Below are 55617 nucleotides of genomic sequence, written 5' to 3' on the forward strand. Positions count from 1 at the left end.
ACACACACACACACACACACACACACACACACACACACACACACACACACACACACACACACACACACACACACACACACACACACACACACACACACACACACACACACACACACACACACACATACACACACACACAGGGAGTCTGTAAGCATGCAGATGAGAGGTAGAGCGGAGCACAGCTCCTTCATGGTGCGCCCTCAATGAGCAACTTATAAAGAGGACGGTGCTTTGCTCAAGGACACCTCGGCAGGGCTCAGGAGAAGAACTGGCGCTTCTCCACTGCCACACTCTGAAATTTTTTGCCCGACATGGATCTTGAGTTGGCTACCCTCCAGTCCCCAGCCCAAGACTTAGTGGACTGAGCTACTGTCATCCCAAGAATGATGGCAGTAATCCATGGAAACCTTGAGAGAATGGGATACTGAACAAACTAAAAACTATGCTGTTGTCTTGTTTGTGCAAAATACTTTATTTCAGGGCACTGGCCACTGACAACAACAACAAAAACAACAACAATTTACTCTATTTGGGCTCCTCTGACCACCACCTACTTCCAGTACAGAGAAAATTACTGCAGACATAAATATGGCATGGGCTCACCTGTATCTCTATTTAGTAGCCAACTTGTATATGGAAGAGGTGGAAAGTATGCACTGTACTCTTTTACAGGTACAGTCTCCAGGCTGTAGCTGAGTTAGGGTTAGTTGGATGACACCTGGGTTGAAATCAGGTGAAGCCCTTTAAAGAACACATCAACACAGTAGATCGCAACGTCAAGTTCAACCGTGGAGATGTTAAGGACAATGTCCTGCTCTTCTTAGACTGTGAAGTACACCTTGAAATAGATGGGAATCTCAACATCGAGGTATACAAATTCCCAAAACCCACTGCAGCACATGTTAGGGGTCACCAGAACCCTGAACCACCAAACCTAATACATTCCCATCAGAAGGGAAGGAAAGTTCAAATAACAAAAACACACCAGGAATGTTCTTAAGACATATGGCTATCTGAACAGGGAATTTGCCGAGACCACCAAATCCAACAACAAAAACCACAATAAAACAGGAGAGAGAGGACAAATAGAAATCCATCATCATCTCTTTCATTGCTGGTGCTCCAGAAAAATTCAAGAGAACTTTTAGCAAAGACAAGATACCTAGACATTTCAAAACTGGAAACAATAAAACAAGACAAAATACCACACCACAAACAAAGTAATGTAGTGTCTTTTGTCCGGTGCAGTGATGAATGCAGTGACCTGTGCATTGGGGAGACCAAACAACTGCTCCACAACCTCAACAGAGGAGAGTCAACTCCTCAGGACAAGACTCAGCAGTTAACCTGCACCTGAAAGACACAGGTTCCTGCTTTGAGGACAATAGTGTCTAGGTTTTAGCCAAAGAACACCGATGGTCTGAGAGGACTTTAAGAAGTTTTGTGAAATGTGAGAAGCCATCTCTGATCAGAGGAGAAATAAAACACCATCTATCAGTCATTTATAATGCAGTACTGACCTCCATTCCCAGATACCACAACAACCATTCACACCTGGGTGCAGCTCACCATAAGAGGATGGATGGGACAATAACCCCTTTATGAATAGTATAATAGAATGAATAGTTACATGACTTATTGACTTGGTGGTTTCTGGCCCTTGTTTATTTTCTGCTACAACAGGAGTTTAAGTATCTGGACTCTACAAGACAGTTAGAATTGAAGAAGCCTCTCAGATGAGAGGTGAAATGTCTTCAAGATAAGATAAGATAGTAGTCCCACAGTGGGGAAATTTGTGTGATTGCTGCAGCAGGGTGGGGTGGGGGGTTCATACATACGTAACACCGTAGAAAATTCATATTAACATACGTATCATATAATATACGTGTTAACATATGATGTACATATTAACAATTTAAAATTTACAATACACAATCACTAACTCACATTGCAAACAACAAACTACAGACTACAAACTAAAAACTACACTGGTCACCCAGATTGTGTGTGTGATTGCCTGTTTGTGGCCGGCTGTGAGGAGTGCTGATTGTACAGTCACACGACTGTGGGAAGGAAAGACCTGTGATAGCATTCCTTCTTGCTTTTTGGGTGAAGAAACCTATCGCTGAAGGAGCTCTCCAGTGATCTTAGTGTGCCCTGCAGGGGGTGGAAGCTGGTCTTCATCGTCGATGAAAGCTTGGATGTCACCCTCCTCTCTCCCACCACCTCCACTGAGCCTAGGCGGCATCCTATGACAGAGCCCGCCTTCCTAATCAGCCGGTCCAGTCTTCTCCTGTTGGCCACAGTTATGCTGCTGCCCCAGCAGACCACCCGAGGCCACCACAGTATCATAGAAGGTCTGCAGGAGTGGACCCTGCACTCAAAAAGGCAGCCACCTGAGCAGATAGAGTTTGCTCTGACCTTTTTGTAAAGAGCGTTTGGTAGTCCAGAGTTGGTAGTCCAGTCCACTTTATTGTTGAGGTGAACACACAGGTACTTATAAGACGACATCTTAATGTCCATTCCCTGGATGTTCAGCGGCATCACTGGGCACTGGTCACTGAGTGCTCACCTGCGGAAATCCACCACCAGTTCCTTGGTTTTCCCCACATTGTTCGCTATGGTGATGGACCGGCTGACAGTTGAGGTTAGGCAGAAATCTCCATGGACTATGATGTCTGCAGATGACATTGTGATCTGTAGTGAGAGCAGGGAACAGGTGGAGGAGAAGCTAGAGAGGTGGAGGTTTGTCCTGGAAAGGAGAGGAATACAGGTTAGCTGCAGTAAGACAGAGTACATGTGTGTGAATGAGAGGGACCCAAGTGGAAGAGTGAGGTTACAGGGAGAAGAGATCAAGACGGTGGATGATTTTAAATACTTTCAGCTAAAATGAAAGGAAAGGTGTACGAAACTGTGGGAAGACCAGTGATGTTGTTTGGTCTAGAGACAGTGTCACTGAGGAAAAGACAGGAGACAGAGCTGGAGGTAGCAGAGATGAAGATTCTGAGGTTCTCTCTGGGAGTGACCAGGAAGGATAGGATCAGGAATGAGTACATCAGAGGGACAGCACATGTTAGAGGTTTTGAAGATAAAGTCAGAGAGGCCAGACTGAGATGGTTTGGACATGTCCAGAGGAGAGATAGTGAATATATTGGTAGAAGGATGCTGAGTTTTGAACTGCCAGGCAGGAGGCATGGAGGAATACCAAAGAGGAGGTTTATGGATGTAGTGAAAGAGGACATGAAGGTAGTTGGTGTGAGAGAAGAGGATGCAAAAAACCATCACCTCCTCATCACCTCTGTTTCCTGCACCAACATGTCCATTGAAGTCTGCACCAATGACTACTCCCTCACTTCTAGGTATGCTCTGCATCACTTCATCAAAGTCCAGGCAGAATTTCTCCTTCTCCTCCAGCTCACATCCTACCTGTGGAGCCTACCCACTAACAACATTGAACATCACACCTTCAATTTCTAGCTTCAGGCTCATCACTCTATCTGACACTCTTTTTACCAAAGAGTGTCAATAATTCAGTTCTGGTGAGTTTCTATGTAGGAATTACTGTATATAGAGGTATGTATTCACATTACTGCCCTCAGTACTGTATTACTGCAGTACTGGAAAAAAAACGTGCTTGACATTTTACCTCGCCTCCTATTCATGGTGACGTAAGACTCTTTCTCCTCTGTGATTGGCTGTCCAAGAGGATGGGCCTCTTCACGGCTCGTCGTGAACGTTGCGTCAGCTCTGTTATATGAAGAGTAACCCGGCGCTCATCTGGAGCCAGCTATTTCACTAAAGCCAACAACGTCCTGAGCGACCATACAGCCTGGAAAACTTAGAGATGATGATGTGGCTGAACCTCTAAAATATAAGGGCGAAAAGCAGAATAATCTCCTCGGTATCCAACTGAAGCCTGCAAGAGAAACCTCCAAGAGAGATAAAGCCGTCATCTTTCACTCTGACGCCTTAACACGCGTTGACAAAAGAAGAACCGAATATTCCCTTCACGGCGCAGTCATGGACTCGGGAAAGGTAAATATATTGTTGATCTACTTCTATAAGAAGGAACTACTCCTTTAAATCCCATCGAAACGGATGGGTGGCTTTTTTTTTCTCGGTGCTGTCACCGACATCTGAGTTCGGTGAGTTCACGGTCTGTCCGCCTGGAGGGTGGCGTTACGGGGCTGACGCAGCTCCGAGCGGCGTGGGCTCGGAGTCGCCATGTGTGCGGATGAAGCCCTTCTTTATTTATCAGTAATTTCAGTTGTCGAAACAGTGCCTGCTTAAACATGAAGTCATTTTAATATCTAATTAAAAACGTGTGGTTTATAACCAGACATTTCAACTCATGTATTTTAATCTTGCTCCCTATTTGCCTTGAAGGAAGTGGGGCTAAAATCTCCATGTGTCCATGAATTATTTATTTTTAGGCTGTTTTTAAAGGAGGATTTTCCATTTGAAAACTGATGTATTTTAGAAATGTGTTGTGATGCCAAATTAGGGCTATTATTTTAATTAAAATACGAAACACTAAAAGTACAAATCTGTTTTGATCATCGTTAAACTACTGACTTTCTTTCTAGATTTCTTTCTAGATTGATTCATTTGGTATATGAATGTAAATACAGTACTCTTAAAAGAAAAAAAAGCCAGTCCTGGACACGTGTTTTATCACAATTTAAAGGCCAATAGCAAATAATAACAATTTAAAAACTCTCAAGCATGTCAAATGTTTGACATGCTTGACCGTATTTTGCCCACAAGATGATTATTGTGTTTAAAAACCTTATCCATAAAATAAGAACCTGTCAATTATGCAATGCTGTGATCTGTAATTTCATTGTAATTAGTTAATATCATGTACAAGAAAAGGGAATGTGATGTTAAATTGCAACTTCATTTAGTCATAATTCTGTGATACATATGACATCAAATAAGTAATAAAATGCTTTTTGTTAAATTCGGGTTAACTTCCTACTGATTCCAATGGCATACCAAGGAGACTTGTGGGAATATTTTTAATCTCTCTATATTACTCGCTTCAGTATCTTTTTGTTTTTGTATTTTGGGCATTCTTGATATTACGAAGCACTGACTTCATTTAAATGGCTGTGATTGTTTCTGACCAAAGCATCAGGTTCAGGCCATGTCCACGGTGCTGGCTCTTTTCGAAAAAGCAACTTTTTTCACATAGAAAAAAATTCCTGTTCACACGACAGCGTTTTTGAAAAAATCTCCGTCCACACGTAACTGCATAAGTGCGTTGATCAACACGTTTATAAGCAGAACAACTCCGTAATAACCCCGAAAACGACAGGAGAGAGGACCGGAAAGTGTGGAAATTCCCGTCGTTCCTCCTGGAGGACGACCTCCATCACAGAGTTCACCCACCAGCAGACAGCGCGTCCTGGTCTGACCCAGAACTGGCGTCAGCGTCTTTGGCAAGGAACGTGAATGAATGAATGAATGAATAAATAAATATATAAACTTTATGACTCATAAAGAAAGAAACAGACAAACAAATATCCAGCTGTCAAGCATGTTTATCGATGCATCTTCGACGTGGAGCTGTTATACGTCAGAAAATAGCCGGTTTTCAACTGCGTCCATTCTGTCTTTATATGTATGTAGAGACGGCTCACACACACTGACGTTACAGCGGTTTTCGTCGCAGGGAGACGTCCCACGGATAGAAAAAGTTTTGGTAACACATCCGGCATTTTCATCCCGAATATCTGTGTTGTCGTGTGAATGGAAGGCGTAACCACAACAACAAAAAAATTTGTTTTCCAAAAGATCTGGCTACGTGTGGACGGGTCTGAGTTATATAAGTAAGAGTAAATGTCACATAACGCTGTCGCCTTGCACCTTGTGGCCACACTTTCCTACCACATAACACAAAATAAGCCTCTCTTTCTTATTTTCTCCTGGATGAAAGGCATTTTAAATCTATTTGAGTAGTGCATAACTGTCCAGTCTGACATGGTGGTCACAAAATGTTGGTTTATCGCTCCCCAAAGTGTTTCACCCTGTACAGTGTGCTATTGAGGACCTTTGGCTTATTGATTGGTTGTGGACGTGCTGGGAATAATGCATTCCCTTGCCATTTTCCACATCAGCACAGCAGATTTCTAGAAGAAGTGAGAGGCAACCCAGGGAATATGTAGCTGAAGGCCACGGGATGTTAAAGCTTTGACCCTTACTTTCCCAGGCTATTTCCATCTCCGTTTTGTGATTTGCTGTTTCTATCAGTGTTGCTGTTCTTGTCTTTTAAATGACTGATTTTACATTAGGCTAATGAACATCTTGTGATCAGGATTTCCTTACCTACTTAGTTTTATGACAAATTATCAGATAGGTCAAGTTTGTGCAAGCTACATACAGAGAGGGACCATAATACACAGGAACCTGTAAAAAATGTTAAATCTTTACTGATTTATAGTGAACACAAGATTTGAAGAAGCGTCAATGTGCAGACTTTGTTTTAAAACTCTTCTAGGCTACATTTGACTCAGCTAGATAATGCTTGGTTCATGGTCATGGACAGGACTAGATGTCATTGATGGAGAAAAAAAATGGACGAATGAGCTTCAATTCCTGACAATACTGGGAAGCTTTGTTTCCTCTGTTCTGTTTTCTTCAAAAATGAATAAAAATGATAATTGGGGTCAAGCATACAGTTGACCTGCTCTGCTTTGATTGAAACAGCCCTGAAACTTTTGTTGCTGACACACTTGACAGCACAGGTATTTTGATTGGGAGACCAGTGCCAACAACTGGCCTCACATTGTACTGACTTTATTCTTCTTCTTCCACTCCCCTTCAGTCACCTGCCAAATTCTGTCTTACTTAAGACAGTCCAATAGATTTACTTTCATCCGCATGACTAGCTCTCTTCGGTTTGTCCAAAAGTGTAATTGTCAGCCATACTGCAATGAGTCTTAATGTGATTTTCCTGGAAAAGTGGGGATTTAAACTAGGATTTTAATTGAGATGATGAAATGAGCAAGAGCACATTTTAATTCCGTATCTTGAATGAGAAAGTAGATGGCAGTGTGCACATACTGATTCCTACATCTTGTTACAGGGAGGTGAGGGGTGAATGAAAAGACTTACGTCCTATATTTCGTGAGCTATGATAATAGTTCCGGTGCCTCATTATACATCAGTGTTTGTTTATAGAGTTTATTATTTAGGGTGCTTAGATGCACCATTTGTGGGAGTTACCTACACCTTCTTGATCTGTCTTTTATGTTTGAAATATTCACAATTTAACTACGTATGTTTACTCCTAAATGTAACTACACATCTATGTCGGAATTTTTCTGTGTTACTGCCTGTTGTACTGGCTGTTTATCGTGGGTAAGACAGGACTGAAATTTCATCTGTGCTGTATGTCAAGCATATATAGTACACTTGACAGTAAAGCTGACCTTGACTTTGTCTTTGACTTTGATGGACAAACATTGAGCCTTTAGTTCAAACTGGGCTAAAATGTCTGCTTCTCCCCCATCTCCTGAACCTGTACCTGTAGTGAAGATGCTAATAGCTCCTCCACTGCTACAGGCGGGGAAACTAGTCCTCCTCTGAGCACTGATAAAAGACAGATATAGGCAGGTTTTGTTCAAAAGAAGTAGACATATACAGTACAGTACAGTCGAGTACCGCAAACATCTGGGAGCTCTCAAACCACAATGAAATTAATGGTAAAAGCTACACCAGATGGCCTTAATGATGGAGAGAACTAATGTACATTTTCCACTCTATATGACAAATGTACATCGACACAGAATGATATTTCAGAATCCTACTGTGTATGTCGACTCCTTCATTATGAAAGTTGTCGCCCACCCTAAACCTTGTACACCCCAGCTGACTCGTCCACCCTTCCCCCAAACGGTTAGCCTAAAAAACAAACCAAAGCAGATGAAACAAAACCTGTGTGAAGTGATATTATTCTGAAGTTAGTTATAACTACACTGTAAAAAAATGATCCTTTTATATAATCGTTCTATTGTTTGTATGAGCAACACCCACATTCCCTGATGCTAAGTCTAAAACTAAATATGGTCTTATTTGATCTTAACTAAGGAATCTCACCAACCCGCACACTAGTAGTGACAACAGGCTATTAATGTTTTCACTAATAATATGGGTGTGCACAGAGATAAATATACACCTTTTAAAGTGATGACCTTTCTCAGGACACTGGTTTGACAGGTAAAACATACAACTCAGTCTTTCTCCATGTTCTACGCTTGTTGAGTGAGGGTTAATAATAACTAGAAGAACCAGGAAACACAAGCTTTTTCTTTGTACACATTCAAGTATGCTTGATTTTTAAAGAAATCTATAGACAGATAAGCATATTTATTTTGCACGAAGCACCTGTGTTAAATATTTAATTAAAAAATCGGTATAGTTTTATTTGCTTTGTAGTTAAATGGGAATTGCAGATCACGCCCATCATCTCTCCCTCTCTGTTGTTTCTAAATACTTTTAAGGCCCTTCCCTTGAGCTGCTCCTTTGGTATATATTAGTTACTGTAAAGATTACAGAAACACAATGTTTCTTCGATTTGGAGTGATTATTCTATCGTTCCAACTTAATTCTGAATGTTCTATTTCTTCCATGTAATTTGTCCTTACTCATGCATAGCAGAACTCCATTTCTATGTTGACTTTCTGTTCATTCATACCCGAACACTTTTGGGACCTTCCATTTAATAAATGCACACGTAAAAGCAAGTATTTTTGGAAGTACAGCTGTTTTTCTTTTTTTAATCACATAACAGTATATTCTGTAAAGTCATTCTATCTATTATTCAATCTGATCCTTACTTTACTGTCTTCCCGTCTAACTGTGCTAATGGAGACCTTGTTTTTGTGGTCCTCCAAAAAACAATCAAACATAGTTGGAAAATCCCCCACAGTACATATAAGGGGATCAGGTTCAAGCTGAACAAAGCTGACTGTAGGTGAGGTGAGGACAAGGCTCATTTTGTATTTTCCACAGCTGTGTAAACTGACACGTCCAAGTGACGTAATGTGTGAACGTGATTGTTGTGGTGTAGGTCATTACCAAGGTGGCACGGTGGCGCAGTGGTTAAGACTGTTGCCTCACAACACGGCGGACCCGGTTTCGAGTCCCGCTCTGTGCGGAGTTCGCATGCTCTCCCTGTGTCTGCGTGGGTTCTCTCCGGGTTCTCCGGCTTCCTCCCACCTCCAAGGTGGATTGGCCGGTCCCAAATTGCCCGTAGGAGTGAGTGTGTGTGTGAGTGGTTGTATCTATGTCTTTGTGTGTGGCTCTGTGGTGCACTGGCGTCGTGCCCGGAGTGTCCCCCGCCTCACGCCCCATGCCACTGGGATAGGCTCCAGCTCCCCGTGACCCGCTGCGGTGGTAATATGAAAATGACTGACTGAAATGACAAGCTATTCCAGAATCAGTGGAAACTATCTCAGTCTAATTTTGATAACAAACTGTAGTGTTACAGTATAGTTTCCCAATATTGCTTAAAGTAAGTATCATAACTGTCATAAAAGCTGAAATGAGAGATGTGTTTCCAGAGATAAGATCATTTTATATTTGTTTTATGTTTTATAGTGACGCGATCCTCTTGCGCTTCCTGCTTCTTGTGTTTGTTTTAACTGAACTAGGTTATGGTTTGTGGACCATAAGATGGCGAATGATTTAAAATTTAAAATCTTTTGCCAAAACAGTCACCAGATATCAGGGTTAGAAATTCCAAACTAATACATACAATAAGTAATATATATGTGTGTCAAGGTGAAAGGCACTTTTGTTTTGCACTTCAAGCTTCCAAAGGGTAGAGAATCCCAAGTTACGCATAGTTAGAATTCATACAAACCAAAAATTGTCACTTTCCCTTTTACTCAGCTTATTCCAGGAACACAAGTTCCTTTAAATGACTGACATCCTCTGCAGTGTTGTTTTCCCTCCCATGTTCAGATTATGAAATATAATGATGCTAGTTATTTATTTCATTATTTAATGCATGCTAGACATCTGTCGGACTGTTAAACTTTATAGCATGATATCCTTGTCACGACAGTGTTAACCTGTATCCCGCTTTAGAACTTGTTACTGTTTTGTGGTTTGAGCCTTCGTGTTATATATGGATTCATGGATGTGGATAATTTTACTGATGTGATGTTTAATTAACTTTTAAATTGGAAAATAACATTTATTTTCTTCTCTTCTTGGTAGCAAGAGATGATTCAAGACTACTATATGTTGTGTGTTTCTTGGATCTCATAAATCAACTTTTTTGGCTTGTTTTCTCCATGAAGAGTAAGTAGTGGTTTATGTAGATTGTAGTTGTACATATTCTATTGGATAAAGGCACTCCTACATACTTCATTCAGTGTGTTTATGGCCTGTTTACATTATTGTTAAAAGGAGAAACATGCTAGGGCACAAGTTAGATAATGATAGATATATACTTTTATTGATGAAGAGGGAGTTTTGGGACGCAGTGTTTATTAATAGTAACATCGCTCTTCTCCATTACCTGTGTAATTGGATTTATTGGTGTATTGTCTGTTGGTCCTGCTGGCCGCTATCACAGTTAACCTAATAAGAGCAAAGAGTCTGCAGTGCCAAGCAACCAAAGGTTGTCAACAGTTCTAACTGTGTATAGCAGCAATGACTGGGCAGAAATGTTCTCTCAGCTTCCTTGCAGCTCTTCTCACTAACATGCAAAGTGAATGCATTTGCATTAATGTTTAATGGTTCAGACATGTAAATTAAGTGTTATCCTCATGAAATTTTTGGTAGTTATTTTTAAATTATTTTAGAAAGATTCTAAGAGTGATTTCCTCCTACTCTAATAAGATTTTAAGACTCTTTGTCAATTAGCTGGTTCTCAGAGTGAGTCCTGTCCATTGTAAATGGCCACGTTAGCAGTCAAGTGTAAGTAAACAAACTCAAAAACACTATATTTAAATATGTAAACTACCATTCAATTTTGCAGCTGAATGATGCACGTGTTCCTTGTGCAAAAAAGCTGAGGGTAAGACACAACTGTTTCAGTCGATGGCTTCAACACTGTGATCATAAGATATTTGTTTTGGGTGTGAATTCATTGTGTCATGGAAGGAAGTCATGCGTCACAACCTTGTTTCCCTTCTGTGGATGTACGGTACACTATCAAATTTACTTGGTTACTTTGAGAGAAGGAGGAAGAAGAGAAGCTATTGATTGTTTAAATGTAATCAATCATAGAACAATGCCAGGTAATGACGTAAAGCATTTAGTTTTCATTCAACATTTTACATCAAAGATGCATGGCAATGATATAAACTATATGTTCAACTAAACATCTTTGTTCTGTCCAAACTGATCTTGGGCCAGGCTCAGGGAGGTCCTCCTGTATGTAGGTGAAAGGCAAAGATGTCACAGTGAACCGCCCAATTTCACTCGAACACAGTCTTAACAGCCATTTGGAGCTGGATTCAAGCACGATTCATACACAGGACAAAATAGTTCCAACTTTTGCACTGAGGGGGAAAAGAATTGAATAGACTCCAATGACCACTGACTTTTCCAGAGGGAACAGAGATGGTTCCTGTATCCTAAAAACACCTAGTAGTTCTTGTTATTTTGAACCAGCAGGTCTGGTTGCAGAAAATAACTTGAGTTCTGGTTGATCTTGTTGGCTGCGGGACTCCTTTAAGAGCCCAACCCACCGTGCTGAAAAGCTCAAGTGTTTACATTTTGTGTCAGAAAAGCACTTGATGAACCTAACAAATAAGAGCCCTATTGGTTCACACATGTAGGAGGGGCTTTACTTGTTTTTCGTCATTCTGCAGTGGTGGCCTCCACGTGTACTGAAATTTGTTGTCCCTCCCCTCCGTTCTTATCCCTCTTCATCATGCAGGACACAAATTCTAGCCCTCACAAAAATAACTTTTTCTACCCACGTTTATTATGTTCCCAGATATATTGCTTTTAGAGCCTGCATTACATTGGTAATATTATAGATGTGCCTGAACAAGCTTTTCAAATATTTCTTCCGAAATGTGCTATATTTATCCTAGGTGCTGCAAAAAATGTTCCTTTAATGGTTATGTGGAAAAAGTTTCAGTTCAGCCTTGGTGATAAATGAGAGTTCTCTTTGTCATAATATGTACATTCCCACATTAAAATGTAAACTTTTTGCTGAGCTTTGTACTTGCTTTTCTCAGTATTAATAGCAAGTACCTTGAATTAAAAATGGAGAAATCCATTTTTAATTCCAGGTAATGGTGTTGCCTGTTGCTATATTGCTTGTCCATGAAAATAACTACCTGCAATATCAATTATTACCTATAATTGAATATTTCATCAATAACGATGGTTGCTCAACTATGAAAACCTATTTTGCGGTGTCATAAATTTGATAAAAATAAGGTCTTACTATATTTTTGTTAACATATACTATTTGCTTCCCGCTCACCATTTCCATTTTATATTTTTCACATTAAGCAGGCTGATAGTACCACAGTTCACATGCCTGACACTAAACATCAGAAACTCTTAAAAGCACCATAAAGCCAATCACCCAGATTCTTTGGGAATTGTTTAATGTAATATGAGTTTAGCTTTTGAATTACAATATGAGACTTTACAAAAGCCATATTTTTGCTCCACACAGCTAGTTCTGCTTTTTTTTACTTCACTCATGGGTTTCTGGTGGTCATTTTTTAATGGAAAATTATATTTACTCCAAATAGGATGATGCCTGAAACTGCCCTGGCATATTTTCAACAGGACACACAACATTTATTCTCATCTCATGTTAAAGACTAGATTGACTGCAACTCTTCAGTATTGTAGCTATAGTTATGGTCTGTTTGTCCAAGTCACAGGTCGCAGGTTGTGCCTATTCCAGCTGGCTATGAGTGAGAGTTAGATCGTGAAGGAGTCGACAGTGCATTGTAGGCAACGGTGCTACCCACTGCATCACTGTGCTGTCCCAATGTCAACTTTAAAAGTGATAATATGGTGGTCAGAGGTTGTTTCTGCTAACCCCAAGAGTCTTCAAAGACAATGATGAGTCTTTACTCAATAGTCAGTGTCGATAGAGTCACCTAATGTCTCAAATGATCAGATGAGGACTACAGACGTTCACAGTGTCAGTTAAGTAAAGTACTTGATCCATTATTATGTTTCATTCTGAATGCATTTATCTTTCGATGATAAAGATATTTTACCCTTTTGGCAGTGTGGTCCTGTCTTATCATAAGAAACCTATCCTCTTTCACAGTGGTAAAGGATACGGGTTTAACTATAAACATTATTCATCATGTGATGTCTGGCTGGTGATATAAAAAATGGAAATAACAAGCAGCTCCTATGCTGGTTGTCTTGCTCTAAATCTACTCACAAATGTGTGCAGCAACTTCAATCCTTGCTTGTTTGTTGGATACTTGCTTAGTAGAAGTTGAAGCAGATTTGAATGAGCAGTAAAAAGAGCCATTGTAGCTAGAGGCTGTTTTTGCCTGTCTGAGACAAGGAAATGGACCACATGCTCCCCTCTGGTTTATTAACTTTTTGGCATGAAAATTTGAAATATCTACAGGTACTTATCTCCTGGGCTCAGGCAACAAATGGACTCTGTGGTAACAAGGACAGAAGCACCGATATTGACATACAGACTTTTCTAACCTGGAGCTGTTCCAGGAGGGTGCTCTGTTTATGAAGAGCTTTAATGTACAGTACATGTCTGCATGTCTTTCCTTATTACCTAGAACTGGAGGCTCCAGGTTTCTTCTCAATACGTGTAGACTGTAGTTTTGTTTTGCAGAACATGACATGATATCAGGAACTTTCAATGTTCGGTCTTCTTGTTATGGTTAAGCAGTGAGATATATCCAATGCAAAGTCAGACACAGCAAGACAGCAAATTCTTTATTCCAGAAATCAGTAGTGCTGCAATTTCCAACTTTTTTTCCAACTTTTTTTTTTTTTTTAGCTTTTCCAGCTCCTGTAGAAGGAGTTGAAAACTTAACCCTGTTAACCACAAAATAATTGCCAGAAAAATCGAATTTTCCAAACTTCAGTGCTTATTGAACAAAAAAGAAGTTTAATATTTTCCTGAATTTAAATTTGTATATTTTTTGTTACATTCAGCATGTAATGTGTACTTGTATAAATCAGATTTGTCAGAACCTTGTGGTGCAGAGTTCTCAAAACCTTGTAAAGCCAAGTGTCACTTTGTGTCACTTTGTGAAATGTATAACTAGTCAAACTGGTCTTTGTTGTCTTGCAGCAACTAACATTCCCATTACTGATGAGTGTCGGAACAGCAGTGATTGGCTCGTTGCAGTTCGGCTACAACACTGGTGTCATCAATGCCCCTGAAACGGTAAGCAATATTTTTGCAAACATTTCAGTCAACAGTGTCTACATGAAATGCTTGTTTGAGCCCCAAAAGATGCAACATAACTGGAGTTGCAGTATGTGGGAGCTGTCATTCACACAGTAGGTCTTCATTGTCCCAATGCTATTTCTTAGCTCACTAGTTACACTAGAAAAAGTGTAATGTAAGGGGGTTGTCTGAAAGGGTAAGATATTAATAACTGCTTTGAAGCCTACCATGCTCAAGGCTGTCTGTAGGATTTGTTGTAATAGATTTTGTCCACTCACAAAGGATTTCAGCTGATAAGAAGAAGCTAGACAAGGAAATTAAATCAAAGGGGTTACATGAACTTTTCCTCATGACAATGTGAAATAATAAAACATTGTTTATGTGCTTCTGTGGAGTAAACCTGTGGTATGTTTCATCTGTAGATAAAGCCACTAAAGAAACTCATTTCCTTCTGAGGAAAGTTGGCTGGTATATAAGTAAAACTTCCATCTTCCCAGTTTTCCTTATCCAAAAACACCCTTTGGCTGTACAGCTGTATTTCCACAGACATCTGGTGTGCCACCAAACAGGCTGGAGTACAATTTGCTCTTTTCATTTACAGTGTTGTCTCTGTGACATCAGTCTGATTTATAACTAGACTTTTGAAACTGACAGGAAGTAGGTAGCGGGGAATTTTGATACGGTAGTTCAGTTAATATTTGAGTCATAAAGAGAAGATGTCTTGAGAAATATGTATGTATAAAACTTGTGGATTGTGATGAAACATAAAACTGAAAACCTTTGTGTTGTTTAGAAAATGTGGTGTAAACATGGCAAACTAGTGGATGAAGTAAGATTAATTGTTTGTTACATCAGATGATGTATGGTAATGAGTCTGTCAGAAAATTATTTGGTGATTAGACTCCACCGTGAGTTTGGTATCAAAGGACAGGCAGCAGCATTCAGAATATGGACCCCAGATGATGGGGGTGGTAGCGGATGAAATCATCTCTTTTCTCAAACAAAACTAATGAATAATGAAGCTGCTGAATCCATGAAGACAAAGTGGCAATGGGGAAGAACAGGTTGCTCAGAATAGCAAAATTAATGAACCTGAGAAACGGAGAGAGAGAGGAACGTGATTGACAAACAATGAAGGTTTGTCACTATATTGTTCCATAATGTGACATAGGTAGATAGCTATTTTCTACTGATCCAAGCTAAGCTCAGACAACAACAGTAGGATGTTAAGTATGCCTGAATTCTTTCAACGACAGTATCTAAAAAACAATGAATAGCCAGAGTTTAAAAGCGCGATCTATTAAAGCTTCATTTCATAGATTCTTTTTACAGGAAGCACCTATCTGTTATTAAGTATTAATGAATTGTTTATAGATTTTCTAGACTCATTAACTGGAACCAATTTTACCAGACTGCACAATACCTTACCAAACTGAGAGAAAAATGTGTTTCTGTTTTGTTTTTGAATGTATTCGTAAATATCCCCATTATGTTTATGTATCTATTTATGCTTTAATCAATAAAATGTCAAAAAACATTGTAGAAGCTCCATCACAGTTCTTGATCTACCTCAGTTTACTAGTTTACCTCATAAAATCGTTTGCTGTGTCGCTGCAGCTAATGAAAAAAAAATCCTTATCTAAATGTCATTTTAAAGTATAATCAAAACGGACTGACACTTCTTAATATTTTATCCACTGTTTTGTCTTAACCACAATGCAACTGTGCTTCTGCTAGCACGTGTCGTCTCAGAGGCCTTGTTAGCGACTGTTTTCAGGGCTGCAGGTCAAACAAGAGGTCTACACAGGGGCTTTGTCTGAGACTGCCCTCCTGACACTTAATCTTCTCCCAATATTCATCTTACTACAGATCTCGTGCACAAATTCACAAGTAACCACACGTCACATGTACGTGGTTCTGGAACAGGAATGCAGAAAATCAGTTACCTAACCTCTAATCGGTAATGTGTCAGTGACCTTGTAAGAGGATAGAGTTTTGCCAATACATATTTTCACCGTTTTTCCTCGTAGTTGCAGTGCAGCTACAGCAGTGTTGGTGAAGTAGGTCTAGCTGTTGTGTTGGAGTTTCACTGATTAGATATGCTCTTTCAAGGGCCTAGCTCCTGCTCCCGTCCGCCTCCTGTTGCATGTCTGCCTGCTCCACAATCCAAATAATATCCTTATTTGGAAATGTAATCACTGGGTCATCTATGTTTTGTTTATAGTAGTTTAATTTTGGGAACATTTCTCGGACTGAAGGTTAGGGCTTTTACACTTCTAACAAATAAATTCCTGTTTGATTGAATTTTTTTTTTTTAAAAGATTGTCTTTCCTAACTTGCATTCCAGCTACAAAGTCACCTCTCCTGAAGTAGAGGAAGAGGAAGAAATGGCCTTCAATAATCTCCTTGAGGATTTTTTTTTTCAAAGTCTATAATTTAAACACACACACACACACACACACACACACACACACACACACACACACACACACACACACACACACACACACACACACACACACACACACACACACACACACACACACACACACACACACATTCTGTGTACTGTTTATACTGTAGACACTGTATATACCAGCAATCCTCCCAGCAGACCACTCAGGGAACATCAAAATCAAAAGCCGGATGATGACTAATATAATCAGTAACCTGTAGTTTGTAGTCTGTAGTGCTATAATGTAAATTGTAAATAGTAAATTGTTGATAATAAAATATACGTTAATATTTTTATCATATATGAATATGTTTATTTCATATGCTATATACGTTAATATGCATGTTTTTATTAAGTATGTACTGTATGTATGACACCCCCCGCTGCCACAGTTGCACAAATTTCCCCAATGTGGGACAATAAAGGGTTATGTTATCTTACCTTATACTGTATATATACTGTATACACACATATATGTACAATATACAATACGCCCTTGCGCATCAACGCTCGCAACTTCACATCATCATGGATTTTTGGTATTCGGTCATGTGATACCGTACGCTCATTATATTGGCTGACAGCATCCGGAAGTGTGCTACATTCAGTGAGTCTGGGACTTACGTGAGACACAAAAGTGCTTTAAATAGTCGATGAGAGTGTGGGAAAAGGTAATACAGATAGAAGGTGGTTTAATAACAGAATGGGGAGGGTTCATAAGCGTTAAAAAGTACCGTAAGTAATAAGATAAATACTTTGCGGAATTCGTTAATCGTGTGTGGTTCCTGGACCGCCTTAACAGCGAGGAACTAAAGCACACTGTATACTGTATGTGTGAGTGTATACACATTAAACACACACACACACACACACACACACACACATCAATAGCTCATGATCAGATATCAATAATGGAGCATTTAAGTGTATCAATTTTTAAAGGGCAAGTGTTTTGGGATGGAAGCCACGTGTGCAGGAGAGCATCCAATGACACTCCCGTGACATCCCAGAGTAAAGTCATGTGAGTGAAAGCTGAGAATGGATGTGACCCGATTGTCACCCGATATGTACCCTTCTATCATTGCGAAGTACTTCACACGAAGGCAGCCTGACTATTCATAACTAGTTGATGAGAACATTACTGAGTGTTTATTCCATCATCAAACCTCGGGAGTCTAAGAGCTTGGTCGACTGCCACGTGTTTCAAAACAAGTGCAGATGATATTCCATTCCCTGAGCCACATTACACAGCCGTAGTCAGACATATGATTAGGACGTGAGTGATGATAGTCGACAGAGGCATAGACGTGACGTCACAGAACTGTGGGAGGCCCGTGATCCTGCGTCCGTGTGACGCACATCAGTCTATGGAACTTAACCTCGTGATCCGCTCGCCTGTGTCACTTTGTCAACATAGTCGGAATAGCTGTTCGTATAAGGATGGAGCAGGGGAGAGAAACAGAAACCTGACACCTCACTGTGAGTTGGTAAACTTCCTGGATGCCAGGAAATGATTCTAATGATTATACATTGCTGCCACCAGCTGGCCACCAGCAGAAAGCATTGAGTAACAGTATGACGCAGCCGCCTATATAACCACTAAAATGACTGGGAATCACAGGTTATGTCACACCCTGGTGAAGGGGTGTGGCATAACTCATTGATAGAATTAGAATGAAATTATTGCTCCTAAGAAATGAAGTTATAATAAAGTAATTGCTCATAAGTGAAGATGATAATCAAATGACAAATGTGAGTCCTGTGAAAGAGAAGTCTTCCATTTCCTCAGTTTCACGGTGTGGTTGTTTCATTATGCACTGATGACATTGCTTCCACTCCATTTAGTTCTGTTATATACTGTTGCTGTTATACTGTCATTTTTTCCCCTGTACCAGATCATTAAGGATTTCATCAATGACACGTGGAGTCAGCGCTACCAGGAGCACATCTCAAAAAGCACTAGCACTGCCATATGGTCCATTACTGTCGCCATCTTCTCTGTCGGTGGCATCTTTGGCTCCTTCTCTGTGGGACTCTTCGTCAACCGCTTTGGAAGGTAAAAATAATAGATGTCTTGGAGCACAATACCCTAATGGTCATGGATTTAACGAAACGAAACAGAAACACTCCGATTCTTCTTACTCAAAAGAATTGAATTTCTCTGAAACAAGGTGATCACATTTACCTCCTGCTTTTATGGGGTTCACACAGAAGAACAGTCACAAGACAAAACAACAAAAATCATGATAAAGCCTAACACATTCAAAAAGATAACACCAAGGTTAACCCCAAAAGCTGTTTCTGTGTTAAAAGGTCCAGTATAAAAGCACAGTGTTGCAAGCAATGTTAACAGACACATCCTTAGATGTATCTCTGAGATAGTTAACACATCTGAATGTAATTTGTTTGATCCAACTTTACTGTGTTCTGTCTTGCATACAGGAAGAACTCCATGCTCATGGCCAACGTTCTGGCCTTCCTAGCTGCCATGCTGATGGGCTTTTCAAAGATGGCAAGTTCCTGGGAAATGCTGATTATTGGCCGCTTTGTGGTTGGCCTATATTCTGGCCTCTCCACTGGATTTGTACCAATGTACGTGGGTGAAGTTTCCCCTACAGCCCTACGAGGAGCTCTTGGTACCCTCCACCAGCTTGGCATTGTGATTGGCATCCTCATTGCACAGGTAAGATGACAACTTTTATTGATAAACTACAATGTAATGATGGTAATTATCTGTTTAAATAACCACTTTGCTCATCCTACTTGATATTTTTTACAAATCCATACCCAATGCTTTGTGGATGAGTGATACCTGACATGCATCTGGGTTACTTTCAGGTGTTTGGGATAGAGTCAATAATGGGCAACGAGAAATTGTGGCCTCTGCTATTGGGTTTCACCTTCGTGCCTGCAGTAATCCAGTGTGTCCTGTTGCCCCTCTGCCCCAAGAGCCCCCGTTTTCTGCTTATCAACAAGAACGAAGAGAGCAAGGCCAAGGCTGGTGAGTTCACAGAAAGATACTGTACTCTGTAGGTAGTATTGCTATATCCTTGAAGGATGTGTTTCTGTCCCAAAATTCATCATGGACTCTAGTGATCTTCTAACAAGCATTGAAGTCTCAAAAAACAAACTGAGAAAAGCAAATTTAGCTAAAACTACGAAAAATAAAGGTGCAGCTTGTAGAATCAACAAGCTTTTCTGTCACCGCTTAGTGTTGAAGAAACTCAGAGGCACCTCAGATGTTAGCGCTGACATGCAAGAGATGAAAGAGGAGAGCCGCCAGATGATGCGGGAGAAGAAAGTGACCATTCCTGAGCTGTTTCGCTCTCGTCTCTACCGCCAGCCACTGGTGGTCGCAATCGTCCTGCAGCTCTCGCAGCAGCTGTCTGGCATCAATGCTGTGAGTGTTCAGGCCCAGGCATCAATACGATTTCCAAACACAAGTCAGTCAAAATTAGAAGCAGAAATCCAGAACACACCTACAGCCTCCTTGATCTTGTTGCGTTTTAGGTATTCTACTACTCCACCGGTATATTTACAAAAGCTGGTGTTAAGCAGCCCGTCTACGCCACCATTGGAGCTGGAGCGGTCAACACAGCCTTCACAGTGGTGTCGGTGAGTGCATTATGAGTTTCTTAGGGGTGGCAGTAGCTCAGTCCACTAAGTCTTGGACTGGAGACTGGGAGTTGCCGGTTCGAGATCCGGGTGGACCAAAACATTTGGAGCGTAAGCTGGCAGTGGTAGGTGCTCTTAAGCACTGCCAAGGTGCCCATGAGCAAACGCACCCCCCCCCCCCCAGAAGCTGCTCATTTGGGGGCGTACCTGGTCAGAGCTACCCACACTCAATCTCCTTCTGTATGTAAATTGCATGCTTACAGGCCCCTTTGTGTGTTTCAGGGGCCTGTACATTTACACATCAATGCTCATGACTCATCACAGATTTTTGGTAGGCAGTCATGTGATACCGTACACGCATTCTATTGGCTGACGGCATCCTGAAGTGCGCTTCATTTCGTGAGTCTCGGACTTACGTGAGACACAAAAGTGCTTTAAACAGTCGATAAGAGTGTTGGAAAAGGTAATACAGACAGAAGGTGGTTTATTATCAGTATGGGAAGGGTTCATTAACGTTTAAATTACTGTAAATGATAAGATAAATAGTTCATCGCTCTATCACGGAATTTCTTAATCGTGTGTGGTTCCCGGAACACATTAACCGTGAGGAACGAGGGCGCTCTGTATATGCATGTTTGAAATCAGTAAATGAGTGGAAAAATAATTTCTCCATGAAGCGAGAAAACATTTTTTTCTTTCTTTCTAAACTTAGCATGACAGACAAGTACTACTCAGATTTAATAAAACTGGTAGAAGTGTTATTAATATTTTTAGCATTAAGTTATAGTTAATTCAGTGTTTTTTCAAAATTGATTTTTGCTGATTTTAGACATATGGGACATGAAAAAACATCTATGTAGCATCCATGTAGCAGCCAATATAAGTGGTTTGTTGAAGTACATAGAGGTTGTATTTATTGCTTTGTTGTACCTTTTGTTTTGTCGTAGTTGTTTGTGGTAGAGCGTGCTGGGCGTCGGTCTCTGCATCTGATTGGGCTGCTGGGAATGGCCGTGTCTGCGGTCCTAATGACGATTGCCTTGGCTCTGCTGGTAAGTTTCTTGAAGTTTGTGTGTGTGTGTGAGTGTGTGTGTGTGTGTGTGTGTGTGTGTATATGTGTGTGTGTGTGTGTGTGTGTGTGTGTGTGTGTGTGTAGTTTATGTTACATTCAGCCAATTCATTCAGCCTCCCACCTCTCTCATTTTCCATTTTCCAGTGAGCTAATTCCAGTAACCAACCTCTCCCTCTTGGTTTTGCAGGAAGAGCTCAAGTGGATGTCATACGTGAGCATTGTATCTATATTTGCCTTTGTGGCCTTCTTTGAGATTGGACCAGGTCCCATTCCCTGGTTCATTGTGGCAGAGCTGTTCTCACAGGGACCCAGACCTTCAGCCATTGCTGTAGCTGGCTTCACCAACTGGACTGCTAACTTCATAGTGGGAATGAGTTTCCAGTATGTAGAGGTGAGTACATCTGTATACACACTGTATGTCATTTCTTCATGTCATATCTCATGGGTTTCTTTGTCTCAGAATATTCCTTATTTCACATTTTAATAAAGAATACGTAACATTTTAAATTTTATCATATTTAATAATCATCTTGAATTATCATCGGTTCATACTGTGGATTTAATCTCTTTGACTTTCTCTCGGTTAGATTGTCGGCAGGACTCCACTAAATAATCCTCTCTCCTCTCAACTGTTCACAGGAGCTGTGCGGCCCCTATGTGTTTATCATCTTCACAGTGCTGTTGCTTGTGTTCTTCGTCTTCACCTATTTCAAAGTGCCGGAGACCAAGGGCCGAACGTTTGATGAGATCACAGCCGGCTTCCGTCAGACGGCTAGCAGCAGAGGTGAAAAACATTCGCCAGAGGAACTCAACAGCCTGGGAGCTGATTCTCAGCTCTGAGTTTTGTTTTGATTTTTAACTCCTAACAAACTCTTTCTCAGACTGAGGAAGAATTAGAGGGGTCTACTAACCAGCAGTAGACAGATTAATGTCTAGCGTAATTTTCACTCTGTCACCACATTTCATTACCAAACACAGAGGAGCCCTGTGTGATTCCTCAACATGACTCCTTCTGATGCCCCTCTAGTGTCACACAAAGAAACAAAGACTTTAGGGAGACTGTGTTTCCTTGGGGAAATGGAGATGGGAAGGGTGTTTAATATTTTTAAAGAAGGAAAAAGGGTGTCTGGGTCAATCAACCAACCTTTTTCAAAGTATTTTTTCACTGAATATGTTACTGATGTGTGCTTATGCTCTGTTCTTTTTAGGCTGTTATGGTCAGTTTGTCTTAATATGAATAGAGAGTGCAGCAGATGTAGAGATCAGTTAACTTTTAGAAGAACTTGTGTTTATCTGTCATATTGTAAAACTGTAGCACTGTAGACGCTTAACACTGTAGATGCTGCTCAGTCACACATGTGTCTCCCCACCAGATGGTGCACCACTCCAAAAAATTGCTTCACTTACCAAGACATAATTTTGTACATAAACATAAGTTCCCAAATACAGAAACATGATTTTCAACACTTTATATATTAAACATTGTTGTTTCTTTTTTTCTTATTTTTTCATATTTCATAGACATTTTAGTAAATTTAGTCACCATTTTATTTCCTTTCTAGCAGCACATTTGGGCATGTTAAGTTAGTAAAACTTTTATCAGAGCAGGAGGAGCATTACCAGAGCCTTGACATCAGATCGATAAGTCATTGCCAATTTTGGCAGAATGTGCCAACCAGATGTTTTCAGAAAAATCCATTTTCCCACACCAGATTGCATGTTTATTGAAGTGCCCACATTAAAAAAAAAAAAGCCTTGTCTGTCTTCAGCATATCAGCTTTATTTCTTTAGAGAAGTTTCAGGTCAGATCATCCTGATCCAGACCGAAGGTTTTTATCAGCCAGTGATCTTCAAGTTTCTTTGAGTTGAGATTTCCTGTGGAGCTTCTGGTGAAGGATGTCTGGAACACAGAAATGCTGCGGTGCTGCATGGTTTTGCTTTGCAGCATCAAGAAAACAGCTCCAGAAACATGAAAGAATGAATTAATGAATGAGGGCCAAAATGAATATCAGCTGTTTGTGACAGTTTCATTATCATGTGCTCCCACCTTGTCATAGGTTGAACTCCCAGTGTTCCTTGCACTCCAAAATGTTCTTAAACTGTCTTAGTAAGCCTGAGCATTTTAACTTATACGACTTTTGTGCCTTACGTGCCGGATTCTGGAGTGTCTAATTTTTGTGTTTTGCAATACTATAATCATTATCTGATGAAAGAGACTCTGGCTCATGTTGACTGGCTGTACAAGTTACTGTCTTTGACTGCTGTATGATTAGTTTCTTTGAAATGTGTTTTAGCAAACTGTGTTTTTAGCAGCACTTTATTTTTCACAGCAATATTTCTTTACCAGAATTCACCGTGTGGAATCTTTATCACTGAAGAGATACTGAAATACTGCTGATGGATTACTTGATGTTCTTGAAAGGTGTGGAATTGTGCCATTTGTTCATGTCTACTGTGGTCTTTTATGGAGCAATGTTAATGGAGTCCATGTTAATATTCATTTAGCTGACCCAAATCCAGCAGACATCAAATTTGTATGCAATCATTCCATAATTGGTTGGTAATTATTCCTTTGGTGGAATAGTTATTCCTTTCCTGGATAGCACAGTCTCACCAGCTCCCTATGCCACTGTGTGCCTTTCACGTTTTTCTCAACAGCAAAAATATGTAGATGCAACCATAATATGTACTTTCCAACACAGACTGATGTCTGTCAAGTACCAAAACTATGTTTTATGTACATAGAGTTGTAATTTTGCTTGACATTTAATTTTGAACTCATCCAGTGGTCTACAAACTGTCCTTATGGCTCAGGTTGGCTGTCTAAAGGCAGCACGCGTACATGTCACCTCTCATGACAGACCTTTAAGACATTGACTTTCTGAATTTCAGGATTAGATTTATCAGATTTCTCATGAAGATTCAGCAACCTCCCACAGTGCAAAATCCTTCCTAAAGATTGTTGGACTGGCTAAGATAACGTATCCTATGTAAATGATCCACATTTGAGTCCCCTGGTCTTAATGTAATAATTTTATGTGCATTTTATGAAGATGTTACTGACTTTGACAAGTGAACATTTGCTGAAGTTGACATGTATGGACATGATGTAAATACGAAAGACTATATTCACTCTAAATTTATAAAATATTTAACTTTTATTTGTTAATAGATTCATGATCATATTTTAGTGGTGTACATCTCTATGCCTTTATCTTTCATACTTTTGCTCCTTTCCGATTTTATACCTGAAGCTATGTTGTGACATAATAAAACAAAAATAATATAGCATAAAGATTTTACCTGGTAGCGCTGTTTTAATGAGACTCCTTCAGTAGTGTTTTCATTTTAGTGCACAGAGAATATCTATTGTTTGTCATTAAGTTCTGCGTGTATGGCATTGGAATACTGACCTCTGATATTGAAATTGTAATGGAGGTTTAATGGATGAATAAATGAAGATACACATGCAGCTCTACGTTCTTAGTTTGTCACTTTTGTTGTAATCTAACATGGACTAATACTAATATTGTAGTAAATAAATAATGTTTTTTGGATATTTGAAGCCAGCGATTTCATCTTTGGTAATATGACCAGATCCAATAGAGACACAGCTAGCCGAGGTATGTCGGCTAAGCTGCATTCGTAATTTTGCTTTTCCACTGAAAATGTCTTGAAGATGCAGTTCACTGGTGTGCCTATAGCTGCTTAGACAAATGATGCTTTACACCTGAAATGTGTTATATTTATAGTAATTATTTAATGTTTAGCTATTTGATGACGTTACAATATTTAGATCATCATCCATCTAGCCATTTTCTGTAGATGAGACAATCATAATCGTGTTGTCTCCAGCTGCTTATCTACCATGGGTCCTGAAGCCTATTCCAGATGGCTGCGGGAGAAAAGCAGGTTGCACCCCAGATGAGACGCCAGCTCATCATGAAAGACACACAACCACAAACAACCACGTACGCTCACACTCATCTGCAAACAATTTGTTGTGATCAGCTCACCTAAGCTGCATGTTGTTGGAGGTGGGAGGAAGCCTGACAACCCACACAGATAAGGTGAGAACATACAAACAGAAGTAACTGAACCCAGACCTTTCTTGTGTGATGCAACAGCACTACGCATTGCGCCACCGCACTGTAATATACAGTATATACAGTGTATGGAAGTAACAGACTGACATTTTTTCCCCCCACAAGTGTCAGAATGCAACTTCATTCTTCTCAAGGCATAGGCAAAGGCAAGTTTTTTCTATAATTGATCATGTGTATTAGAAATCTAGTATTATTGGCCTAGCGTTGATCACAGGGATGTCTGAGGCTCAGGAAGTAGAGGAGTCATCCACCTGGTGTATGGATGGTGGTTGGATTCATGCAGTCTACAAGCTAAATTGTAATGGAAGTGATTGTATGGAATGTAATCGTGTTTGAGCGAGTGATGTCTCACGGTTTTACGTATGCGTCTTTCTGAGTTCCCTGCGATCCCTGTAAATTAAACCTTTCTGGATAAAAGTATGGATCCAGATCAAACTGTATGTGTGATAGGTCATTTGGTGGTGTCAGAGTGTATTTTTGTCAAATAATCTGAAGCACCACTGAAACCAGATGTTTCATTTGGCCATACCCTCAAAATCCGAACATGTCCCTGTAAGTAAATAATCTTAGTATAGACAAATAAACAGACAATGACAAAAATATGACATCATCAGTGGGGGTAAACTAATACAGTTAATGAAGGCACACAATCTGAACATTGCAGTAATAAATTAAATTAATGTGTCTACTTTTTCTGAACACCTCATTATGAACGAACTGAATGTGGAATTAGTGAAAATGTGAGTGTGAGTGAACACGATATTGCTCCCCATACCGGTATGTGTTAAAGAGGAACGACTGATCACACTGTGTCCGTAACTTATAATTCTTCTCAGAATTAGCAACTCTCATTTAGCAGGAAGAATTCCCTGACACCAAACGCTAGCTACAGAAAAATCATTTTAAATGCCAAAGAAGCAAAAATCTTGATGACTTTTCTCAGAATATTTAAGTCTCCAAAAATGGCTAAATCTATTTTCTTACATTATTTCAGATATTATTTAGACCTCAAATCTTGCGTTGTCTATTATATGCTAAATGACTCGTACCATTGGCATTGTTGAACAGGAGAAATGTTATATCCTTTTATTTTAATTTACATAGAGCACATACTCCACTTGCATAAATGTTTTTGGACTGCTCTGCCCGCAGTGAAGTAATTGAAATCAAACTGGTTCACGTTAACCTACATGTTAATACCTTGAAATGAATGAGAATTAATATAGCATTTTTTGAGACATGCTTCATGCACGTCCTCTAGTTTTCTGTAAAGGGCAGGCGGACTTATCATTCATATTTCTCATACCGCCCCAGAATCTCTTATTTTGCACAAATATAAAAGTCTCTGCAAAGCAGAAGCCATATTCCTGCAAGTACTAGTCATAATCCGCATTCTGACGCTTTTAAGGTTTAAACTGTTGGGGGAAAAAAACCCCACAACACCAGGACTTTCCGAAATATTGTGAATTTTAAATGTTTCTCAAGGTCGCCAAGAGCAAAATACTGACTAATGAGATACAGGAAAGGCCTGGGATAATAGAAGGATTTGAATATGTTTGATCACACCCGGGCACATTTGGTGCTTGTAGCCTATCCACATAGTGAGGCGGCCCAATTAAGTCTCCAAGGTGAACCAAGGCAGGTGTACTTTTTATATTGTGGCAATGAAAGCAAGTTCAATACCTCTCTCCTGTGTTGTTATACATTTAAATCCCTCCATCTAGTTCAATGGCATGTGTGCTGTTGAATACATCTGTGGTATCACTTCATGCTCTGCAATAATTGATTTCATTGAGGGGAGGGGAGGGGAGGATGCTAGAGGATGAAAACCCTTGGAGGGGAAAGGATATGCTGTACATAAGGTTCACCAATCCCTATTAGCAGCCCCTGGTGCCTATTAGCAAGCAAAATTCCACATTTTCCACAACTTATCTTGGATTTATGCAAGTTTAATGATTGTAACCACTGGAGCCTCTGTGTTTGTTTTCACAGTTTAATTCTGTAACATGTGCTCACTGTGAGTCCACTGAGAAGAGCAAATGTCTGGGAATCCATTCAAATTTTCTGTTTTATTATTTTAAACAGACATTGTCAATCCAGGTAAAAGCATTTACCATTTTTTAACAAATTTTTATCACAACTGCTGTGTGTAACAAGCCTGAAAATCAATATCACACAGCTAGTGTTTTTCACATTCTGTTCTGTGCACAAATCCACAGTATCCATACGCGACAGACTCATAGCGTTGAGATGAGACTGACTAGATGAGAAAGATTTAACTGATATGAAATAAATGAAATAAATACATAAACATTAATGAGATGAATAAGAGTGGGTGTTGCTGAAAGCCAGTGAGTGTAATAGGAACTCCAGTGCAATGGAGGTGGATCATGTCTCTGAGGAATAAGGGTGGAGTGGTGTTTTTCTGCAACATAAACCTGACTTTAACTACAATGGAATCATTGGCAAACCTACAAAGTGAACCACTTTGTTTTTATTTGTTTTTGTAGAAGGATGTTTGACCCCATTGGTTCAGAAGAAACGCCTCTGCAGTCAATACTAATGGAGGGGTAGTTTCACAACAGGGTAACCATTGAGTGGGTCTATTCTGCAATCAGTAACTGCAACCATCCTCCAGGGTTTCCCTCTGTAAATACGCTTGAAAGACTGATTTAGCCAAGCTCTGTATGTGAATTGGCACGGGATGAATTTTTTTTAACGATTTGGCACTATATAAATAACATTTTATTTGATGTAATTTGACTTGAGACAACAAAAATGACAAAGGAGGTATGGGAAGTGAAAAAAGATGTCAAACAGTATCATCAGAAAAAAGTAATACTGATGCTTTTGCTTTTTCCTTTGTAAGATTGTTTCCCCTTAAAAGAAGGTCTTGCCTTTCGGTGTTTTGTTGAGCAATAATACGTTGATACATACTATCAAAAGCCGTAGAGATGCTTGGGAACTCCACAAATCTGAGACATAATTATTCAGACATCTCCAGGCTCTCCTGCTATTGAATACTGATGTTAGATGAAGCCACCAACAATGAAAGAAGCCGGGCTGTTTGAGAAAGGTATGGCTGTCTTTAGAATTTACATTACAGTTAGATATATGCAGCCAGGTAAGAAGAGGTTTGTAAAGAAGCTTTTGCCTTTCAAATATTTCAATCTTGGTTTTTCATTTCATATGGCAAGCCCATGCTGTGCAGAATTGTTTATTGCAAATTGTCTCAATGTAAATGGGTCCAAAATCCATTATAGAGGATGTCTGTTAAAGCTGCTAATATACAGCACTTTGTAGGAAAAGGAATTCTGAATGAATTCTACCCTATCAAATTGTGACTTCATGGCCATCAAGTTAAATGGGTGACCATAGCTTAGTCAACTGCTATGGGGACCGGAGGATGGTCGGTTATAGAACAACATGGGCCAAAGTTATATAGGGGGTTATATAAGGAGGTTGACCAACCAGGGGGCAGGATAGGAAACATTCAGGACAGCTAAAATATACCTTGGAATCCCACAGGCTAATGGCAATCATGAGGAAGTTGCAATGAAGTCAACCACAGCCAAATGTCTCCAGAGAGTAAGGCAAGTCTAGAGAAGTCAACTGAAAGGTAAGAACAAGGTCTGAGCCATCAACATGTATGCACTGCCAGTCATCAGATACCCGCTCGGATTATAGACTGCCCAAGGAGGAGATAGAGGCCACTGATATCAAGACTGTAAAGCTCCTCACCATGCATGGAGGGTTTCCAAGCATGGTGAGGAGGCTGTACACTAAGTGGAAAGAGGGAGGCTGAGGAGTAGTGAGCATCAGGACCACTGTCCAGGATGATACATTGAAAATCCAAGAGTACATCAGGAAGATGGCCCCCAAAGATGAACTGTTCAGTGAATGTCTTTGACAGCAGAAACCTGAGGAGGAGGAGGATACAACATAGAGGGACAAGCCCTATACAGCATGTACCACCGTCAGATAGAGGAAGTGGCTGATATCAAGAACACGTACCAATGGCGGGACAACACTGGACTGACAGACAGCACAGAGGCACTGATCAGGGCTGCACAAGAACAGGCTCTAAGTACAAGAGCAATAGTGGCCAATATCTACCACAGTAGATCTGACCCAAGGTGCAGGCTATGTAAAGACGCCCCAGAGACAGTCAAGCATTCGGTAGCAGGGTGTAAGATGCTCGCCAGCTCAGCATACATGTAAAGGGATAACCAAGTAGCTGTGATAGTGTACAGGAACATCAGTACCCAGTATGGACTAGAAGTACCCAAATCCAAATGGGACATACCACCAAAGTTGTTTGAGAACAACCAAGCCAAGATCTTGTGGGACTCCACCTTCCAGACTGACAAACAACTACTGGCTAACAAACCAGACATAGTGGTGAAGGACAAAGAGCAGAAGAGAGCAGTGGTGATAGATGTGGTGATTCCAGCTGACGCCAACATCAGGAAGAAGGAACATGAAAAAACTGAGAAGAATCAAGGGTCGAAAGAACAGCCGGAACAGATGTGGAAGGTCAAGGTTAATGTGGTCCCCGTGGTAGTAGGAGCACTTGGGGCAGTGACCCCCAAACTGGAAGAGTGGCTCCAGAAGAGCGCAGTCCTAGGAACAGCTAAGATACTGTGCAGAACCCTCAGACCCCCAAGTCTCTGGTAGAGGACCCGAGCTTGAGGATGACACACAGATAGCAGCCTAGAAGGGTAAAAGGGATATTTTTTACACACACACACACACACACACACACACACACACACACACACACACACACACACACACACACACACACACACACACACACACACACACACACACACACACACACACACACACACACACACGTATGTCTTCACAAAGCCTTGTATGTATGTATGTAAGTGGTTCTTTCTAGAATTCTGAGCTATAAGCAGAAGTCAGATCTATATCTGTCTGTCTGTCTGTCTGTCTGTCTGTCTGTCTGTCTGTCTGTCTGTCTGTCTGTCTGTCTGTCTGTCTGTCTGTCTGTCTGTCTGTCTGTCTGTCTATCTGTGTAGCTATGTATATCTATCATCTGTTCCCTCATCACATAATTTGAAGAGGGAATGGCCCATCCTCTATGTACCATGTTATTCTAAAGAAATATCAGAAAGGACTCAGAAATGCAAGATATAACACACACTGGACATGTCACAGTTTTACAGTCATATATCACATGATGCTAGTTTTGTGGCTTCTGGTTGTCTCATGCTAGGAGCTGCGGAGTGGAGCACTCCTGTTGTGATTGTTATTATTGTTCCTGTGGAGTGTTCATTATCGCAGTTCCCCTGATGTCTCGGAGTCTTCTGTCTCCCGCCTCTGGCGCACTTCCACAAACACTGTGACCTGGTGAATTTTTAAAATGTGTGACTGCAAGATAATTTTAAATTGGTGGGGAGATGGCTGATGGTGAATCCTCAGAACGCTTTCTTAAAGGTGCATGGAATCTGTTTAAGTATATATTAGAAATGTCAGCACATTCAATTTGGAACTAACAGGTCAAAATTTGATGAAAATGGAAGCTGTGTATTATTTTACTTTGGTGCATCAGTCTTTGACTAATTAAGTCATTTTTCAACTTGATGTCAAATATGTTCAAAGGACTTTCAATCATTCTAGCTCTAAAAATTCTTCTTTAACCTTTCCTGTGTCTCTGGAGATTTTTTTCTGTTTGAAAAAAACTTACAATACGAAAAGAATATTAATCAAACATCACTCAATTGAGAAAGAAAACAGTTATATTGGAATTATAACGATAATATTCCAAATGGTGGGGCATACTGAGTCAACAGATGATCTTTTTGAGCCATGATGTTGCTTCAAACCCTGACTCATCCCCTTGTCTTTTGGGAGGACAATGAACTTCAATTGGATCCTGACAGCCAGGCCAGTCCTGCTGTCATCGATGTGGGTTAGGAAATGACTGAAAGAATACTTTGGATAAAAGCAAAACATAAATTTGGTCAGTTTGCTAAGTAACCTTGGCAACCCTTTGTCTTAGACAAAATACTAAAATATGTTGGGTGAACCGTGACAGTCCCTGAACATCCAGAGACTTGAGGTACTCAGGGTGAATTTCATCTTCCCCCGGTGCTTTGCCACCAAGGAGTTTGGCAACCACCTCGGTGACTTCAGCTAGGGTGATGAACTAGTCCACCTCTGAGACCTCAGCATCTGCTTCCTCTGTGTAAGACATGGTAGCGAGATTCTTTCCAGGAGTTTGGGGAGGCCATGGAGGAGGAGGAAAGCGGTGCACAGATAACACTGTTTACAGTAGAGGCGGAGAGCTGCTGACCTCAACTGAAGATATTGTTGGGAGGTCGAAAGAAGCCCACTACCATGTCTTAGTGGGATTTTCCTGTCTCGGCTGCACAAGTTCCCACTTGAAGAATGTCGTCTCATTCAGCAGACGAGTTATGGTCCCTAAAAAGACCGATGAAGAGCTGAACATTGCGCTCATGTTCAGAGTGGGAAACTTTGAACACGAGGTTTTGGCCAACAGGCTAAGAAAAGCGATTGAGGAGGTTGTTCATGTGGACCATACTTACTGTGTCCATGTCATGACTGAGAGCATGAAGTGCCTGAAGTGGGGGAGGGAGGGACATCTCACCCGCTCCTGTTCAGAGAAGGACGGTGAGAACCAGACATCAGCTGCTGGACGGCCAACGTTTGCAGTGGCCGTGACCGCTGCGCGACCAGCAACCATGGTTGTTGTGTGGCCAACCCCCGTCCCCCGCTGACTCGTTGGTCACCAACCCAGAGGCACAGAGTAACACGCAGGACACGGGTGACAAAACAATGGCAACACAGGTAACCCACACACAAAGCACAGATAATGTTAATTATAGTTCGTAGGGTGATTTGGAGGAGGTTGATGAGGTCAGAGAGACTGCTGTTAGAGTAGAGTCTCTGCTGGAGGAGGAGGAGAAAGATGACATGATCATGGATGAGGATTTTTTAAAAATAGCCTCAAAGAGAAAAAAATCTCAAGAAATAGTAAAGGTAAAAAAGTTGCTAAGGAAGTAAATAAAAAGACATTGATTTATATAAGTGGCTCTGACAGTGAAAAGAAAAGCAGATAAAAGAAGCCGTAAACAAAAAATATGATTCACAAAAGAACTGGCGGCCAGTGTCCCTCCTCTGCACAGACTACAAGCTCCTCTCCAAGGTCTTGGTCAACTGTTAAGAAAAGCGATGGAGCAGGTTGTTCATGTGGACCAAACTTACTGTGTACCAGGCAGGCTAATCACAGATAACGTACATTTAATTTGAAATGTTTTGGAACTCTCAAGTTCATTGGGCATAGGACTTGGTTTTATTTCTGTAGATAAAGAGCGAGGCTCTAATGGTGGGAGGTGAGCTGGAGGAGATCAGTCTCCCAGAAAAAAAAAAAAAGGGTTTAAATACCTTGGAGTTTATATGGGAGACCAAAATGTTGTACTAAAAAACTGGGAAAATGCTTTAGAAAAAGCAGAAGTACACTTTAATGATCCCTGTAGGGAAATTATTATGTTTTCACTCGTTAGTGTGTTAGTTAACATACATACAAAAGGTTTTTGTACAGACCCCTGAAACAACCAAGCACACACAAGGGGCCTGTAGGCATGCAGTCAATACAGGAAGGCCGAGTGATGGGCAGCAGGGGACGGTGCCTTGCTCAAGGGCACCTCGGCAGTGCTTGGGAGGTGAGTGCGGTAAAGCGACTGCAATACCGCTCCTGCTGCCCCAATTCTCCGTCCAAACTCACGCTCCATTGTTCCCTCACTTGTGAACAGGACCCCAAGATACTTAAACTCCTTTACTTGTGGAAGGACCTCATCCCCCACTCGGAGAAGGCAGTCCACCGGTTTCCTGCGGAGGACCATGGCCTCAGATTTGGAGGTGCTAATACCCTTCCCCGCCGCTTCACACTCGGCTGCAATCCGGACCAGTGAGTGCTGCAGGTCACAGGCCGATGACACAAACAGGACCACATCATCTGCAAAAAGCAGCGATGCAATCCTCCGGCCACCAAACTGTAAAGCCTCCTCACCACGACTACGCCTCGATATCCTGTCCATGAAAATCACAAACAGAATTGGTGATAAAGCGCAGCCCTGGCGAAGGCCAACAGCTACTCAGAACAAGTCCGACTTACTGCCGAGAACCCAAACACAGCTCTCACTTTGGGCGTACAGGGATTGGATGGCCCTGAGGAGAGGCCCCCTCACCCCATACTCCCGCACTAGTATTTATGTATGACATCCCCCCCCCCCGCTGCCACGATTGCACAAATTTCCCCACTGTGGGACAATAATAAAGCATTATTATAATAATAATAATAATAATAATAATTATTATTATTCCTGATAAAATCAGTGTGACTCCTGCTGTTGTTATTGAGAGACCAGTTCAGATACGCGTGGCTTCACCTTGGTAAGTGCTACTCTGATGTCATTTTCACAGCAAACTCTGTTTCTGTTGTTTTCCATGCAGCTTAAGGAAGTGTTCCTTTATTTTTGCCAGTGCGAGACTAGAGTTGCTCAACTTGACATTTTAAATCATGCAGAACGCTGACTCCCATCACGTTCCGTTATACAGTACATGTAAATTCACGTTGCACATATTCGTCCAACCACTTTCTTCTTTTGCTCAACATAGTTACTATGACTTAAAAAATTAAGAAAGCAATGAGATGACGTACCATCATGACAGGCATAAATCGACTACATTGCGCAAAAACCCCTGTAGCACAGGTAGGCTAATCGATGTAGCGTCACGTGATCACCTGCAGCCAGTGATGGCTAAGGGGGGCGTGTCATCACCAATTGACATGATGTGTCAAACGTACATAGTGATTCGTGAATGTTCGGCAAAAACACCCAAGTGGGCTTGCCTCGCTGTCCTGTGTCTCGTCCATCTCTGTTGTCAGTCACCCTGCTTTTGTCTAGTGGCGCGGGTACGAAGTGATGTCACTGCAGCCTACGGGTCACTCAGTGGGCCAAATTTAAAATGCTTGTGCACTGACTTGCCACTAATGATTAATTGCGTTAATTTTTATAGTTTGTTAATTTGCAGCGTAATTTATTAATCTAATTAACGCGTTCAACTGACAGCCCTAATTTTAACAAAACTGTCTTTTAGACCTGTGGTCCCCAACCCCCAGGCCGCGGATTGGAAAGAAAATGAAATTTTCATTACTTCCGTTTTATTTATTTCAGAGTCTGAAAGATGTTTTATTTTGAAAAGTTACGTCTGTGCGGAATGACGCACCAACATTGCTAGCAAAAATCCAGCCAGCATTGGTGGACTTTTTGTGGGACTGCCTTCACTGGGTCCCACAGAGCATCCTCTTTCTGCCCAGAGAAGAAGGAGGGCAGGGGCTCATTCATGTGGCCAGCAGGGGCACTGCGTTCAGGCCTGCAGTTCATCTAGCGGTTCCTGACTGGCCCTGAGGACCTGGTGTGGCGGCCCACGATGCAGGCGGTCCTGGCCTGGTGCAGGGGTCTGGGACTCGACTGTGCCTTGTTTTTAATGGACCTGAGGAGCGGCAAACCTGTCATCAAATGAGGACTTTTTAACATGAAAGACATTGCAGGAGCAGCAGTAGAAAACAAGAGATGGGGTGTGGACCGAAAGTAGGTTTGGTCAACCTGACAAAACCTGCCATTGACATAGGTCGATTAATTGTAACTGAGTACATGAAAAGCGCTATAGAATGGATCAATTATTATTAGTATTCATTTATTTTGAACCACTGATTTTGCTTTCGTGGATCACGGTACTTGCTGCAGCATATCCTAGCAGATCAAGGGTAAGAGGCGGGGGGATACCCCTGACACGCCACCAGTGCATCGTGGAACCACACGAAACACACACATGCTCACACCTACCAACAATGTGGAACCAACCAACTAACCTGAAGCGCATATTTTTTGGAGGTTGAAAGAAGCCTGAGAACCTGGAGGGAATCCACTTAGACATGGGAAGAACATACAAACTCCACAGATGACAGCTCTAACCACTGCGCCACCATGCCCCACATTATTACTATTATTATTATTATTATTTCAACAAATAAGCTTTGTGATGAAGTACAGCATGTATGAACTATAAGATCAAGATGGCAGCCAAGCTTATCCACTGTTTGTGTGTCCAAGCCTGATGTAGATATTTTATAATTTTGATTCTTCTCAAGGGCATCATCCTCCAGTCAATCTGATATTCTTGGATGACTCATTTTGACTGAATGTCGACAGATAAACAACGCACTCTAAATATGCATGCAGACTTTTTTGAATTTGACAAATAATAATCAGACTTTTTCCTACAATATTGAAAGATTGCTTCATTCTTCCAATCAATGTATATCCGCAAATTATAGTTAATCCTTACAGCCTATATCTGTATGTAAACTGATTATACTCAAACTAAACCAAATGCCCCATATTCTGTGTTCAGAGCTCAGCACACGTTATTGGCCTTCCTCACAGAAAAAAGAGGGACTGAGAGAGAGGGAGAGGGAGAGAGAGAGAGAGACATGGCCTGGGAACATAACTCTCTTCATTTTGCATCTTGAGTAATTATTTCTGACAGGGCACATCAACTGAGACAAACTGTGACATCTTGAAATATTCGGGATTGACACTGAGCAATATGACAAAGAAATGAGCCCTAAGATGAAGACAGAGTCAGAGATGCAGAAAGTGAGGCGGCGCAGGCGTGAGTAGCAAAGCGCCTAACAGTGGCGGGGCATTGTTGGGTGAACTACAACGAGGTGAAGTGGATATAACTGTCGTTTGAGGGATGGACTCACAGTTTATGAATGTGACGCGCTCTAATAAAGGCTTTGAAAGATATTTTGATGCATTGAACATGCTGCAGGAAGTGCAGCCCACTCTCAATGCTTTGTGCTTTTCATTTCAAAGCTGGACAGGAAAACACAGTGGCCTACGGTGATACACAATCAATGCTCACAGGTTGAAATCCCCATTAGGATTAGGTGCACTACTATGCACATTATATTTCTGTTATTGTGTAATTATGTGATGTAGTGGCTTTTAAAATGAGATGTTTTTTCTACAATGTATTAACTATCACCTGTTCAATACTTATCATGAGAACAGTAGCCTGCAGCAAGCCTTCCTGGGACTGTAGTGAATGCTAATGAAGAGGAAAATTCATTCTCATTAGCTGGCCTAATACGGAGCTGGTGGAGATGTACCATAGAGGCTTTGTGTCTGCAAGGTAAGAAGCAAAGTTGACATTTTGACAGAGGCTGATGGGAAGTACAAGTGTTCCCTAAAGCAGATCCACAGTATCTAAGGTCAGACAAATTTAGAGACTCCTATTTGTATAAAGCGGAGCTCTGCCGCTGTTTAACACAACCCCTCAGCAAAGCTGTGTGGATCTAAGGCATACTTGTTGTATGCTTGTGTTACTAGCTGCTCTGTGTGTTATATTTGTACAAAATTCAGCTGTTTTCATCCAAAGTTGGTTTTGTTTCCTTCCAAAGTTTGAAGAGAACACACAAATATCTGGTACAGATACATGAAATAACACCTGGATGATTGTTTATGGTGATGTTCTGCTACAATTGAAGTCCAATTTCAGTTTCTGACATTTTTCAGTACATTTTGATGGTTGTATTTTGCAGCTGCTTCCACAAAAATTGCAGCAGAAACCAACAAAGAGCACCCCATTTAAGATTTAGTGAAGGGGAAAGACAGATTGTTCATTCATACTGTTAAGGAGGTCTCAGTGGATGCACTGCAGAGAGGAATGGAGACATGCAGGGTGAGGAACATGAATTATTCAGCAGCTCCACCACAGTGAATCCCGGATTCCCATCCTCCACCCTAACACACTCAATCCCAGAGGACCCGCATTGGGCTTGTGCTACAGCCAAGGCAGGGTTGCATGTTCACTACTGCAGCACTCCGCAGCACTTAAAACATGTGGGAATGTCAGGTCCTGAGGTGGCTGCAGGGAAATGACCTGATTACAGGGTCATTTTATATCATCATGCAGAAGGGAGCAAGTTATCCAAATTTGACCCTTGAAAACATATCAAAGTTTATGGGTAGAGAAGTGAACACACTTGAATGTTTCATAAATTCTCTCTGATGGTTCTGTCAGTTTAAGCTCCTACTGGTGAGGGCATCAGCTAAATGCAAATATTATGTAAAGCAATGTAAAAAAGAAAAAAAAAGAAAGGTTTGGTTCGATATTTAAAAAGGACCGGGGAGATAGGCGGACTAACAGATACAAATACAAATAGATAGACACACATCTTTTAAAAGAGGAAACAATAATGACAGCAGTAATTAACAAAAGTCTCATTCAGTAATTACCAAACACAGTGCTGCCGCTATTCATTATTCAACACTATATACAAGAATAAGGCTACATTTTTACTGCAGCTTATTGTTACTCACTGTTAGTTCTTAGTAGAGACAATCCCAGTATGAAAATGCTTTCATATATGGCAGGAACCAAACAGCAGACATACAAACATTGTTAAGAGCAAAGTGTTCCACATGTCTGTCTAAACATTTGAAGAGTGGTTGAAACACTAAGGCCATGTCGAAAACGCAAGTTTTTTCACCCCGCATAGAAAAAAATTTGCGTCCACAGGGCAGCGTTTTTGAAAAAATCTCCGTCCACACATAACTGCATCAGTGCGTTGATCAACACATTTAAAGGCAGAACAACTCTGAAAGCGACAGGAGAGGGGGCCGGGACGTGTGGAAATTCACACCGTTCCTCCTGGAGGACGACCTCCATTAAAGAGTTCTCCCACCAGCAGACAGCACGTGATGGAGGTCGTCCTCCAGGAGGACCGGCGTGAATTTCCACACGTCCCGGTCCGACCCAGAAACTTCACTTTGGCCGGCGTTTTCAAAAAGCTACGTTTTCATCCGGGATATCTGCATTGTTGTGTGGATGGAAGGCAACAAAAAAACTTGTGTTTTCGAAAACATCCGGCACCGTGTGGATGGGGTCTAAAAAGACCAAGTATACATGTTAAAGATGAAACCTGCCATCTTTTCATATAATTTAAACATGACATCCAACCTTTAGGTGGATATTATTTAAACACATCATGCTTAATATCCATTTACTAAGTAGTCAAGCAAGGCATTAAAACTTATGAATGAGATTGGATTTACTAGACAACAAACAATTAGTGGTAGAGAATGAATGAAGCAGCTGATGCCACTCAGGTCAGTAAGCGAGCCTTCAGAAGCTTGTACAATGAAAGTCCCCAAGAGAGTCATCTGAGACCATCAGCAACAGAGTCCTCTGGTTGCTCTGGTTCAATGGCTGACACTACTTCCATCACTGTTATATGCAGAAATGCTCCATTTAACCTGGATTTTGTGGCTGATTTATCCAAATTGGTCTGATAGGGTAGCTTTCTGTTTCCCCCGCCCCTTTCACGTAAAAGATTCTGCATCTATTTGACCACTTAATGGGTCACTTAGTGACCACTTAGCTTGTTCAGCTAATTAAACCAGATAACGAAAAGATGTTCTGTGAATATCGAACTGCACAAGCCTATAGCCTATAAAATATATTTTTTTAAATTTTTTTTAGCAACAATTATAGATCAAGTTTAAAGAGAAACACAGTTTAACAACATAAATCCCTCTGCTTCATCTGTATAGATCAGCAGGTTTGTTATTGAAGTCAACTCCAGGTCATCAGCAGAATTTTGTTCAAAACTAACTTGTATGGAAAGATAAGGTGTATTTGTATATATTACCAAGGGCATGGGTCTGTAAAAATAAAATAACCATCAGGCATGACAAATGTAAACAACATTTACAATCTGTTATTTCACAAACATCAGCAGTAGAAACCCAGGAAATCAAATATGTATAACTTCACACTGCTTGTGGGTTCCATGTTCTCTACCTTGCGAAAATAAATGTGACTTGTCTGATCCATGTTGTCTCGATGATCAATAACCACTGTGCTACATGTGCAATAGATGAGCATAACAAATATTCCAGCCTGGTAGGTGTACCTATGGACTTTTTGCATGTATAAGCAGCGGCCTTGTCGCTGTAAAAACCACTAAAATCAAAATCAATACAGTGACTCTCACTCATTTTGTCTTAATAGTAGGCAAAGCCTGCTTCTGAGACTTGAGTTTATTATCACCACGTGCTACACACAAACACACACACACATGCAAGAACGCGCGCACGCACGCACACACACACACACACACACACACACACACACACACGTTCTTACACACAAGCAAAGACGATCTCAATTCGTCCTTCACCCCATCCGTTCGTTCTCAACAGATCCAGTTTTCAATCATCAAGGGGGTGCAGCTGATGATGGAACTCTTTTCTCGTTGGCATCCAGCAGTAAATTTCAGGCTTATTACACGAACTTTGAGATTAAACTGGGTCATATCGATCCCAGACTCAATGGAGCTTACAGCAGAGAACGGCAGATACAGATCATCCAGCCATGTTGCCCCCAGCAAGAAGAATAAAAGCATCTGCTTCTGTGGCGCTTCCAGACAAACAGAGATGACATTATGTATCTTGGAGAAAAAAAATACTTGAAAGGTTGAAATCAGAAAGCAGTTTGGAGTGCATGTTTGGTACCTGTGCTCCCTTTGGATGAACATTTCTCCCAGCTGTGGAAAAAAAGCCACTTTCAACCTAAACGTTTGCTCTGATACATTAGAGAACACTTTTTTATCTCTGTCTGCAGATCTCTGTCTGTTTTTCCAGGACCATAATATTGATGGGTACAACGGTTCGCATATTCCTCCTACAAGGTTTCTCTACCTCTATTGTTGTGCACTGTCTATCCTGATGAGCACCTGCATGTCCATGAAGATGAACCAATTTTCACGTGTATTAATCAACGGTAACAACTTTGCCGACAACATCTAGCATCCTGAAGGAAAAGGACGGCACTGCTGATGGAAATGAGGATGTTGAATAGAAAAATAATAGAACACTCTGGATATACAAGAGTTGCAATGCTAATGCTAGTTGCATGGTAGTGCCGTGGGTAGAGCTGTCGCCTCCCAGCTAGAACTCTGTCTTTTATTGATGTGCAATGACCAGAATGTTCCTTGCATAGTCTTTGACCACAAGAGAACCTATTATTGTTAGGTTTCAAAATCTGTGTGTTGCCTTTCTGAGGGCTCACCTTTCCATAAAATATCATTGTAACCCATTCTAACCTCCAGAGTTACAAACACACACATATGCACCAACAAAAAAGAGGTTATTTAAGACAGCAGTACTGAAAGAATTATTACTACTGCTGGACACCCGAGGGTAGACACAGCTCTGAATTTGCATGTGGTACACACTGCAAAAATGATTACAATGACAAATTATGTGTCCACTATCTGTCAGTGGAGAACACCTAGTAATTCTGTTTCCTTTTTCTCTGTATAATTTGAAATAAATCGATGAATAAAATTAAAAGGAAAACATCAGGCAAATAATGTTTGTCACAAAAGGTTTACATCCTGTTACCAGCTAGCAGTGCTATCACTGTAACTGTGCCATGACACGCAGATGATCTGTAGACCAACATGTAAATGTTGGGACCAATTGGACCATGGATACACTGCAATAAATAGCAAGTTGTCAGGTATGAACATGCCCCACAGTCATTTGGGATAGGCTCAAGCCTGTCTGTGAGCCTACACATAATGGGTACAAAAAGTGAATGAATGAAGAAATGAATGAATGAAAGGACCATGAACAGTTACAAAAAATTCCAATTTCACTGCCAAGCCTTGACACGTCTGAAAGAACACACAGAGGACTCACTGTAGATCTTCATCAAGGTGTTAAAGGTTTACAGACCAACTTTAACAACAACAGGCAACAAGAAGTAGGCCAGTGTAGGAACTATGGAATTTCCAGTCCTACTTAGTTTACGCTATGTACAGCTGAATTTGGACATATGGATGTCTTCAAGGTGAGACTTTTACCTCATGAGAAGTTTGGGGCTGATTCCTGGTGTCACAGCCCCAGGATGACTAAACCTTAAAGCCTCAAAATGTAATCACTATTAAAAAAAAGTCTTCTCTCTTATATAGAGCAGATATCTGAACCCAAACAGCAGACAACACACAAAGCACAAGCAAGGTGATGGTGTAGAATTGTAATAACTACTCAAGTAGAGGAAAGTCAAACACACTACACATGCTGGCATATATCATAAGAGGAATGTGTAATTACCTTTGATTTATGAAAAGAAAGCGTTTAAAAGGATGTTTTCCAATCACACACACATTCTATTTGGCAATGACCCATCCATCATCAAACATGTCATTTGAAATGGGAAAGCTGTGAATTGGGTGACATAAACAAATGCGAGGCAGCAACACTGCTCTTTATGACGATTGAAAAGCCACCGCATATCACAAATACTGTTCACCATCCTCCAGGGTCATGCCGTCTCACTTTCTGATATCTAAGTGCATCCTGACTCAGAGTCTATTTATACAGAAAACCCATCAGTGAGTAGGACATGATGTTCTCTGGTTGTCATGAGTGCCTGGACACAAATAATTGAGAATTCAATGCCTACTTGTACTTTTGATTTACCTGGATAAGAGGATTTGTCTGCATTGGATCAAGGTCAGGAGCATCACAAATCTGAATGAGATCACTAAAATGATTTTGTTCTGTGATGTGGTACCTCTTTTAAATAGGAATTAACAGCAGCCTAACATTGATCACCTACATGTTTACATTTAGGTGATAAATTTCACTTTTTCACATGAAACTTTCTTTTCCCGCAACCTGTGGAAAAGCTATTGGTTACTTCCACTATTTTCACATAATCATTACTTGCAATGCTACAGAGTCCACTTAAAGGATTACCGGTAATTACCATATTTTGAGGAGCGTTCTCATTTACTTGATGATCAATATATGAATTTCAAGAGTAGCGGGAAGGAGCTCAGAGTTTTTCCAGCACTGCAACATTTTACGTAACCTTGTGTTGGTTTATTTCTGGTGACTGAAAATACATTGGGTTCTAAAGGCTAATCCTTTGGAAAGGCATGTAAATTGGTGAAACACAACACTGCTTGATGCTTGATTATTTCATTTCCAGCATTATTTTCGTGAAAAATTGAAATAAAACAAGTGCTTCTAAAAAAAATTGCTGTCAAGGCTTGAACACGACTGGGTGGGGGAACCCAAAAGCACAACAGGGAAACAGGCGAGTCAAGAGTCACAAAAAGGTTTAATTTTCACAGGAAGGTATTGGAGTACAGATTCCAGGGCAGACTGATCTGACGAAAGGCAGGCAGGTAGGCAGATTTTTGAATGTATTTCTTAGCAAGAACAAAAACAACCATATTTTACAAAATGTCCAACATTTTCTTTTTACTCATCCATTTTATCCATTTTTGCATTAAAGCACAGATAAAAAATTTAACTTGGGTTGAAGTCGACTTAATCAATGTAAAAATACATCACAGAGTAAAACAACTTGTGATTAGTTATACTTAAGTGTGGTGTAACGTATAGCACTGTTGCCTCTGGCTTTCTCCCTCCTCATGCAAAACCTGCAGCTTAGGTGAAGTGGTCACACCAAATTGTCTGTAGGTGTGAGCGTGAACGTGAGTAGCTATTTGTGTTTTGTGTGGTCCAGGGATGAGCAGGCATCTCATTTGGGGTTTATTCCCCCTCTATGGTTGACTTAGGCTCCAGCAGACCGTGACCCACCTGGTGGATAAATAGCTGGATTGTGATCGTCTCGTCTTCAAGACGATGGATGGATCGATGGATGGATGGATAGTCAGATTTCCCCCAATTGGAAAACCTAAGAAATAATAATAATAATAATAATAATAATAATAATAATAATAATAATAATATTAATAATAATAATAATAATAATAATAATAATAATAAACTACAGACACATTCCATTCAGTTCAATAGCTTTAAGTTAATAAAAACAGTTCTCTTAGGCAGCCCTGATGCCCTTCCCAGGCAGATGATTTGATGGCTTGTTGTTCTCTTAAGTAGATCCAGCGACTGATTTCAGTGCTCAACTCACAGAAAACACTGCACAGCGTTCTTTCATAAAGAAAAAGTACATTTTGTTTCATTTAAATTACACTGAAGATTTTTTCATTTCTCTGAATAAATTACACATAGAGAAACCAGACCTAATGTACTAAGTGTTACTGTTTAAAATTCCCATCATCACAACCATAGGTGACAAATAGTAAGCCCAGCTACTGTTCAACTTCAAACTAACTGGAGTGTTACTGTGAGGGAGGTTCTCTCTCCTGAGGCAATATACAAACATTCATCCATAACCAGGGCCGATGCTTTGAATGTCGCACTACAATTTCTCAAATTGAATTTTCCCAGGCCACAGAAATCTAATAACCTCCCAGCTAATCACAATTGAGTCATAAGAGATGACTGAACCTCATTCAGTAGGCTTTAGGTGCTCCAAAAAGTCAATATCAATTTGCTGAAAACTTGGGCTTAGAACAACAGAACATCTCGTGATATGAACACTGATCTTATTCTTCCACTCAAAAATTTCACATTGATAATTTATTTCAGAGTAGAAATAATAATGTGTCAATACTATTTTGCTAGTTCCCTATAGAATGAGTTCAATTTATATAGTTTTGATCCATAAAAGGAAATAATCAATCGGTGTTCCAACCATTCATTCATTGAGTGAGTGAATTTCAACCAATGATGTTGGTCATGTCTGGGCTCAGCAGCATCCATCTATACATCCATTGTTAGCTTCTTCTGCTGACTGGAGGCGTGAGGCAGGGTACACTCTGGGCACGATGCCAGTGCACTACGGTGCTACACGTAAACAGACAACCACGCACGCACACTCTCACACCTACGGGCAAGTTGGTATCATCAGTTAACACGAAGCACATGTTTTTTGAGGTGGGAAGCCGGAGAACCCGGAGAGACCCCACACAGACATGGGGAGAACATGCAAATTCCGCACAGACTGGAATTCGAACTGGGAACCACCGTGCTGTGCGGCGACAGCTCTACCCAACATTATGCACCCCAAAAATTAGATCAGCTGACTACCTGAAAACACGGAAGGCAGGTTTATGTTTTTACTGATGACCTTCGCATGTTCTATACCTTAATCCCTACTGAGAAATGTTCATGCAGGGACCCAACTGTCTCATCACAAATACAACTTGACCAAACAAAATTGCAAAAATGCAACCTAAATTGAGCCACGGCCTCACCTGCCATCATGAAAGAAAAAAATGGAAAATGGAATAAATGAATGAAATGCTAATATTTATCCAGCGATATGTGTTATAAACGTATTTTCCGTTTAATGTCACCGATTTTAGGTTATTTTTACTCATAATCGCTGAATTTTCACATTTACTGCTGAAATACGGAGCAGAGACCTGCAGTGAGGCACCAGCCAGCCGAGCCTCACCATGGATTGATCAATAGCTCAGATAGCTGTGCTGGTATGCTTTACAGTGAGACCATAACGCTATCTTCTATATGTCACTATTAAAATGTTCAAACACGTTTGCTTTATAAACTAAATCCCCGTAATTTAGCTAATGTATATAATGTAGTGTTTTTTTGTAAATAGCTGCATGTGTGTAACGTCTTTCTTGAGTTGAGCGGTCCTGAAACCGCTGTGAAAAGGCACTGGGTGGGGCACAAAAATACCCGGCCTCATCGGTAGGGGGTGCTGGTGATCCCAGGGAATCATCTTGGGACTCCTCAGCCGAAGAATAAGTGAATGTAGGCTACGATCTACAGTCAAGTGCAGCAATTATTTTTTTCCGCTTGCCTATTCAAATGGAGGATTACATATTACAAACTGAAGGAAGATACGGACAATTTCTACGAACAAGTTATTCATGCGTTTGTTCAGAGGGAGCTGCGCATGGACTTCATTTTCAAGTAAACCTGACATATTAACAGGTAGGTAACAACATTACGATTTTTTTAATCAAATATGCTTATTTGTGTGTTACAGTTTATATGTGTAAATAATTCTGCAATGAGACTTTAACATAACCCAGTCACATTTGCAAATTAAATGGTGAATAAACTACACCGTAGGTTCACATTTGTGTAAATCTGATCACGTGATCATGATGACGTCGGTACCTCACCAGCCATGAACCTCACCGCACATCACTGTACCCCTGACAAAGACGTGTTGATCCCCGAGGTGACATTTATGTTCAGGCTGAGGTAGGAGTGTGTGGCAACGTCCTGGCTCAGAGCTAGACACTAAAAAAATCCTCACAAGCTGTTGAAGTCAGCTAGTATTTGGCTAATTAGTTAGCTCTGCTTTGGTCTGTGTATGTAGTCTGTCTATATGTGTCCCTGTAGCTGTATCCTCGGTGTAATAGTGAATACACACACACACACACACACACACACACACACACACACACACACACACACACACACACACACACACACACACACACACACACACACTCATCACATATGCCACATTTTTCTATTATTGCAGGTACTTATGACCATAAGGAAAGCCAGCTTGTATTTGGCTTATGACTCAGCTCTACTTCGGTCTGAGTTTGTGAGTTTGTGGCCATCAGCACCAGCAAACACCATCATGCTCTGAAGAAGGCAGCCCCCTTCATCAAAGCTGGAGAGAGACCCCAGGCATGTCCAAAGATAACAACAGGACTCCTCCACAAAGCCCCTGATTGGCAGCTGCACGTTGACCTGGGGAAACAGCTGAGGTTCCCCCAGCACATTGTATCAACATCTCTCCGGCCAGACATGATCCTCACCTCTGAGGCTTCAAAACACCTGATCATGCTGGAACTGACAGTGCCCTGAGAAGATCGCATTGAGGAAGCCAACGATAGGAAACGTGCCAAATATCAGGAACTGGTGGAGGAGTGCAGGGGCAGGGGCTGGAGGACATTCTACGAGCCAATAGAAGTTGGCTGTAGAGGCTTTGCAGGATGTTCTCTCTGCAAAGTCCTAGGCCATTTGGGCATGACAGGGGTGTCCAAGAAGAGGGCCATTAAATCCGCTACCGAAGCCGCAGAGAAAGCCACGAGGTGGTTGTGGCTCAAAAGGGCAGATCCGTGGGTTGCTACTGGGACGCAAGTCGGGGCATGATCAACCTCAGGTGGGTCACCTGGGGGAGGGTGTCTGATGTTGCGAGACCCAAAACACCCAATGACCTCAGGATACATCACTGAAGATGCGTCCCAGTGCATCCAGGAGATGCAGAGTGGCACAGGAGGCGGGGAAGAGAGAGAGCCAGGAAGCGTGCGGCCTTCATTGCCAATCCCTTCCTTTTTGCCAAACAGCTGCTTGGGGATAAATGCAGTGGCCGGCTCGAGTGCTCAAAAGAAGAAGTGAGCCACTTCCTCCAGAATACTTTGAGCGACCCACTGAGGGAACAAGATCTAGGACCCAACAAAGCTCTCATCAGCCCTGCCCCACCAATAGCAGAGTTCAAGCTGACGGAGCTTTGTCTGAAGGAGGTCGAAGAGGTCATCAAGGGAGCATCTTCCCCAGGCCCCAGTGGGGTACCTTACCTGAAACACCCAACGACCTCAGGATACACCACTGAAGATGCGTCCCAGTGCATCCAGGAGATGTTTCTTTAAAGTTAAAGAAAGTAGCCTGCCTACGTGTGTGTCTGCATATGGCGTATCCTCAGTGTCATAGCGAACACACACATGGTACATTTTTATGTTATTTACAATTGCCTATCAATATGAGTAAAGTACTATGTTGGGACATACTTATTCTGAAATAGTGAACGTCAGAATAAGGAGAATTTATTACTGTTTTGTTTATAAATCATTAATAAAACACATTTCATTTTACCTCTCCGGTACCATCTCTGTCAGCACTGTTAGCCCTCACACATAGATAGCCGGGATCATATCCATGTCTCACCAATGCACATCAGACTGCGTTTGCTTAGCTCCCCGTTCTTGTCAGCCAGCGATAACCTATTGTTTATGACAACTATTGGGAAGCACTGCTTTAATTATCATTTGTCCATAATCAAATGTTGTTTCCTCCACCAATTTTTTTTTCCATTTGCAAACTATGTTTTACTCCTCAAATTCTCTGCGATGTTTACCGGTGGGTCTCAGTTCGATCAGCCGATCTAGTGTTTACACAATGAAGACTGAGAAAGTAGTTCCATGATTACTGTAGAAAAATGAGTTGTTATATCATAAAAATAATAGTGAAAAACATGAGTACAGGTAAATAAGGGAAATACTTGTACATATTTACACAGTTACTGAAAGTTTAAAACCCCTGGACGACCACCCACAGTTTAGATTTAGATTGTCACGCCACTATTTAAGAAAAGAAAACTGTAAATGAAGCCGAGAAACTTAAACCAGGCAATCTGTAGACAGAACAGGAAAATGATCAGCTCCCAGAAAGTAGTCTGGAAGATTTCCAACCAAGGTCTTAAGTTTGCGGTTGACTCGATAATCACATTTTTGCAATTTCCTACCTCAAAAGAAAAAATAAACTTATGAAAATATAGATACTTTGATGACTGGTCACATTATTGGCATATCAATGATTATATTCTAATCAATGAAGCCTGATTTGGCTATGGGGCTAATATTAATTATTGTAGATGTTTTGCAAAAACTGTAACCGTGGAAACTTCACTGACATACTATCAATGCAAAATAACTCAATTAATTTCAATAGAAAAAATCAAGTACATTTCAATACTGAGAAAAGAATCTAACAGATTTTTCTTCAAATGTAACCAGAATGCAGACTCATTGTTCCCAGAGGATGAACTCTTCCATTTGAAATTGGGATCTGTTCCCTAGTACCACCGACTGACCACAATCTGAACCTGGTAGATAAAAGTTGTTGTCATCTATAACCTGATTTAAAATTATCCGAAATCATATTGGGCACAAGTCAAGCACCACTATGTGATATTTACATTACCTGCCCAGTGGAATAAACTTTGTCACTAGTGCTTAAACAATTGCAAACAATCAAACATTTTTATTTTAAAGGCTTTCGATCTGAGTGAAGTGAAACATGGTGACAACTTTTCTGTTTGCTTTTGTACCCAAACTCCACGGCATGCCTTAAATCCACTCCCCATTATATGAACAGCGAGAATATTAAAAGCAAGATACCCTCGTTTTCACAAGATTACTTTCACTTCAATCAAATTAATTGGCAAAAAGAGACAAACAATGCCCCAGACTCCAATTTAACGGCATGCAATTTCAAACCTTTCCTGAGTGTCCACTACTGCAAAAGCGTTAGTGGAAGTTATCCCATCTACATTAAATATATGGAGATTAATTTGTGACATCTACTCATACACTAATATACAATAAACTATTCTACTTTCAAAGGTGGTGAGAGCTGCTGGTAATGTTTGAGTGGCCTTCAGTGAAATTATGTATTTCTAGCTAACATTAGCTATTAAGGATAAAAAGGCTGCAAAACAACCCTTAATTTATCCCTCTCTTTATATTTCTGTGGTGTATGTGCAGCGAAATATTATAAAGCCAGCCTAAAAGCTAAGAGAAGGGCTGTACAATGATGGTACTAATATAATCATATTTTGCAGGCATAATGCTTAGCATAATTTCTACCGAATTCATTTTATATAACATCAACATGATAATGTCAAACACATTTCAGGACCATCAATCAATTATTATCACTTATTGTAATGGCTGACACATTTACTAAATTATCAACCTGGGTGGCACTCGAGGAAAAGTCAGTAATTTCTTTGTTCTCTGGGGTCATGGATGTTTGAAAAAACTTTGATTGGACTCCGCACATCACCGATGTGGTAACACAATCTGGAGTAAAATAAATGGTCCCATCTATGGTCAACACTGTTTAACCTAAAATCAATGAGCATAGCCCTTTAGTAACCTCATGTCTAAATCAGTAACATCGCTTTTACCCATCATTTTTCATTGTTTGACAGCACAGCCATAGACATCAAATCCCTCACGTCAGCAGCGCTCTAGGCAAAATAAAGCAGAACAGAAATTGCTAATTGGCAATGAGAGACAAAAAATATGCATGAGGTGTTGAAATGAAATAGTATGTGGATGGTAGACATGGTTCCTCCAGCAAATGGAGGTGAGTGTGTGATAATGACATTAAAGATTTCAGAAACCTGAATGAGATTTTTTGGGTTTTCCTCCAATTCTCTCAGCAGTTGGATCATGTAGATGTTTTATTAATAGTGTGGAAATGAGGAGAAGTGTCCTGGAAATACCCCAAGCATGCTTTTTGCTTCCAGTCTTCTCACAGAAAGCAGCTATATGCAAAGTATATTGATCAAACATGGGTAGCCCCCCTGCATACTAACATGTGTGTGTATGTGTGTGTGTGTGTGTGTGTGTGTGTGTGTGTGTGTGTGTGTGTGTGTGTGTGTGTGTGTGTGTGTGTGTGTGTGTGTGTGTGTGTGTGTGTGTGTGTGTGTGTGTGTGTGTGTGTGTGTGTTTGTGGAGCAGTAGTAGAAAGCGCATTGGTCGGTGGGGATGGGTCACATGACTGTGACAGCGTGTTCATTTAAAATAGAGGAAAAGGGACCAAGAGGATCAGATGCGTCGCAGAGAATTTGGTTGATCATCTGCTCACCTCTCTGCTCCGCTGCCTCCAGCAGCCTGATGAACGGGAACAGCCACTCCCCCATCCTCTCCCCCTTCCACTGATGCGACAGTATTCCTCTCTTCTGCGCTTTAAAATTTCAAACCGTTCACATATCTGTACTGTATTTATGTAGATATATGAGTGTGTGTGTATATTTTTTTTTCAATTTTTAAAAAATTATGTTCATCTTTATGGCAGCTGCCAGGAAGTGGATACAGCAAATCGCCTCATAACTCTCCAGAAAGGTAAGAAAAAGAAACTTCTTCAAGTATTTATATGTAATTGTTGTGGCTCCTTGTTAAGAGCTTGTTTTAAAACGTGTTACTCTTAAAAATGTATCTTGACTATTTTTTTTTACACAAGCTTGTAACCAAAAAATGGGAATATGATAAAATTGCAACAGCAAAGTCTTATTATTTAAAGAATTCTATACATTTCAAGGTATCTTTCATAACTTTAGTTAAAAGGATTGTCCCCACTTACCAGCAATAGCAACTTAACATTAAAATAATGTTTTGATTATTTCAACCTTTTCCAGCAAGTCCCCATTTCCACTCAGAAATTCCCCAAATAAGTTGTTCAATATGAGAACACGTGTTTCATTTAAATATTTTATCATGACAATAAACGCAAATTTAGCAATGCAGTTGTTTTATTCCCCCCTATTATTGTAGCTCTAACTTGTCTAAGCTTGTCTGTCAGAGGAGTTCAGGAACAATTTAAATATCTTCACATTATAGATCTGTCTCTGTGTGGCTGGAGTTTCCTCCGCCTCACGCCATAAGCCTGCTGGGATAGGCTCCAGCTCCTCGTGACCCGCGATAGCGGATACAGCGGTAACAGAAAATGGATGGATGGACATTATAGATTATTTTCTGCTATTCCCTTTTAAATATCATTTTGATTTTTGTCAGATGCAGCCCATGTGAATGCAGAGATATGAAAAAACAAAAAAACATGCCAATGGCTCTGAAGATAGATCTACTCACTTATTGATAGGTTGATGGTTTAATTCCTGGACTCTGGAGTCTACATGTTGTAATGTCCTTGATGAAGACACTGAAACCCAACTAGTTTCTGGTCTGTTGAGTGAATGATTTCTAGTAAACAAGCAGTTTGGATGGGTTGAATGCAGGTTCTGCCACTACCATGTGAACAGGTGAATGCTGGGTCACACTGTAAAGCATCTTGAAGTGGTTGGCATAGTCCATTCATCTACATTGTATCAACAGTGCCAAGCGACTATCTGGACACACCACCACAGTCAGCGGTGAAAATTAATATCTATGGCCCCCTTCAGGGAGATTGTGACCTAAGCATGTGAGTTTTGGTCAGTGGAAAGCTGAACGCTTCTATAGAGCCCAAACACGTTTGGGTGGCTGATGACTTTGCTGTAACTGATGAGGCTGAAAAAACAATGAATAATTACTGTACTATATACTATAAGATAGAAGAACAAGCAGTATATGAAGCAAATCCTTTTGGTCAGGCAGAATTTGATCCCTGTCCCACCCCACCCCCCCACCCCCTTGACAGTGCCATTGTGGGAAAAAACAAAACAAAACACATTTACAAAGACAGATCTTTTTGAGACAGATGTTTTGAGATCTTCTGCTTCAATTTATGTCTGTTGAATGTCTGTAACAGAGAGACATGAAACTGTACTGCCTTTGAGCAAGCCACTCAACATTACAATTACTTTTAATAAATGTTTTTTTTTTATTTCGGTATTTGTTTATTCGCAAATATCCTAGATTATTGAGAGACCCATCAAATCATAAGATTTTATCCATCTCTATCACTAGACATTAGGTTAGTGGACTCTAGAGACGAGTGAGCAGTCGATTCAGATACATCTGATTCCTTCCTTTTCCATTCGGGGAACATTTCTCTGCATGTAGTAAAGCTACAGTCAGATGTGATCCTTCTTCTCTGTGTCATTGATGCCCAGCAGGCTGTTGGGACAAACCATAATTTAACTGGACACTGCCCATCACCTTCACTGAATGTGAAACCAGCTCTCAGCTTCTGCCAACTCATTTTAATTTTCATAGTATTTTTGTAACTAGGTCTTGAAAATATTCACAGCTGAAGTACAGTGGTAATGGAATAAAGCAGTTTGGTCACCAATCAGTTTTAGAAGTAGAAGACAGGCTATTGCTTCTATTTTTTTTAAAAACTTTTATACAACTACCAGGATTAGGTGAGTTCAAACTGTGGTATATAAGAGTTACTTATGGGGCAGAAGGGCTAAGTCCACAAGAACAGGGCTTTGGGGCAGTGGGTTCAAGACTAGCGTGGACCAAAAATTCTTGAGTGTGTACTAGAGATGTGTCAGTTCACCTCCTGAGCACTGCAGAGGTGCCCATGAGCAAGGCACCAAACCCCCCACACAAGCTGCTCCTGAGGCACTGCTACGCGACTGCTCATCACTCGATCATCTTCCCATTACTTACATGTTTACAGTTACAGTTAGTTATTTTTTTTAAATTAAAAAAACAAGTAACTACACTCAATGTCTTCCTCTATGAAATAGTGAAAATGATAATATGGGGAATCTCATGTGATCTCATGTGATGGTAATAATTACAGTATTCTTGGATCTCATTAGACCTGAGTGGCTGTTATCAGTGGGATAACGGATTTTGAAATGTGCATGATCAGAAATTAATGGACTGATGTATTAAAAAATGTTGGACTCCACATCTCGCATTGGTTGGTCTTCAGATGTTATCACTGTAAATGAACTTGATCTCTAATTACACAACTCGGCGTACATCATCAATCTATGTTCTTGTATATTAGATGATCGCAAGCTCCTTGTCTACAGCCACTTATCCTTCTTGTGGGTCACAGGGCTACTGTGCCTACTTGCCTGCTACAGGCAAAAGGCATGTAGAAAATGAATGTTTTTTGAGGTGGGAGGAGGACCCAGAGAGAACTCATGCAGATAAGGGGAGAACATACAAACAACCGCACAGAAGGGAACCAAACCCAGAACTTTCTTGCTGTGAGGCGACAGTGCTGCCCACTGCACCACCCTGCTGCTAACGATTTCATGCAATTATTACATTTGTGTGACCAGGACATTGCATACAATTTATAGAATATTGCAGTGATATTGTTGCTTCACTTGGATCAACATAAGGACATTTTTTTTTAATGAGCTTGGTAACTTAGTGGTAACCTAATGGTTACATTGCTCATAATTAATTTAATTTATAGGTTAGCAACAACAACAAAAAAAGATTGCTTATGATCATATCATATAAAACAAAAATTATATAATATGATTGCTGTGCTCTCTGTAGCCTCTCTTTTACTGTTCCTGCAGTGATGTTGCCTTGAATATCGTTGAAATGCTTTCAGTGTCTCTTTCACACACTTCACCACTGCACTTTTGAACAAAGTTAAATCTCCCTTATGTCAAGCAATTAACACAAACATCTCACAAAAAGATATGTGTGGTTGACACTTGGACACTTTCTGATCTGTGCATGAAATACCAGTAACAGAGCATCTCATAAATCATATTTTGCAGGATATATAATCAAAATACTGCTGCTAGGAAAAAGAAAATTGCAAATGATCCACAATACCACACACGTACGTGCTGATCTGTGACTACAATGTTCAAGGACATTACTGTTTCAAGTATTTTGCCTCTGATGGCAGACTAAAAACATTCCACCATAATCAAACTGCGACAATGAAAATGCATGAATGTTGAAAGGTTTAGAAATACGAATTGAGAAAATCTGATAAATTTGATAAATCAGAAGCTCAATGTTGATGAATTGTTAGGAAATGAGTTTGTGTTTAAAGGGGTTCCTAGATTATTCATTTGATAATTTATTCTTGCTTCTTATTCATTACTTTTACATCCTTTAAGACGACAGAAGAAACCTATGGGACTGAACAACAAGCGTGAGTCTGTCTGGAGATTATGTAATTTGGCATAATTTCCCAGCTACTATATTTTTCTGCAGTAGCTCATTGTATATCACAAAGTGTTCATTGTAGGTTGTTCTCCTCATCTATGACTTACTATATATACCAACTTTCGTGGTTGTACTTGAAAATCATAGGCTGTTGTATTGACTGAAGTCAAAAGAGACAGTTTTATTTCTAATGTGTTTGTAGATGAAAAGTGAGTCTGCATGGACTGGACTTCATAGTTGGTGTTGGAACCTAAAGAAAAAAGTGATATATCTGCTGGATGTTTCATGATTTGATGAAAATACAGTGAACTTGTTCTTAAATTCCACTAGACACAGGAGCAAAAACACCAAAAAAACCTCAGACATTCTGTCTCATCCTGCAATGAATCTCATGGTTTGCCTCATTCTGTCATCATTCCGTCAGCATCTAACACTGTTTTGCATAGATAGACTGGATGGAAGGGGGAGAAGGATGAAAGGGGGAAGGAGACATATAAAATCAATTGAAGCCAATCTATTGAGTGGGGATTGGAAATGTCCTACCAACGAAATTTGTAAATATTGGTTTTCTTACCATTTACTGCAAACCCTCCCCTCTTTTTGTGGGTACATATATCAGAAATTTGTGTTTTTTTCCATGAATGGCTATCATCTACTGTTTTGGTTTTGCCAAATGATGAACAACCAGGTGAACAATAGCCAAATGAATTACAATTTGCCTGGCAATAACATTTTAATAAGATCTCGTATTGATTCTACTGAAAGAACTTGCTGCTGCTCTACTAAAGGAGGATCAATTCCAGTTTTCCCCAGTGGGGATTCCATTTCTTCACAAAACCCTGCTAAGGAAATATCTGAACAGGCAAATTTATGACTCTCCTGACACTTGCTTGATTGTAAGGTAAATTGACCTGTCTACTCCTGGCTTCTGTGGCAGTACAACAGCTCCTGAGTCATGGCACTATTATTTGGCGTTACCCACATGCCTCAGTGGCTGTTGCTTCACAGCAAAGAGGTCCTGAGATCAAATCTGACTGAGGAGCTGGGACTGTTCCGTGTGGAGTTTGCATGTTCTCCCTGTGTCTGCATGGGTTAGCAGGATTCCACCACCAAAAACATGGGCTATAGTTGGGTCTAATTTGACTGCAGGTGTCAATTTCATTGTGATCGTCCAGGGGGATAAATTATTTTATTATTTCATTTTATACATCTTCAAAATCACTTTTTATATATTTTTTCAGCAAAACAATATCAATATACTGTAGATACAGTATGTTGTAGCCTATCAGTGAGAAAACCCTATAGGGGAAAAAAATGAAGTAGTCTTGTCATCTTATGCTGAGCAGAAAGTCTATTTTTCAGTCATGCTTTGACATG

General features: G+C 40.5%; 1 protein-coding gene across 1 annotated transcript; it reads left to right on the plus strand.

The window, feature by feature from the left end:
• The first annotated feature begins 3734 nt into the window (after positions 1–3734).
• slc2a1b (solute carrier family 2 member 1b) lies at positions 3735–25078 on the plus strand. The gene is made up of 10 exons (XM_068314339.1): positions 3735–4035; positions 14276–14371; positions 18725–18885; positions 19272–19512; positions 19668–19830; positions 20042–20229; positions 20340–20444; positions 21392–21493; positions 21701–21904; positions 22153–25078. The coding sequence occupies exons 1-10, from the start codon at positions 4021–4023 to the stop codon at positions 22351–22353; spliced, it is 1476 nt and encodes a 491-aa protein (XP_068170440.1). The 5' UTR covers positions 3735–4020; the 3' UTR covers positions 22354–25078.
• The last annotated feature ends 30539 nt before the right edge of the window (positions 25079–55617 follow it).

This window comes from Antennarius striatus, chromosome 5 (assembly GCF_040054535.1).
Source record: "Antennarius striatus isolate MH-2024 chromosome 5, ASM4005453v1, whole genome shotgun sequence".
Taxonomy (NCBI): Eukaryota; Metazoa; Chordata; class Actinopteri; order Lophiiformes; family Antennariidae; genus Antennarius; species Antennarius striatus.

Excerpts from the sequence above, each read along its gene's own strand:
- slc2a1b (XM_068314339.1), top strand. Across the intron at positions 18,886-19,271 it reads TTCGTCAACCGCTTTGGAAG|GAAGAACTCCATGCTCATGG; the intron begins GTAAAAATAATA and ends TCTTGCATACAG. Across the intron at positions 20,445-21,391 it reads CAGCCTTCACAGTGGTGTCG|TTGTTTGTGGTAGAGCGTGC; the intron begins GTGAGTGCATTA and ends GTTTTGTCGTAG.